General features: G+C 30.5%; 4 protein-coding genes across 9 annotated transcripts; 1 reads left to right on the top strand and 3 right to left on the bottom strand.

The window, feature by feature from the left end:
• Positions 1-8,607: 8,607 nt before the first annotated feature.
• Positions 8,608-14,039, bottom strand: LOC119689958 (CLIP domain-containing serine protease 14D). The gene is made up of 6 exons (XM_038104910.1): positions 13,794-14,039; positions 11,494-11,880; positions 11,328-11,436; positions 11,073-11,257; positions 8,921-9,222; positions 8,608-8,855 (listed from the first exon to the last, which is right to left on the bottom strand). Exons 1-6 carry the CDS (start codon positions 13,900-13,902, stop codon positions 8,742-8,744), a joined length of 1,206 nt encoding a protein of 401 aa, XP_037960838.1. The 5' UTR covers positions 13,903-14,039; the 3' UTR covers positions 8,608-8,741.
• Positions 14,040-27,345: 13,306 nt separating this feature from the next.
• LOC119687977 (ethanolamine-phosphate cytidylyltransferase) lies at positions 27,346-51,096 on the bottom strand. Of its 5 annotated transcripts, none has more exons than XM_038102556.1 (8): positions 50,986-51,096; positions 30,545-30,795; positions 30,412-30,478; positions 30,244-30,356; positions 30,084-30,107; positions 29,870-29,997; positions 27,928-28,113; positions 27,346-27,857 (listed from the first exon to the last, which is right to left on the bottom strand). In XM_038102556.1, exons 2-8 carry the CDS (start codon positions 30,786-30,788, stop codon positions 27,540-27,542), a joined length of 1,080 nt encoding a protein of 359 aa, XP_037958484.1. In that variant the 5' UTR covers positions 30,789-30,795; positions 50,986-51,096; the 3' UTR covers positions 27,346-27,539. The 5 variants fall into 5 exon arrangements, with proteins under 5 accessions (XP_037958484.1, XP_037958482.1, XP_037958480.1 ...); XM_038102554.1 differs by lacking the exon at positions 50,986-51,096 and adding an exon at positions 39,901-40,294; XM_038102552.1 differs by lacking the exon at positions 50,986-51,096 and adding an exon at positions 36,598-36,814.
• A 1,998-nt stretch (positions 51,097-53,094) lies between these two features.
• On the top strand, positions 53,095-58,942 carry LOC119688080 (ectonucleoside triphosphate diphosphohydrolase 5). Of its 2 annotated transcripts, none has more exons than XM_038102715.1 (7): positions 53,095-53,393; positions 56,969-57,113; positions 57,175-57,318; positions 57,468-57,547; positions 57,609-58,171; positions 58,242-58,584; positions 58,654-58,942. In XM_038102715.1, exons 1-7 carry the CDS (start codon positions 53,361-53,363, stop codon positions 58,741-58,743), a joined length of 1,398 nt encoding a protein of 465 aa, XP_037958643.1. In that variant the 5' UTR covers positions 53,095-53,360; the 3' UTR covers positions 58,744-58,942. The 2 variants fall into 2 exon arrangements, with proteins under 2 accessions (XP_037958643.1, XP_037958644.1); XM_038102716.1 differs by lacking the exon at positions 53,095-53,393 and adding an exon at positions 56,732-56,898.
• Positions 58,943-62,185: 3,243 nt separating this feature from the next.
• LOC119687261 (trifunctional purine biosynthetic protein adenosine-3) lies at positions 62,186-69,643 on the bottom strand. Its single transcript, XM_038101521.1, has 10 exons — positions 69,284-69,643; positions 66,744-66,991; positions 66,032-66,681; positions 65,737-65,959; positions 65,408-65,579; positions 65,074-65,332; positions 64,616-64,867; positions 63,760-64,554; positions 62,567-63,672; positions 62,186-62,511 (listed from the first exon to the last, which is right to left on the bottom strand). Exons 1-10 carry the CDS (start codon positions 69,470-69,472, stop codon positions 62,329-62,331), a joined length of 4,077 nt encoding a protein of 1,358 aa, XP_037957449.1. The 5' UTR covers positions 69,473-69,643; the 3' UTR covers positions 62,186-62,328.
• Between the last annotated feature and the right edge of the window lie 2,446 nt (positions 69,644-72,089).

Consider the following 72,089-nt stretch of genomic DNA (forward strand, 5'->3'; position numbering starts at 1 on the left):
TGTTTGATCCATGTTTGTGATCAATTCATCTCTATAATTCGTATAAGACACCTTCATTAAAGAAAACAACTTTTGATAGTAGTTTTTCTATAACTTCTGTCAAAATACTGCCACATAACTTGGGTACTGATTCTATTTCTTTGTCCAACTTTCTAATTTTTCTCATAAGGAACAAATTTATTAATTGGAAAAATTACATTTTCCTGTCTGCTGTTACAATTTTTCAGCAAATGCAGCCGACTTCTCTCTAGAACTCGTTCAATATTTATAAAACAAGTTTTTTCTCATATACTATCATAATATATTATTTAATTTGGCGGGTTCTTCTAGTACTTTCTAAGAATCTATTAACTTATTTATAAGATCCCCTGATTCTTCGCAGTAGTGCATTTTATTCTGCAGAAGAAGAACAATTCTGTTTTTTTTTTTTAATTTTAAATGCTGGAAATCGCTTTTTTTTCTATAAGAACTCTATCAGCAAAATTCAATTTTGTTCCATAAATTTGCACTACTGTTCTCAAATCTATTACGGTTTATGTTATTGTCATATGTTGGACTATCTTGAACAAAACTGCTATTATTAAAAGTTTACATTAAGCAAAATTCGATATAATTCTCAATTAATGATTGGTGAGATTGGTGAGTGTTAACAGTTGAAGTAGGACTGTAAGTGGCTCTGGTAGATGTTATTAAAAGTGACGTCCTTTGCAACACATCTCTTACGAAATTTTATGACAGCACTTACAGTTTAGCTCTTAAAACGTTCAAAAATGTTTATTAAAACATTGATTTTATGTTACTCTAGAATTTGAGCGTAATATGGAATTAAAAAAACGCGTCCGGATGTAGGGATGGGGTGTTAGTTCTCGAGATATATACAAATGGATTAGCAGTAGTCAATAAACTAAAATTTGGTATATTTTTAAATGGAACTGAAAGTACACAAGTTGTAAGGTTTCTTAAATTATTGCAATGTTTTTCTGACATCCGAGAGGAAAGTTTAATTAGTTTTAATTAATTAGTCTAAATAGATATATACACAAATTAACATAATATAATTTTACTGAATAGACAACCTGTTTTGAAGTATTTCAGCTCAGTATTTTGTGTTCATATGATCACAAATTTAATATATACGTGGTGTGAATTTTTTTTTATTAAATGACTTATAATGAATTTTTATTCGATAGATCCTTAGGTCTCTACGTCTTGATATTATTCATTTAAAATGTTTATGACTTTACGTAACTTCTTTTCATCAATATATGCAAATAAAGATAAATATACATTTCACACTAATTAAAACGGATAGAATTCTCAATATCTATGAAATAGATAGAATGTAAATATTTTTCAATAATAAAGATGAATCTATCCTATACAACTCCTACCAGGTCACAGTACTGGTTTATGTGCTTTGCTAAAAGTCCTTTCTGGTATTGTCGCCTATTTTTACTTAAATTCTTTACTATTTATAAAATTATGTAAAACCATTAAAGAGAGTCATTAAAGAGAGTTTATGCTATTAAGTTCATTTTAAAGGTGTTACGAAGATTTTCGAATCAAGCCATGGAATTATAAATTTAATAATATATACGCTGAGAGTGGTGTAATCGGTTCAAACACAACTGATATTTCGCTTCACTTTGTTATTGTTTTAATTAAATTAACAGTTATTTCACATTTATTAATCATATATAATTAATAATATTTATTAAAATTTTTTTCTTCTTCACTTTCTTACTTACGTACATTTCCAATATCTTCTTAATTGCACTAGAGCCATTTTAATAGTTTTTTTTAATAGTTATTTTGTTTTTTTCAATACATAATTTTCCATTTGTTTATCATATTTTTCTTAATTGGTGGTAAAAATTCGCTTAAATATTTTTTGTATATTTTGTCTATTCGTAATTTTTGTGTTAAATGTAATAATTTTTCATGAAACGATTAAATTGTCTCGAACTTAACACATCTTCATTCGTCATTCGCTGATCGCGCTCAATCGCTGACTGTGCGAATTGGAGTATCGAATCTTAAGATACATAAGATCGCACTACACAATTTGGTTAGGCTCATCTATTTTGTGCGACCAGTAGTAAGTGAAGCGTTATGTTAGTTATGCTCTCCGATATGTTTAATATCGACCATTCATAAACGTCAGGAACAGTTGTTTTGTGGCGATCATTAAGATCGCCTATGAGTCAATTTAATGACTTCTCTTACACATAGAACATACATGTATGTATCCGTTCATCACTTGAATTGAACAATCTTGAAACTCTTTTCATATGCTCAGCTCATCAATGGTATTTTTACTTTTAGACACTTTTAATAGGAAAGATTTTTATTTTATTCGTTAAATAAATCCCATATACATCGTGTCGACTATAGATAGATATGAGAAATCATATTTAATTAAGTAAATTCACAATATTGAATATAAATTCGACTTCATCTGCGCAAAGTTAGAGGAAAAGTGCCGATTAAAGCACATTAAAGGGTTGGTATTTATTTATTTTATTGACAGTTTCATAAGAGTACAATAAAAACTCTCTCTTGAACGGACACTGACGGGACTTGCAATCTTGAATTATATCAAATATAAGAACTGAACACACATGCAATACTACAAGAAGAGAGATTTCCGTTTATAGAGAGCTAGAAAATGGAAACAGATACAGAACTAGAAACTTAACAGAGTAAGAAAATAGTTAATTACATTTTGTTAAATGTGAGTATCTAAAACAGGGTAACCACAATCACAGTAGGGATAATGTGTTTACGACGCTTTTTATATTTACCAAGCAAGATCAATTATAATTTATTGTTTAACTAAGGGTAACGGCAACTGCCGCGACGTACTGCAATCATAATAAGCCTTTAAATGAATATAGAAAATGATTTTTAAGTCAAATTTATATTCGATTACTCATTTGATTCCTCTATTATATGTTATAAATCATGACTGTACAACTGGATTTTAATCTTTCACACCCATATTATCAATTGAACTCAATTCGAGAAAAAAACATCAGATCTTGACTTTTGACTTAATAGTTTTGGAAGTAATCAGTTATTATCGGCTATATTTCTCTTTGAATATCGAAAACCTTCTCGAACAATATCTGACATCAATCGACAGGAACTGTTTCAAATCTGTTGTAAGTTATGTAGTATTTAATCATAATGTTACCTTTTGTAGGGAGAAAAGCTTTACTTTTATTAGAACTTGAAAGTGTTTAAAGTTTCTAAATTCGCTATAAATTTAAATTGATCATTTATTTCTTGTTGGAGTTTATGATTGTGTCATGTTCTTCAAATCTTCTTTCGTTGTCAAAGAAAAAATCAGGTATTCCTTAACTTTATTCGAGTTATGATTATGAATAAAAAAATCATCAAATAAAATAATCGGACTAGTGTCGTAAAATATATGGATGGGTGTAAACACCATCTAATGACAAAAAACTGCAGATACTTTTTAATATTGCCTTTTATATTCCAATATATATACAATAAGAATTTCTTGAAAGTGTTAACGTACTGATGAGTGAAACTTAAAGGTATAAATATCTCATAAAGTTCATAATATTCATATACATTTTCATGAAATTACTTTGAGTAAATATAAAAAAACAGCAGTACTCACTGATGTTGAGTTGAAATGATGTTTTCCATTTACAAAAACTTGAATATATAATTGATTATAACACGGCTTCTTTAACTGTTAACAAGAAAATGAAAAATTCTCAACATCATGAAAAGGGAAGGATACTCACTTCCAATTTTCAACAATCTACGTAGGGTAACGTGTTTTGCTCTAATATACGTTAAAGTGTAGTCAGCGCTTCATAGTTACCTTATAACTATGTATAGCCTACTTATTCCATTTTTGTATAGCATATACAAATCTAAAACTTTTTGACATGTCTCTCTCCAATCTCTCCAGCTTGTTTTACTTTGGTACATATTAGAATCAGTTATCGTCCTCACATCCTCATAATTTCCAAATTACATCCTATCCCATTCTTGTCACATTATTCAATTTTAATTCCCACTGCTCATCTCTAAAGATTACTCTCCATTACTCTTCATTAACATGATGGCAGGCTGAAGACTTTTTCTTTCCTGTCTATAATTGATAGAATAAAGAAATAGAAATAGAATATTTAACCTTCTATTTGTGAATATTTAAAATAGGTAACCGTAGTAAATATTATAAACAGTTATATGCAAAATTGTTAGAAAACGAAATATAGCAATGATGAAGTTTTTTCATGGACCTCTACATAGATATATATATATATATATATATTTATATATATATAGAAAGGTATAGAGCAATGTATAAAAAAACGACATTATATAACAACAACCAAAGAGTACCAAAAAGTATTACTTTTAGTTTTCCATAATCAATATATATTCATTCATTATATATATCAGAAAATTTAGTTTCAGAAATAATAATACATTTCTTTCTATCGAAACCATTTTTACTCTTGTAGTGAATCATTGCAGTCTCTTATGAGTTTTCAAGCAATCAAGAACTTTCTAATACTAACAGTGCTACTACGGACCATGATCGTTCGTTCATGTTATCTCAGTATACTAGCCACTACGCCACCTCGACCACTTTCAATAGCTGATATTAATTTGTACCCCCATCCACTAACACATAACACCAATACTCTAAGACATAAAATTTGAATTTGGCTTTTTGTATTCATTTCAGTTTGTCATCGTGCCTCGGAGTCAGAGATCAATTATATCAATTAAATTACTTGTTTTTAAATTATATGAACCAATCCAATAAGTCAGCTTTGAGCATTACTTATTATATTATTGTATAAAGACGAATCTTAATAATTGAAATGATTTGGTGAAATTAATCTGAATAAACAAAAAAATTGTCATATTGTAATGAACAGTAATAAATTTACATTTACATGTAGAGATTACTTGCTTGACTTACATAATATTATGATTTTAACCATATACTACCATTTTAATAGTTTTAATAGTAAAGTCGATATGGACTTTGAATTCAATTCGGGCTTTTACAACGTCTTCCACCAACGCAATTAAAATAAGACTGCGGCTGTTGTTATTATATCTTTAATTTGTATTGCTAAGAACCCCCAGCGTGTCTGTATGTAACACATTATTATTACTAAAAGTTTAAGCGTGAATTCGCCCAACAGCCCGTACTGCGGCCAGAAGAGTCACTATTGATTACTCAAAGTCCCTTAAAGCTTTGTGAATAAAGTCTAGAACTAAATCTAGAGAAGAGTTCTTGACCTTTTCTGATGACAGAAGTTCCAAATGAAACAAGTTCCTTCTGAGCGTTTTTAAAGTTGGGCATTCACAAAGAATATGCATGGTAGTTTCTTTATCTTCGAGGCATAATCTGCTTTCCGAATTAGCAGACAGTTGTAGTTTATGAAGGTGGTATTTCAGTCCATAATGACCTGTAAAGAAACCCGTTAGCAATCTTAAATCACATTTTGAGAATTTAAGGATGTTTTTGTAGAAGTACGGTAATATCAGTGCTTTACTTTGTCTAAGTCCTGGGAAGTTTTCCCAGTACTCCAGACGCATGTGATTTTCCCAGTCCTTGATTATTGTCTTATACTGGCTCAGTCTAATCCACAAAAGGTTGAGGCCCTGTAAAAGCCGGCTAGCTCATCAGCTTGTTCATTTCCCAAAAATCCCCCGTGACCCGGTACCCAGTAAAGGCTAACCTATTCCGAGTTGCAAGTAGCTATAAGAGCTCATAATACTCAAGGACCTGTTTTGACTTGAAAGTCCAGGGGGACAGATCTTTGAGAGCAGCCTGGCTGTCAGAATAAATAACAATTTTCGAGCCAGATGATTTTTTGTTAATATTGGTTCTTACGCATAAGTTGCAACACGAAGTACCAAACAGTTTAACCTACCTTACCAAACGCCTTTTTTTAATGTGTCATAAGTAATTCTATTTATTTTTCTAAGTGAAATTACACTATTACATTACAATGAAAAGTTTCCTAAGACGAGACCTATATTTTCTATAGTGAAATTTTCCGTAAAACGTTAAAATTATTATCATTTCTTTTTTCATATGGTGTTTCGGTAACACAATGGGCCATTAGGCCTAAGTGGATCTACTAGGGATCGCCGGTATAACCTGACCTGGCGTTTCAGTCTCTCAAAAGGATTTCATCTCTCTAAAGAACTTAATTCTGTCTAGTTATATTACTTCCAGAAATCTTCATAGAATTTACCTTTAGGATTTTATTGTTGGCATTGTTTATTAATGTAATTTTACAAAATAAATTCGAAAAAAATGATTCTTCTATATTAGTTTGACTTTTTAGAAAAAAACACTATTTTGGGCAAATTTGGAAAATAGTATACATATAAGGTTTTCAATTTTTATTCGATTTTTATGTTTAATCACTCAAAACGTTTGTATTAAAACAGTCTTTGACACTAATCAAAAAAAAAATTTTTTTGTTAATAGTTCTGTGGAAATCATATCACATGAAAAGTCGAAAAAGTTGAAAAAAACGTGAAAAAATATATTCATCTGTACATTTTTGACTATAGTAACCAAATCAGTTAAGTCACATTGACATTATATAGCTTAAAATATTCGTACAAGTTTCAGCTTTAATTTGATATGCCACACTATATGCAATAACTTAAAAGTAACTAAAAAAAATTTATGGAGCATATGCAGAGACACAAGAAAAAGTTCTGAGTTCTCCGCCAAATTTCACTATAGAATATTTCGGTCTTACCTTTTGAAAATAAAATTTTTGATTATTTATAAACTAGTGTTATCGCAGAATGAAATTTATAAATTTGATGTCCACGACAAATAACATAAGCCAATGATAATTTTGTTATCTTGCGTTAAGAAAAGGGAATAGATTTTGTCATCATTTAGGACTCATGGGATTAGAACTCCTACACTGCTAATTACAACCTCTGTTTTTGCAGAGAACAAAATAAATCCAGGCAGTGCATTTCTGTGGTCGATTTCAGTAAAAATTTATACCTTATTAAATGTGTCCAGTAGTAGCTTAATGCGCTTTCATTTAAATTAGACATGTAAATAACTTTATCAGTTAGTACTGGTGTGGTGGTGAGTCTGTGAACCCCTATGAAGTAACTCGTAAATTAAATAATGAGGTAGAGCTTCTTTCGATCTTATTAAGAAAATAAACGTCAGAATTTGTAAAATGGGTGACTCAGGATGAATGCTAAATCCTTAGCTCTAGTGGGCATCATGAAATCCTTTTAATATTTCTAGCTGTACTTGTATAAAATGAGACTACTTCCGCCTTCGCTGATACTGTTTCAGAAATCTTTCTTTAATGAGGCATGACTAAAAGCCAGTGGGTTTATACGAATCGAAATGGTATTGTAGGATTCGACGTTTATTCAAACGACTTTGATATTTAAGCTATTTATAATCTATGCATCGTAAATCTGCAAACCTTGATCTTCTTGATTGGAAATTCAATATTACTAATGATCGAGCAGCTATGTGAATATTAATTACTACTGAAGTATATAACAACACATTAATCTCGTTTATTAGGAGTGTTGTGTATTTTAGTGGAAAACCCCGAGTGTGCCAAAATGTTGAATTCTTTATTTCAAGTTTTGGACGAAATGTTTCAGTTGCACTTGTTTATAGCTAATTTTTAAAAAGGTCCTTAGCTATTATGAAAACACTTGAGTTTAATTTCACAATTTAATTTTATTAATTTTATTTATGTTATAATTTATATTCTTTGGATTCTTTTAAATTCAGACACACACCTTATTTGTTTAACATTTGTTGTCAGCGCTACTACGCTTGATCATTTTTATTATTTGGCTAAGTGTACAGTATATAAATTTTAACCACTACTTCGTTTAACCACTGTTTTTTATAATTTTCTATTTCTACACAACTTTCAACTCCCGTCTTTGACTCCTCTTTGACTCTTAATTTTTACTCCAACTTAGACTCTAACTTAGACTCTAACTTAGACTCTAACTTCCACTTCAACTACAACTCCAACTGCAACTTAACTATATCTCTTTGTGGTTTTAAATCTATCTTATATACCCAAACTTGATGCAAAAATCCAATATATGACCTTCAAATTACCCTAATTGGGTTTTTTCATAGTTTCATAATTTACTTTGCTAAATTTGCAAAGTTTTTATTATTAATAAGAATGCTCTACATATTTTTGCAATTCTTCCGTATTTACAATTTCAATGTCACTTACATCGTGACACCAATTATTAACCAAATACCAAAACTCAGCATTTCTTATCGTCGAACTGACGGTCTGCTGCTTTGGTTCTAGTCAACAACTGCCCAGATGCAAATAACCTTGCCTATTTTTAGGGAATTATTTACTTATAATAAATTCTGTCTATGGACATATTGCAAATAATTTGAGTTTAGATTTTCTGTATAATCGAGCTAGAAATGTACAATGTTACTTTCACACAACCATCCTAATCAATCTTTTATTTGCCCTTACCAGTCATAATTTTATTTAAAAAAAGTTGCTATTTAAAACAGTTTATTTTCATTAGCTATGATGTACATTTGTAAATAAATATTATAAAAAATGGCTTAATATAAAATTAATAGTGAAAATTAAGAATTTCACATTTTCTCCTTAATCACAATCATGATTTCTGCTCGATATCAGTTTTATTTTGTGGTTTCAAACTGTATGAAATATTTATTCCGGAGGTGTGTTATCATGTATCCATTCTGCGAAATGAGCCACAGATGTGTAAACGCTTGGTATACGCAAACCACCACAGTTGTCAGAACCAAACGACATTATACCGATCTTCAAAAAATTTGAAACATTTTTCGATATTATTTATAGTTATATTATGATATTATTAAACTTACTTGCGAAAAAATGCCATTCTCCTGTATAAATAATGGCGCACCACCAAATCCTTGGCAAACATCTTTACCTTCACCGCCAGCGCACATCCACTGACCCTCAATAGAATTCGGCGATTCTAATGCACCAGTTGACCCATAATTGCGCATGCATAAGTCCCAACTGGTTAGTGGTACATCCAAATGGGACATTTCAGGTTGTCGGGCACTAGATGTCGACATTTTTCCCCAACCTGCGATCGTTGCCCGCTTGCCAACAACCAAATTGGTACGGGTCTTTTGCAAACAAATCGGCTGCGTCGCAACTATTGTAGTGTGTGCAATACATTGTATTTAAAATTGAAAAGATAATGTTTATAAAAAATAGGCGAATAGTTAACTAAATAAAAACTCCGTTATATTATTAATAATAAAACCCTAATTCAGACAGTATGGAGGTACGAACGTTAAATATCTGGTTCTTCTACTTGACTTTAAACGGTTGCATGTGCCACTAACTGATGTATAAGATTAGAACAATTCAAGGTTGAATCGTCCTCTGGCTCTACACAGCCGTTATTGAATCTATTCTCTTATACAAGCGTCCGAAAAGTCTATTTTTCTAGGGCCGCTTCACAAAGTAAGTAGAATGGTCGCAATGCAAGTTACTAAAGCTTTATCAAAGCTCCACCTCCACGTAAGCCCTACCGTCAAAGTTTCTGTTAAAACAGCAGTATATGTTAATAGCAACCAGGAGTAAGCCGTTGGTACAGAACTGAAATAAAACAGGCAAGTGGGTGGTCTATGCTCAGGGGTCCATAAATAGTGTGATACTAAGAAACCTATACAACTCTTTGAGCGAAGTCCGAATTTCTCGAACTTCTCAAGAAAAGGCAGCCGTAAGGCCTACTAGATTTTAAATTCAAGCTTGGCTGTTAGAGAAAATTACAATATTTATAATAGGAAACGGTGTGGCAAATAAAACATCTTTTCTTCCTAGTTGTTGTAAGATTCTTTCTGTAGGGTTGTCCTACCCTGCGGAATGGGGGAAAGAATTCATACGCGGTTAGGATTGCCAGTCGTAAGCAGCGACTAAAATCCCCAGTTCCAGTCTGGCCACAGCCCAAATTGTAGCAGAGGTTTAAGATGGGCCTCGCATTTCACCAAGGTGGAAGATATGACTTACATAAATATCTTCATTGGTACCGGAGGAATAGAGCAGGCTATTCCAATGGGGCGTTGATTGGCGCTTTGTATCAATACGTGTGTTTTTGAACACCGTGGTGTTAAGCATTCTCGGCAGGAAATCACGATAAAAATTTCTGGATTCTATAGAGTTATCCATTGGAACAAACATTTAACAAACATGAAAATTCGATGTTACACGACTATAGGAAAAAGGAATATAGAATTTAATACATATATGTGAAATCGAATATATGTACAAATATATGAAACAACGTTTTCTATAATTATTTTTTTACCACAATTTGCATCGGTTATCAGGAGCTATTCGACAAAAGATATTCTCGTCTTCGTAGAGCAGGCTTTGTTCCATTTACACCATTTATTTATTGAAGCTATCAAAAGACACTAAAAGACACTTTTTTCTAGATTATGTTCTAGATTATCTAGATTATATTAGATTAATAAGTTTACATAAACGAGAGGCTATTGTAATTTGGAAGCAATAACTGATTATATTCAGATTCTTTCGTTAACTTCAATAATAAGATAATTATATAGATAAACAAAGGTAGACATAAATAAAAGGTAGCTAAGCTTGTACATTCATCATTCTGTTGCTGTGTGGCAGCTACTTGGACCCTATAGTTTTGCTCCAGAGTGTACAAAACCAGGTATAATTTAATAGGTTTTTAATTTTTTAAAACGAAAATATTTTAATGTTAAATTGATAGCTGTACTGTCTATAATCGTTATTCACTCCCACCTATACGTGATTTTTTTTAAATATTGATACGATGTTTCAATTTACAAAATAAAAAATGAGAAACGCGGGTACACTCTAATTATAAGCATGCAAAAAAACGTAATATAAATATGAACTTGAAATCGGTGTGTAATTTTGTGCGAAATATGTATAAATATTATTCACACATGAGCATTTCATATAATTACTAATAGCCAGCCACCCTTTGAGCCACTCCAAACTTACCTGAGTAATTAAGTGGTGTTTTAAGTACTAGCAAAGCAATATCATGATGGTACTGCCCTTGTTTATAATCTGGATGTACAATAACGTGACTAATGGCATGATTAACGGAGCGTGGTGCGCAAAAGCCTGTACTGGCGCAGTCCGGATCGGACGAAGTATCATATTCACCCACACGAACAGATGACCTATTGGATTTAATTGGTATTATGTCATTTTATGCACTTCTTAAAGTAAAATTGTACGAGTGTAACTTACAAGCGATGTCCTTCTGCTTTCGCTAACGCACAGTGTGCAGCGGTTAAAATTACTCGCCGGGCTATTACTGAACCAGCACAGGGATAAGCAAATGCTCCAGTGTTTACGTCTGAAACATTTAAATACTTATGTATTTGTTACAGGAAAGGATTCAGAAGCAACTTACGTTTGAATCCGACACGTGCCACAAACGGGTAAGTGCCCAAACCCTTATAAAAGTGTCCCTGAACTAATGATTTTCCACAAACTTGATTTTTTTCAAGTGGACTACTTGGACAACACACGTATGGCATTTCCTCGCCACCACCGCAAAAAAGGGATTTATCGCCATAATAACACATTTTAGCCACTTCATATATCATTGCCGTACAGTCATGCAATGGCGTGCATTCAGTACCCACAGTGCATTCGGTACCAGCATCATAGTACGAACGAAGAGGATCCCCACGGTGTGTATATGCGGCACGGCTTTGTGGGCGTACACCACTTATGTCTGAGGCTCCGACCAACGCTTTAGATGGATTTGAATATGTACCCGATAATATTATATTGTCTAAAAAATCAATTTTTTTCATTTAATTTTTGTGTGCTGGTAAGATTTTATTTTAAAGCTCAATTCGGAGATAGTTTTTATCACGATAATTAGTACTACTAATGTATCATATATCCTCAGGACTATTTTTTATAAAAGAAAAAAAGAGTCAAACTGAAATAATTTGTGACTTTAGTGAATGAATCCATTTAATCATATTAAATGAATTAAATTACTCTAATGTTTTCATTATTTCAATAATTGACGATTTCAACAGTAAATTAGGTTAGGTTGAAAGGGCACGTCTTAATACGGACATAAATATTCGTAATTTCACTCTGAAAAAATGTTGCTGTTTTTAAAGCCCTCATAGTTGGCAGGGTGAGCCAAGCTACACTAACCATTATTACTTATATAGCTTTTTGTGTTATTCTTTTGAAACCATTTTGTCTTTCAGGGGAAATTAAGGAGATCCAAATAACAAACTACTGCAGTGCTTGAAAGAGTTTTTTTGGCTGATTTATATTCAGATAAAACGTATCAATTTAAATTCTTAAAGTCAAATTTTATAAACTGTTTTGAGTATAATGTAGAAGTACTTAACTAAGCACAGAGTGACATAGAGTGAAGGAGGTACTGTTTTATGAAGATATTGAATTCAATGTCCATCAAAATGTATTAACTTCGTACTTTTTAAAGATAGTATCTGTCAATGTAAAATACAGTCCCTGGGAATCTATTATAATGACGCCCTTTCTTTTTAAACTTAGAACATCTATCAAGGAAATAGAATTACGGAAGTCCAAATTAAATTTAAAGTGGCGGTTTTTAAAGTAATTGGATACAATGTGAAAAAGATTCGTTTGCTTTTATTGAGGATTTGCTGTCTGGCAATAAAATACACAGTTTTTGGGAATCAATTGTAATGAAAAAATGGTGATCGTACTTCGAGTCAAATATTATAAGCTTTGTGAGTACTATGTAAAAGCCGTTAGTTGTACTAAAATTATAATTTAGAGAATGAATTATCATTAAGAAAGTCCTTAATAGATTTTGAGAAAAGTTTCCTGCTCTATTAAATACACTGTAAAAATGCTCTGTTTGTTTTTAATAAAAACAAAATATCTACGTTTGTTCTTAATAAAGATATAGAGACCTTATGAAGACCTTACACCTGTAAAGTAAGTAAGGTCTTCATAAAGTTTATGAGCGAATGTGAAAGTACTTTACTTGTTCTTATAATATATATTGTATGATATTTTTGTTTGTAGTTATAAAAGGTATAATATCTGTCAATTTTAAGGGTTAAGGGGTTAGATTAGAGTTATAAAAAGGTTATTAAATATCTATAAAAAGCTATGGAGGTGGCTTCTTATTAAAAAACTAACTAAAAAATTTAAAAACCCTTGACATACCGTGAACTATCTTTAAGGTTTTCATAAATACTAGTATTTTGAAGAAATTAATGATACTAATATTAATCATTTTTATAAGTGCGAACATATTTATAAGTACTGGCCTCTGTTTAATACTGAACAATCGAGTGATCTAATAACCTTTACTAATAGAAAAGTTGGATTTATTATAAGTTAACTATGCGATCATTCTGCTATAATAAAGCAAGAATGAGCGAGACCACTGTTGTGAGTCGAATGAAGAAAGTACGTCATATATTTTCCATCGATGGGTTGAGTATGCCTATAATAGGTTTGTGTATCTTCAATGTTACTTCCTTAACAGTCCCGAGGACATGTATAAGTTTGTTTAAAGTAAATTCTTATGATTTGTTGATAGCTGAAATGCTCTTCTAATTAGTGTTTAATCTAAAGACAGTTTTTAAAGTTTTTAACGTTCTACACAATGGTAGATGTCCCAGCAACCACCAATGTTCCATATATATTTTTAGCACAACACAATAATTCATAAAATCTCACCAAATCTGCCATATTCACACTTTGCAACTGCTGCTAAATGACAAATGAAGAAATATGTAAAAAGCTGCAATAATTTGTAACTGGGACCGTAAATATCCATTTGGAACATCCTACCGACCGATTGATTATCAAACGAACTGATCGCTATTAATTTGAATAGAACACACAGATACGAAATATATCTGAAATAAAAGGCTTTCGAATCGATTTTAACAGAGAAAAGGTGAACCCGTTCTCAACGTCTAAACTCGGTTACTTCACTCAACTAACTAAATTCGAATGGATTTTAGTTAATAATTTAATATTTTATAACAATTTGGACGATATTAGAACGCATGGTTTTCTTTCAACTTTTCCATGTATTTAACGTTTTGCTATGAATAAAGTATTAAAAATACGAAAACATACATAAACACATTTCAATGTATCTCAGTGCATGATTACTAAGTACGCGTTCATACCAAAATAATAAAGTTAACCCTTAATGATAATCACAATGACAATAATGATGATCGCAGCCGTTCATATAAACATTTTAAAGTATTAATTTATAATTTATTGTTGTTAATATTATATTATATATTTGCTGTACTTTAGAATGGTCATATGGTCATTAGGGAAAAAGTAGTTTAAATTAAAGCGAATATACACATGTGTTTAACAAAATATTAATGCAGCTCATTCAGTTTGTTTAATTTAGCTTAATTTTATTTGTATTTTGTATTATTTTTATGTGCCATCACTGACATTTTAACAAGATGTTTTAAAAGCGATATTCACATTTCACTGAGCAAAGTGACTTACTACATCATAGTCGGCAGCTTTAGTTCCTCCATAAGTTGCTTTGCGAACAAGTCCCCTTAATGAATTTGTACCTGTCGTAGTTTATTATGAATCCATTTAAGTTCGCTTGTTGTTATACATATAAATATCAGATAGAACAAATTGGCCACATACTAGGAGTACTTTGGCGAAAAATATGTCGCAAAAGAGGAGACACGTTCCTAACAAGGAGTAGTCTCAATTTTCTCTGACGTCCGTCTTTATAAACATTGTTTAATAGGTAATGAAAGTGAATCAAATAGGTTCTCCTAACTAAGTTAATTTCTACAGAAAGGTAACAGTATAAGTTATCACTTAATATGGAGGGTATCTACTTAGAGAAATTGACGAAAATGAGTACAATCGTTTTTTATTATTCTAAAGTTAGTTCAGAGTGTGCGAGAAATCATCCAATATTTTTGTGAGTAGCTCGGGGCAGCCATTATAATAATAATCACAATAATAAATTTATGTCTGGTTGTTAAACGAAGCGGGAAAGATAATGTCAATAAATTACTGGTTTCCAAAGTTTTCTGTGAAATGGATAAACATACAACAAATAATACTCCCTATAATCTAAAAATTTGGAGAATTTCAATGAAAATATATAATATAGTATAAGCGATGAATCATAACCTAGAAACCACCAATAATGCGTCTAATTTACATTAATATTTATTTACTAACAGGACTTGTCGTCCTTACCATCACTAAAGTCAAACATATTGATTGATACACATTGGAACCAGGATACGGAAATTTGCTAAATTTTAGAGCTCCACAATATCTGCTAGACCCGAAATTCCAAACTCTTAAATATAGCATTGTCTACTAAAGTAACTCAATCTCTGCCCAAATACTTATGAACTTATACCATAGATCGATCTATCTATCTGAGAAATGAAAATGTATATCCAATATATAAATATTTTTAGAACTTAGTTGGTATAATGACTATATATTAACAATATATTGTGCTCAAATACCTGAAATCATGTTGTAGCTCATTTACGGATTTATGAAAAAAAAAAATAAATGATGTTAAGCATTTTTCCGGTTAATTTTACTTTCAATTGAGTTTACCGTTTTATTTTTAATGTTTTTAACATATTTTAATGCAAATTCACAACAACAATTGAAGTAGAAAATTCAAGCTATTAAAGTAATATAATAACTTTTTTATTGCTGTCTGATGGCTATAAAATCGTTAAGGTTTTAAAACTAAATGTTTTGAGGGCTACGTACTCGAGACATTGTCAAAATTTTAATTTTAAAGAAAATAGAGAAAACAAAGTTTTTCTGTTAACTTTTATTTGTTTAGAAAATTCATATTTATGCAGAAAAAAAAAATTCAAAAATATAATTATAAGTATATGTAAAATCAATATAAAAAGATTAGTGGTTCCATTTCATCATATAGGACCCATAAGAGTTATATAGCCAGTTTTCGATCTCATTTTTCCACTGTTTATTTGTTTTTTCTTTCAAGATTACTTATTCACTTCAAACTGTTTTCACTATTTTCAATGGCATTTTGGAAAAAAAAAATTCCGTCATATATTGTTCGGGAATGTCTAAGATATATATATAGTACTAGACTGATATATTTAAAGTTTTTGCATACCTATAGTATTTCTTATTTTCTTATTTATTATTATGATATTATTATGAATATTTCTTTCAGTTTTCTCTTGTTTCATTTAATTACAAATTATATTGTGTACCTTTACCCATTACAAAATTTATTTTACCTATCCTATTCGTATAATTTAAACACAATTCCTTTGTCCTGAACACATCCATTTGACAATAGATAATAGTAACGTTACCTAATTTGAACAAATTTCATCACGTCACGGTCTCTAATTATATCTTAGATTTTGAATTATCACGGCTTAAAGTTAGAAATGATCAAATCGAAACAGTCAACTACAAATAGATTTTTATAATTAATAGAACATTGTGTAAAACAAATGACATATTAGTGTATATAATCGATACAAAATGCTTATAACTTTGAACCTCCATATCTTGAGCATTAAGCTATATCGACATATAGTATAGAATTGAAATTGCATCCTAACACTTGTGGATAAACACGATTAGTCATCGTTTCTAATTTGGCAGGCACGAGTTTTAAGCCTGGCACTTGCAGTCCAATCAAATTATATACGGACTATAAACTAATTAAAAATTCGATTATTTCCTAAGACCACTGATGATGAATGAGTATTGCCAAGTAATACTCGAAACAGCGTTGTATGGTCAGCCAAATTTCAATAAAATTGTCCTTTCTTTCTTTCTTTGCTATTCGAAAATCCTTCCTAACATATACTTACACAGTTTTTAGTAACATTATATATGTATATTATTACAACTTTCGGAGTCATATTGATGATGGCACTATTGAGCCCTATTGCAATTATTACAACAGATGTCCAATATAATGTGTCTACCCAATTTTACCAATGTTTAATTTAACGGGCGTTAAAATTCTATCATTGACTATCCATTTGTTGGGTTTAAAAAGGAAACTCTCAGTGAAATAATGCGTTAAATACCCCACATAAGTCTTATGAAAATAATACAGAATCCTTACTTTATAAGATTTACAAAAAAGTACTATATATAAATATAAACTTATCAATTATTATATTCCCTTGTTTAATTTTACGCTTTAATGATTCGGTTGTGCTAGAAATCATCCATATCAACTGTATTAAATTTTTTATCTCTTTTTACAAAAGTATATTTTAAAATCTTTAAGCTACTACAAAGTGAAAACCCAATAAAGAATTATAAATGGTTATTTGAGAGATGGTTTCAATAGATCCATAAGATATGGTAATGCCGCGAGTAGTTCTTTCCATAATTACCAGTAAGCTGTTAGAAAATTGTTACGATTGGTTTTTAAAATATGTTACCTCAATACCGTAGTACGAGGATCACTATTTATATTTCGAGCCTAATAATGAAAAGATATTGACTTGTTGCTTTATTGTTATACCATTTGTCAAAGCATTTTTGCAACCTTCTTCAGCCACCTCCAAAACATGGTTTTTAAACGCAACAACGGCTTCGTTGTTGCTCCCGCCAACAAAAATCGTTATCCACACAATTTATTATTGACGTTCGAGAACCAGAAACAAGAAGAAGTCTTTGGGTGCCAAATCATGACAGAAATCAGTACAGCAGATGACTCATCAATTTGAATTTTTGAATCTTCAAATAGTCGGTTATTAGACGAATTCTGTGAACACTCGGGCTGTCTTGATGGAGATGGAGAATGATCCGACTGCGCTTGTTTGTTTTCCGTATTTCTCTGAAGATTTTCGGTAAACAAATGGTTGAATTTATACCATTCGGAATTGACCGCTTTACGTTTCTGTAATGGTGTCTTCGTATAGGTTATACATGCTCAGTTTTTCCGAAAAAAGAAGCGACCATTTGTTTTGAAGTGCCTTGAGCGCGAACAACTTTTATTGGATTTGGTTCATCTTGAAACACCCATACAGTCGACAGTTAACAGTTAACTGCTGTTTACGTTCCGGCTCAAACGCACGTATTCATTATTAAAATCACCTGTTACAATCTTGTACTCGTATACATCCATTCTACTTCTTGAGCATTAGTATGAACGATGCACCAATCGTCACTGCTTGAAAAGTGACAAAAAACTCAGCCTAATTTAGTACTTTTTTTGATTTTTTAATTTTAAGAAATTAAATACAAGAGAATATAATCAAATAAAATGAATCTAATTGCAAATTAAGCATGTTATCTGCTAAAAAAATTTTGTTAATTAGAACAGTATTCAAATTCAATATACTTGCTGTGGCAATAATTATGTCCGTCATTGTATGTAGAAAGATGCGTGTTCGTTCAGTTGTAGAATGAAAGTAGTTGTGATAAAAAATGAAGAAACATAATGATTTCCTAAATTTTTAACTTAATTCTGAAAAAAGATATACCTAAACCAATCCACATACATTCGTTCGATGTCTTCGTATACATAAATATAGAAACTTTTGCATCACAACCTATCTATCTGTGTTTATCTCTAAACAATGTCTGCTGGAAGTTTCATAACTCAAAGAGTAGTTGATAAAATATTTATACATACATATGTACATATGATAGATTGTATATTATTCTGAATAGCTAGAAAGATACCAGCGTCACCTGCAAGTGACAAAGTACTAGTCTTCCGCATTTCTAATTAGGTGGTTTCGTTGTGGCGTTTTAACGCTAACCGTATTGTCATTTTAATTGAAATTATGATTTAAAAACTATTTTATGGTTCTACATATCATCACAACGAGAATGGTGAAACCATGAGACCGTGCAAATTTGCCATTCTCATTTTATGATGTAATACTGAATGTTTATCTACAGATTTTTCAACGTTTGTGATGATTTTATGGCTTGATTTTGAAAATTCGTCACAATTTCGTTAACAAATTTATTTTGATGCATTTCTCTATATCCATTAATTGGCGTTTATTTTCTATAGACGTGATATGCGAACTCCAACTTGGGTAATTCCCTATTCGTTGAAAACAATAGAACAATACAGAGTTCCTAAAATGAAAACAAATTGGCAGATGAAATAGGTTTATTAATACAATTGGCGGTTACAATCTAACATGGAATTATGCAGCAAGAATTAATAATTATGGTAGATGTAGTGGAGATATACTGCTAGCATCAAAAAGGAACTGGCAAACCTAGGAAATAATTATTACACTAAAATAGTTCAGGAATGCCATATAATATATATAAAATTCAGACACCCTCAAATAAATATAGTACCTTTATACATAAGAAGCGCAATTTGGACCGACAAATTTGGTAAACTGGAGACAATATTCATGAAAAATGAAATTAAAAATCCTATTGTGATTGGAGACCTGAATGTCAGAATTGGTAAAATGCAAAACTACTTGGATGAGGAATATATATGGAACTTTACGGCTGGATTCGAAGAAAGAAAATCTAAAGACGAAGTGGAAAATTCATGTTTACATAGATTTATACAATTATGCTGTGACGAGGGACTTGTAATAGCGAATGGAATGACAAAAGGTGATGAGGAAGGAGAAATCACATTCGCTAGTGAAGTTAGAATGTCAGTAAATGTTATCTGTGCAGTCTCCTAAGAAAAACTTGAATTTATCGATAAGTTTAACGTCGGAAACTCACACTGGTCTGACCATTTTCCTATAGTCTTAACGTTTAGATTGATCGATGTAGAAAGTGAAAGAACCAATATAAATTTACATCCAAAATTGAAATTGAATAAACAGCAAGTAATAGCATATAAACAACGAATATGTGTAACTTTATTAAATGTAAAGCAGAATAAAGATCAGTTAATTCTGACGGATATAAATTATGTAATCGGCTTCTAGAAAAATTTAGACAAGTAAGAAGTAGCCAGATAAAAGAGATTTACTTGAAAGATGATGAGCACTATAAAGTTATATGTGCAGAAGCCAAACAGAGTTACTTTCAACAATTGGATGCTAAGATACAAAATGTGAAGACTAGCAAAGACTGGTGGAAAATTGCGAGAGAAATAAAGCACAAGTTCAACGATTACAATTGAGGCCGTAGTGTTGAAATTATATTTTAGTAATTTACTAAACCCTTCACAGACATCTTTAGATATACAGTATACTCACTGTTATAGGGAAGTTTATGAGCTAGACAAAACTATAACACTAAGAGAAGTGAGAGAGTTTATTGAGCGAACAAAAAGTAATAAAGCTCCGGGAGAAGACAGAACATCGTATGAATTCATTAAACATACACCAAACGAACTCCTATCAGAGATAACAATTGGTCAGAGACAACAATAGTGACATGTTTAACAGCGGTATAATTGACGAATCGTTTGTGAAAAGCGTGATATGTATGGAACATAAGAAAGTTGATGTAGGATTACCGCGGAGTATCCTTTATGAATTGTATTGCAAAAGTTATGGTGGGTGAAGTAACAGACAGATCAACAAATTGGACCAAAAGTAATGGAATAATAAACTACTCTCAGGCTGGGTTCCGGAAGAATTTTTCTACAGTGGATAATATTTACAACTTGTCATCAACAGTACAGATAAATTTTAAAAATAATAAGAAAACGTATGTCTTTTTTGTAGATGTGAAAGCAGCCTTCAATAAGGTTTCTTGAAAGGCGTTAATTTATAAGCTTCATGCAGGTGAATTCTCAACAATAATGGTCCGTTTTATAGAAAATGTATACTCAAATACTAAATGCGTAGTATGGACTGGGAGAGACATATTTAATGAATTTTCAGCTGTAAGCAGAGTGAAACAAGGTTGTATATTATCACCACATTTGTTTGTACTTTACCTCAATGACTTAAATGATTTCTTGGAAGGAGGCATACAGATAGAAGAACTAAACATTCGAATTCTAATATATGCCGACGACATTATTATACTGGCTAACGATTTAACGACTCTTCAAATAATGATTTATAAGTTGGAAGCTACTGCCACAATTGGAATTTAAAAGTCAATCTGAGCAAATCCCCTATTATGGTCTTTCGAAAAGAAAGTCGACTGGTAAATAAAGAAAAATGGTGTCTCGGTGGAGAAGAAGTAAGAGTAGTGAATGAATACTGCCATCTAGGTATGATACCAACAATGAACTTTAAGAAGCATGTAGAGAAAAGAAATATTGCAGCTAAATATATATATATAGTATAAATCTCACGTGGAACAACTTTCTTAAAAAAACTAACATACCTATAAAAGCAAAATTGAATCTGTTCCTAGCAATAAGTAGAGCAATACAAACATATTGTGCTCAAGTATGGGGTTGCACTTTATTGGAGAAGGTGGATAAATTCCAATTATACGTTTTAAAGAAAATATTGAGAATGCCACAATTTACGCCAACATATATTTTAATGCTAGAGACTGGTGCGGTAAATGGACATTTATATACATTAAAACTGCACCCCATTTACATTTTCAGAACCATGTTTATATATGATACCGAAAGACCACCCAATCAATTGACCAAAAAATTGTTAAATCTTAACCTTTCTTGAGTGCAGGTTCTTAATGAGCTGGGAAATGACTGTGATATAAAATGGAATCAGCAAACAGCATCGCGAAAACTTTGGAAGGCAAATAATGAACTGCTATTGACATTTCTGTAAACTTATTTGAAAGACAAATATATAAGAAAATCTCAACAAACCAACCGAATTATAAAGACTTAACGCCATCACTGGGAAAGGAATATATAGCTGACATAACACATATTAAAAATATCACCTGAATACTCAAAGCGAGAAGTAGCACGATACAGCTAATCGGGAACATGTTTGATGTAGATAAATCTGCGCTATGTAGTATGTGTAATTTAGATGGGACTGATGATATTGTACATTTTCTTGGCCATTGCCCTATGGTCAACTCTACAATAGTTGCGATTAGCATATTTCAGTAAAGCTATTCTATCTTATGAAAACATTGTAAATATTTCAAAAAGCTCTAAGGCAATGTTACAACAAAAGTTGCCTAACGAAAACAATACCCACGTTGCAAAAGTCCTATCAGGAGTTCTCAACTTACCCCTTTAAAGAATGTGAAAGAGATATTATTGATGTCTACGGCTTTCAAAAAAATGAAATTTAATTTTATTTCATTTCAATTTATATAGTTAAAAACTGATCTAAAAATTACAAAATGAACCCACCAGAAAAGTTCAGATACAATTAGTATCATTTAAAAAATAGATTCTTTCACTACTTACGGTTTTGCTACCTGTGCTTCGAGTTACTGTACATCATCTTATCAATTTATAATTATGGCTCATGCTGATCTTGAACGAAAGCTCATGTAAAGACGACAAACCTTGCACAATGGCATGGGTAAAAGGATGATATGATTTAAATAATCTCTATTTAATCAACCTGATCGTGATCATCTTATTGCGCTAAAGATCTCATCTCTCTTAGTACTACGCTGTTTTATGCAAACATTAAATCGGAATAAAACTTTTGCAGATTAGCTTTGAAGCCCTCAATTCATTACATTCTTGGTCGACTTTTGGGTTGTATGTTCAGTGCCTGTTGAAACGGTTCTATTGGTTTAAGGAATTTTGAAAAGCCATGTAATAAGAATATCCGATGAATATAGTGCACAGGATATTCGGCATCAAAGCAATAAATTGCAACACCAACAACAAAAGCATGGAAAACACTGAAAAAATGGGAAAATATTCTACAGGAAACTAAGATTCGAAATGGATCACAACCGTTTAAATGTAAATGAGTAACAATGGTTAAAAATAATATTAGCCCAACAATTACCAAATTACTCCACTATTTTTTATAAAATTTTTATCAGAAAGATTTTTGTAAAACTTGATTTTACAAAGTGGACTCTCTAAATTGGACTAATTGTTACAGCTCCAGTTGGTAGAGCATTATTTAAATAGAAGTAGTTAAAAGTGCATCATAGGTGGATTGATAGATACCTGGCCTAAATAATAAAAACGTTTTTAAAAAACATTTGTTTTTGATAATCATATTTCATGCTCCAAAATAGTCCTCATTAAATAATACGCCTTATCAGCTCCTCCAAAATATACCTCAGTTTCCAACTCCACTTCATCATTTGATGGAAATCTCTTTCCCTGGAGCCATCTTTTCAAATTTAAAAACAGGTAATAGTCACTGAAAGTCAAATACGGACAATTCGATTGTTAAGGAAGTGATTCGAACCGTAATTCATTTTATTTTGCCATGTTTTTCATTAACGTATGTTATTATTTTTTCTTCAACAAATATGGTCGTTTTTTTTTATTTTCTCATTCAATCGATTCAATAATATGCGATAGTAGTCAGATATTGTTTTTTTCTTTTTCCAAATAGTCCATAAAAATTATTCCACTTGAATCCCAAAATACGGAAGCTTAAACTTTTCCACCGGGCACTACCTATTCTCTGGCTTGTTGTTTTCCCGTAGGTGTAAAGTAATGGATCAATGTTTCATCAACTGTCAGCTAGATTATGCATAAACATTTCCAAACAATGTTTTGAATGACGAAGTCGTTGTCGTTTTTGGTCAATTGCGAGCAAACGCGGCACCCATCTTGTCGAAAGCTTTTTTATAACCAAATATTCATGTAAAATATTCGATACACGTTTTTATGATATGTTTGTCATCTCTGCTACCTTATGCAATATAATTTTTGGATCATCCAACACAATATCGCGGATTTTTTCAATGTTGTTTTCAGTTGTGACCTCTTGGACGACGCGGACGCTCTTCATCAAAAACACTCGTATGATCATATTTAAATTCAGTTTTCGAATATTTTATTGTTGTGAAAGATGGTGCTAGGTTGCCGTAAACGGAATCCATTTTCAATTTGATTGCATCATTGTTCATTTCTATCAAATGGAGGAATTTTATTACAGAACGGTATTCAATTTTTTCCCTTTCATTAAAAATCTCCAAGGAATTAGGTGCACTATTTCAATTATTTGCAAAAATCTAACTAAACTTCTGATAAAGTCGAAACTTTCACAGCTGTCGTTTAAAACTTGTCAGGTAATTAGTGGTCCACATAATATAAGTGTAAAAAGTATATTTAAAATAAATATCTATGCAGTGATGAGCACATTTACTTTGTACTGAACAATTTTGCTAAGCTATTCCAGACAGGTTTTATCCAATAGCATTATTTAACGTTGTCCACTACACTACATAACCAAGCCCATCATTAACCGATATTAGGCGGCTAATCAGATATAAATAATAGAGTAACAAAATATGTTATAATAATTGTTTTATTTGTCTTATGTAATTTGAAAAGTGAAAGGGAATTCACAACACTTCAAATATCGAACCGTACAACTAATATATAATTACATACTAAATCGAAAATATATAATTAGATACTGTATCGTTAATATAAAGTTAAATACTTTTAAGACTGAAAGTGTTTTAGTTAAGTGTAACCCATGAGAATTATTTATTGATATTTGTTTCAAAACATATTTGTTAAATTAAAAATGAAATCACTACAAATTATTTTCTCATATATATTTCTAATGAATTTCTACAATAATATTAAAAAACTAAGTCGCTGAGAATGTAGATGTAGCGAAATATATTAAAATATAATGCTGTTGCTCGTTGCTTAAGAAAGACGTCTGGTCACCTTAAGCTACAGTTAAATTACTTTTAGTACCATTCAGGCACCGTATCAGTTCTCTTTGAAAAAATAAAAATCAGCTTACAACTGTTCTAATTACCATTTTAAAAGCAAAGCAGCGCCAGCGCCCAATACCCTATCATCCTCCAATCGCTAATCACGCTATAAGTCCCCAGTGCAGTAATTGTCGACGACATTATATTACCGCTAAATTCTGCCACTTCCCTCGCCGTTGCGTCTGTTGCGGAGAAACTCACGTCAAGGGCGAGAGCCAAATCCCTGTCCCAGTCTTTGACCCAATCACGCAGTTTCAGCTCCTCAACATACTTCCGAGGTGTTGCGATGGTGGTCAAATGACGCTCCCGCTAACTTTAGACGCACTAAATTTAAAGAAACTCGTGATTAACGCGCACGCCTAGCCAAATTGGCCCTCACTCCCTCTAACAGGTCCCCAACCAATTTTCTCTCACCCGGTGTTTCCTAAGCCTCAATGGTTCACTAATGAACATGCACGTCCCCAAGCCTATGAGTCTATACTCGCACTCAACCCCACAACCTTCCCTACCTGCCTTCTCCAACTCTGACACTTTCGTGGCCGCCTTTACCAACTTACGCAGCAGTACTGCAGCCTCTTTCCGAGGAAGTCCGAAAAGGATTCCTCATTCAAAAAGCGTTCAAATACGCCTTGATGTGAAAGGATACGCTTTGATGTAATCTATGCACTGCTCTCTTAAATGCAAACTTAGCCTAGCTAGCTGCAGAGATGTAACTAGCTAGACTCTCCACAAGTTTCGCTAACTCCCGTTCCAACTCCCTTTACCAAAACATCACACTCCTTTAATATAGCCCATGTTTTCTGGCTTAAATAAATTTAGGTCGCTCAATATTGAGCCTATCTGTTCTCTCTCTGCCCATGATTACTCCAAAGGGAATGCATCTTCTACACGTGGTAGCAGTCTTCCATCCATATTCATTCCTAGATGGTTTTAATGGGTTTAAGTCTCACGCTATGGCTCTCGATGCTTTCCATTTAATGGAAAACAAAAAAAAACAGTCGATTCAGTTCTGTCTGATTTCGCAAAAAGATAATCACCCCTATTCTGAATACTCCGAGGAAACAAGTCTCCCTCTTCCCTCGCCCTCGTGTTTTAATGGCGAAAAGTGCGAAAGTGAACAAAACATAGAAAAGAATTTAAATCTAAAAATCGCATTATTTGTCTGCAGCATTAAATATCAGAAATAATATAATGAATACTTTATAATTAAATAAAAAAAAAAACTTATTTTATTTTTCAAATATCTACATAATTTATTTTTTTCTTATATACAATAAAAGAGAGTAAAATATCTTATTTATTAATTGGAATTATTAATGTTTTAACTAAAATTTGTTCTTCTTCTTCTCCTAAAGTCGTATTTATTTTTATAATTAGGATAGAAATGTCCTTCAATTAATAAACTGTAATAATAGTTTATAATTGCTATGATGTTATAATAATAAAGAAGCAATGTTTTACCTGCGCATAATTAAAAAAAAATATATTAAACTTATTCAAGGAGTCTCATTCATTCTAGAATTTGGGTTCCATTCATTATTCCATTTTTTTAAATAACAATAGTTAACGATTTGATTTGTGAAAAAACCCGTATGGATGAAATAAAAATTTAAATACATTAAAATTGTTATAATACTTTTATTATAATAATATTATTATAATTATAATTTTAATAAAAGATATTAAGTAAAAATTTAAATTCATTATATTAATATTATTATAATAATAATTTTAATAAAATATATTAAATGAAAATTTAAATTTATTATAATAATATTATTATAATAATAATTTTAATAAAATATATTAAATAAAAATTTAAATTTATTATAATAATTTTATTAAAATATATTCGAAAAACTGATCAACCCATGTGGATAAAATAAAAAAATAAAAATTTAAAAATATTAAATTTATAATAATTTTATTATAATAATTTTATTAAAATATATTCAAAAATCTGATTATTATAAGTTACTAACATATTAAATTAAATTCTTTTTTAACTTATCTTCCACACAATTTGCTTGGAAAAAATTTTGTGCAAAATAGGGGAAAAACTCCCATTCAGAATGATTCAGAATGGAGGTGATATTAAATTTGTTTTAGTCTAACTAAAAATAACATTTTATTTTTTTATATTAAAAATATATTGAATTATAAAGAAATCTGTAATAAAAACAGTAACATAACAAATTGTAAACAATTAAATTTATTTTAAATATAAAAACATTTAAGAAGTAAGCTACAATTATGAATTTTGTCTAAGAAGGATGTTTGATGTTTACACGTTCGCACATAACAGAATTTAAAGAAACATTTAAAAAATACTTTAAAATCTATTAAAACATGATCATTTCAGTGTATAACAGAAGACTTCTAAAGGGAATTTTGATACAAATATTTTTGATACAAATAAACAGAACTAGGCATAGTTAAAATTTTGTTAAGTTGTAAAAATTTACCAAATGAATTGTAGCGTTATTCTCAATAAGCTCTATTTGGTCTCGCCAATGCTTTCTAAATATACATATATAAATAAACATACAATTAAAATGTGTAACAATAAAATATAAAAAATAAATTTGCTAATCTATTGAAATAAACAGTTTTCTGCACATTTCTGTACAATTGAGTGATGTTTGGTTTTTGTTTCTTTACACTAACTCAACCAGCTTTTTGCGTTTGCTTGGCTCGCTGCAACGCCTCGAAAGCCTCGATTTCCTTTTTCTCCTTAGCACAGTTTCGCCGTTCGTATTCCAACCGATGTGAAATTATACGCTCAACAATGCGTTCTGTTGTCATTGAGTTTCCAGAATCTATGACTGTGAAAATTCCTCTAATCTTTGGTATGCCATATGGATCGATGTTGCCGTTTTCGAAAGCTATGGGTGTCTGACCATGGCAAACCACATCCACCCTAAAGTGATCCAACAGGTCTTCAGTAACGCAATAAGGAGCACCGATGACAACTTCGTTGACGTGCTAAAGTTAAACAAATAATTTACATAATATTTCCAATTGCGACTACAAATATTTAAGTTTCTTAACTTACCTTGCAAGCCAGTACACTTAGAACACGTTCATGTAGGTTCATAATTGGATAATTGCTGCCCTTATAGGAGTTTACAACGGGATCTGTATGCAACCCAACAATCAAAAAATCTCCCTGTTCTTTAGCTTTTTCTAGAAAGTCCAAATGGCCAACATGGAACAAATCAAAAGCACCAGCAACATAAACCTATATATAAAAGGAGAAAGTGAATAGTGAATATAAAAGTTAAGGATTTAAACCAAAAATCAGTATAAACTATATTTCCCTACCAAATAACGATCTCCTAACCATCAAAAACAGTACACTTGTATATAGTAAAAATCACTCTCTTTAATGTAGGGCCGTGGCCGTCATTGCATATATTGTTATTATATGCATACTTATAATACTGATATTTTATTATTTTATATTTGTCTATAAATAAGTAATGAAATAATAAATAATACTCTCTCTTATCCATTTTCAAATTTTGATACTGGTCTGCTTGTGTAAATAGAATTGATAACATATATTGAGTCCTCTTCAATTAGCATTTCAAAATAATTCTAACTATTCGTCTCATAAATCATAGGCGCAGCTACAAGTAGACTACTATCAAGAAAGATGTATCTTTCATATTTCATAATTAAAACAGAATTCATTGAAAAACCCTTATCCCCAATCCTAATATTGTGCAGCAATAACAGATAATATTACAGAGAGCACATTTTTTTCTTTCTAAAACTGTAAACGATCCCAAAATCGTTCATGCACATCATGACTATGTTCATGTGGAAAATACAAACACAGACGAAACGGAATAACGACAAGAGATTTCAAGAGCGACAGTATCTATGTCACCGTGCTACTTGCCTATATAGACAATCAAGACAATTTAACTCTTACTTGGCCTATGAATTACAATATTTACAAAGTAATAGTGCCAAAAGCTATTAAGCCCATGTCCCATCGCAAGAGAAAAATGGCGGGTAAATTACGAGAATAAATTAAAAATTAGTTTGAGTAAAGGTGTTGGAAAGTTTGCCATGCTCAATGAGACAGAGTTATAAAGTTATTGGTCTCAAATTGGTGTTACCAACTTTTAATTGTAATTGAAGTATAAGAATTATTTATTAATTAGCGTTAGATGATTTGTAAAGCAAAAATAAAATTGTTTTAAAATTTAATAGAATACCATTACTGCCCAATGAAGCTTAGTATATACTTTATAGAGAATGCAATGGATTTTTGGTTTATACCATAGTCATTGGAATTTTGAATTTCTGAATTCACAGATAGCGTCACAGCTCATTGAAAAAAAATTTTATGGGAGACGGTATCAAACGCTTTACCCAGGCCTAACCTATAAACACAGTGCGCTTTTGAAAATTTTGAATATGATCTCGCAAAGAGTTGAAAAAAAAGATACGACATTTTATACCTCTAACGTATAAAATTTTTAAAATTATACATATTTTTTTAATGAAAGTTTAAATAAGCACATTCCAAATATAATTAAAATTTAAAAGTTAAAATAATTAAAAATAACACGAAACAAATAATTGGTTTCTGTTGCGAGTAGAATAATTGGGTAAAGTATAGATAAAATTTATCACAAAAATTCTGACAAAAACCAAATGTTAAATTTAATAATTTTTTTACGATTTAATTCTAATTGAATTTTACACAATTTTCACATCCGTGCAATACTTTAAAAATAAAACGGGTTTTATACTCGTATAAAAGAACAAATAACTATTCTCTATTAAAGATAGAGAAAAAGAACAAATAACTTCATAGCAAAAAGTGTGTTCTTTCTATTCTAATTTGTCATTGATCAATTCATAAGCAGTTTTCAAAGGTCTCTTTGACCTTTGATTAAAGATCGTCTTTCGACTTAAGTGGATCCGAACTTTTTTCGACTCGCCTTCCGAATCTCACTTTGTTAGATAAATATACTTACGATTTTATCACCAGGTTTTGGTGCTTTCCCATCACTGAACTGTATGATTTTCTGAGTTGTAGGTAAAAACTGACTAACGCCCGTCCATGGACTTTTGGCTGCAGAATCTTGACCCATATTTGAAGAACCTAGCAATATATTAAAGCAGCCGATTATTAAACAATTTAAAATAAAGTTTTGAAGGAATAATTTAAATGAAATAATTATTATTTACATTTACAAACACAAATTTTCGGTTCTTTTTGACATTTAGAGTTGGGTATTTCAATTTCGTTAATAAAAAAATAAAAAAATAGTTCAGTTTTCACAAAAGAAAATAAGTAATTTAATAAAATTAATTAAACTAAAACTAAAACATATTAAGTCGTACTAACCTTCTTTTTCAATGTCATATTCTGAGGATCCCTGACGGAAGTGGTTACGAGTTAAAAGCAGCATACGACCCACTAAATCAGTTGTAGAAACTCCGGCTGTACGTCGCACTTCTCTACACAAAAATTGTTCATAAAACACAACTAATCGAATGGATTTAATTTACTTACTTGTAACGATTTGCAGATTTGACAAGATGGTATGTGTCCACACCTTCCGCTGTCATCGTTATGTCATCTTATTAAATTTTAAGTTTTATTGAAAATTAGTTTTTTGGAAATACATATTTCAATCAACACTTACCACCATGGACACAAAAATCACAATTATGTTCGTCTAAAACTTCTAAGGTCGTAACATATGGTGCGCCAAGTACCACTTCATCAACCCATTTAATGCCTTTTACCATTTTGACACGCTCTTCTTCTGTAAAAACGGGTGGTCCTTTGTGTTTTGTTATTTCTTCGTCTGTGTGAATACCTACAATAACCTTATCACCAAGTGCTTTGGCTTGTCGAAGGGAATTGGCATGACCAAAGTGAACCATGTCATAGCTAAAATGAAAATGAAAATAAAAACAAATTAAAATATTGTGTTTGTATCATTGTGTATTGCAAATTCAAAACAAGGGAATCTAACAACTTATGGACAAATATAGCAGTTTGTCCATGCTACCTATTAAGGCATAATTTGTAATAGTGAATAAAGAAAATGTATTTAGAATGTGGTCGAAAGATGTGAACAACACTATGGTTATCTAACACGAATTAAAGTGGGAATTAGGCTCTGCCAAAATCCATGTACTCAAATTTTAATCTTATTGATTTATGGATTTGTCACATCGAGTGACTTGATATGGTAAGATTCCATCATCAGGGCACAGATTTGGTTCAATTTTCCCCTGTCCCCGTCTCTTTTCCATTTCTAGTTTTTTCAGTTTTTTTTTTATTTATAAAACTGCGTTGTAACTGCGTTGTGATTCTTACTTAAAAATCGACTAAATGGAATCTAATCTATTTCTCACAATTAATAGAAGCTTCTATTTTAATTGTATCCGCTTGTTTTTAGAATACATTGATTATAACAGAGGAGCAAACATCTACATGGACAAACACGTAAAAAGCCACCAGTCAGTTGAATTGATGCAATATTTTCTTCCAAAAACGAGATCATAGCAATTCAGGTTTTAATAGGGATCCACTGAGCATCTACAAAAAAAAACAAGACTACTTCTCCATGCAGTCTCCAGTAAGTGATCTGGATCGAATGAGTTCGGATGTAGTCACATCAATAGACGGCAATTAAAGTCTGAAGTCAATCAATCTATTGCACTATCCCACCGAGTAGACAAAATTCCTTATCATTGGTACAGATTAAAGTCAATCTTCTTTATATTTATTTCATCCACATCCTACCTCATGTTACATTTTTCATCTTCATAATACTGCAACATGGCTTAATGTAACTATTGTTTGAGGAACCTTAATTACAGCTCTATATTACATGACGCCGTCTATCTATTCAATTGTCCCATTGTACTTAATTTACTTGTTGCTCCATAACACTAAATTGTCTAGATTCTTTAGCCTTGGTGTAGCTACCACTCAATTACCCGATAATGGTATATATATTTCACATTCTACCGTGCTTTTCACTTTTAAACTGAATATCATTTTACTTTCCATTGTGGCAAGCAAAACAGACAGGATTTTGTTATAATTGATAAGACTTTGGAAGGCGTGTTTTTTCACTATTTGGATATGAGTAAGATTTTTCGTTTAAGTTAGGTAATAAATTTTTAATATTAAGAACGTTATTTATTTTTTTTATTTTTTAGATAACTTCATTTTTAATACACAACTAAAAAGTGGTTCTTATATTTTCTATCCAAAAATAAATATTTTTTAAGTTATGCTCAGCTTACACTACTCGTACTACTACTAGTATACTGATATTCTTTACAGAATTCATATTTTCTGTATATGTATGGGCTTATATATCGAAATATCTAATATCTATAAGATATGTCTCCTATATTACGCAGCGATTCCTTTAAACCTTTTAATTATGTCCCAGAATTGTCATGGATATTGTTTAATAGAAAGAGATCCTAGCTATTAAATCAACAAATAAATACCAGATTTGAATTTATTATTTATTATATATATAGGTATGTTATATACAAATGAAAAATTAATGATTTATAATATACTACAAAAAAATCTGTGCTTTCGAAGATTACATTAATGAATTGTTCCAGTTACGTATGATTTACTCAAGAGTTGTTATCAATTAAAGGGTCAATAACATTAACCCGTCAACTATTAAATCTATGAATACATAATTCATTAATGAAAAATAATATCACGCTATTTCTAGTAGCAAACAAAAATATTGTCAATAAAAACAATATAGAAATTTAGTCATATATTACATTGTCTGATCATTTAAATATGGAAATATCGACATTATTGATATCTTAAGATTTAAATAAAAAATATAGCAAATCAAGAACTTTAAAAACATATGGAAGATTAAATAAAGTAATAAATAACGTGCACTGTGCCATTGCGCCTATTTCAAACGGTGGCGAGCTCCATCGAGTGGATTATGCGGAAGTTGGCAAGATGAAGAGGACGTAGAATCTATCAAGCACTTCAGACAAGGCGACTTCAATGTCTTGGGGATCGCTTTTTCACTGGCTTGAAAGAGATAACGAAAGCAAACTTATCGGATCTCATCAGCTTCATCTGGAAAACCAAATGATTTAACAACGATAACAAAGGTTAGCAACTCGCCTATCCTGGCAAAAAAATTTTTGAGGGCATCACAATGGGCAACATATGCTTCCGAGTGGAAGTGCTAATAATTGTCAGCACGCGCCTTCTGAACCTAACCTAACCTAAATAAAGTAATAAACTTCAATCAATGGTAAGAAATTCCTTATATTATTTTTTAGATTTTTTATAAACTGTAATGGGTACCTTGTTATATGGATATTTCTGGAAACTATAAGGCTAACGAGGCGACTAGAAATGACACACAACTTTTCATAACAACAATTTTAATAGATGTGGGCATCACTTTAGATTCAGTTGACGAAATTATAAGAGGACGAATTATAAGACGAATTATAAGAGTTCCATTAAAATGGTGGTAAATAGTAGTAAATTATGGTCGTGTGCGAGTTCGAGCAAATTGATAGTAAATTGAGGGAAATAGTAAATTATGTCTGTAAATTAGGGTAAATTAGATAAAATGTAGGTAAATTAGGTATTACCATTGTGAACATTTTATAAGATGTTTAATAAATAAATAAATAAATTTGAAAACTTTTAACCAAAAATAAAAAATAAGTGCAATAAATAAATAAATGTGCAGTGCAAAAAACCCTAGGAAATTTAAAATTACTTTACCACAATTTACTCGAACTCGCACACGACCTATGTATATATATTTTAGAAAACCTCACTTAAAACGTATTAAATGTTTGAACAACGTTTTTAATTAAATTATTACGAAAAAAGTTGAAGGGTTCAAAAGAACGATATTTGGTTCTGTCGTCAATCAAAACACTTTAAGTAGCGTTCACTCTTTGATGAATGCAGTGTTTTTAAGTATTCTATACTGAGATCTTTTACAAAATCTTTAATTATTGTATAACTAATTAATAGTAATGTTTCTAATTAACATAAAATATCAGACACGTATGCCAATACTTGTCACAAATTGGTAGGGTCTACTACAACAATGGCGAACTTATGGCACGCTCATGGTTATTTCTGCAGCACGTGCGCTATCCCTAACGGCCGTATGCCAGGTGTGGGTAAAAATATAAGGGTTCGTTTATATGTTTTTTTAAACAATTTATATTGATGCTAAAATCTGTGCAATCCGCAGGGTTGTTGTTACTAAACAACAAAAAATTCTAATATTTGGCACGCGCTTATAAATAGATTCCCCATCGCTGGTCTAGTGGTACCACCTCTAATTATGCACGTCACAACTGAACAATTCGTAATGTTATTCCTAATTATAGATACTTACATGATAAGCGTTTTTGCTGTTGATGTCAACAACATGTGCAAGTTTAATTTATTTCAGTATTTCAGAAAGCAAAAAGCAAAAAGCAAAAAACACGTATCTCAGTCTTTTGCAGTTTTCAGTTTTGAATGTCAGTGTCAATAGCAAATGTACTTCTCCTATATGTATCTAAGAGACGTAATCATCAGGTTAAATATCTGAAGTTACCTTTTCATGTTGAAATATTGTACTCTCTTTTAGAATTTTGAATAAGTGAAAATTCTTATTAAATTACCGCAATTGAATTCATTTAAGTCACACAGACTTAAAATTCTTTCTATCAAATTGAAATTTCAAAATCGCTTACTAAACGGAAGTGCGCTTGTTTATGATAATGCACTTTCAAGTGACATTCATGTGCTCACATATACTTCCAGAAGACCAAAGTCAAGGTCATCCATTTCATACGTGCCCAATCCGCAGTTCGAGCGCGGTAGAAAGTATTTCATACTTGCATTCTTTGATAACCAACTGTGTATGTAGAATGTCAGTGATAGCACTGAGCATGGAATGGCGTTAATATCACACATTATCATCAGACATTAAGAATTATGATTTAAAAACGAATATCAAGAAATTTCTATATTAAAGGTGAAGTTGGATATAGCAATATTACAGCTAAAATACACATCACATTAGGTTACTAGAAAAGATCTTAGATTATCGATATAAGTTGCCTTTACAGTGGGTACATTTATATCTAAACCGACAAAATTGAAATTTGGTAGGAATAAGAAAGTATAGCCACACAAACTACACACCACAGTATGTACATCGCAACGAAAGACATCTGGAAAGATATTGCAGGACTTATCGATAACCTTTATTTGAAATGTTAGAAGAATCGACAGTCTCCATTGCTCTTCAATATATGGTATACTCCGAGACCATTTTCAAAGAAGCACTACATGACGCGACAGACGAAATTATGGTTAACGGAGTACTCATAAACAATTTAAAGTACGCCGATGATAAAGTGCTTATTGCCAATTCACTAGAGGACTTACAGAATCCTTTAGACGCTGTTGCACTGAAATACAGAGAATACAGCTTGAAATTGAATTGCAGTAAAGACGTATTTAACCATAAAAAGAACCGCTAAGTACAACTACTTGGAATGCCAGCTTGATGAGAAATGGGAAAACAGTAAAGAAATACGCATCTGAATTCAAAAAGCGAGGTCTTCTTTTATCAAGGTGAAAAGCTTGCTATGTTTCCGGGACCTGTCGTTACGACTCAAAATAAGAATGCTGCGATGTTACATATTTTCTATACTCCTCTACGGGACAGAAGCCTAAACGTAGTCTTTTGCATCGATGAATAAACTGGAGACCTTTAAAATGTGGTGCAATCGACGCTTGTTGGAAATAAACTGAACAGAAGGAATTACAAATGCAGTAGAACTTCGGTGTGTCAACAAAGAGACAGAAATACTAGCGACAGTAAAACGACGAAAGTTGGAGTTTTTCGATCATATTCTGAGGCATCCGGAGAAGTACAGACTACTGAAATTAATCATTGAAGGCAGAATCAAAGGCAGACGTGGCCCTGGGAGTCAAAAGATATCATAGCTGAAGAATTTACGTCAATGGTTCAATAAAAGTACAGGATCACTTTTTCGAGAAGCTGTAAATAAAGTTAAAGTCGCAATCTTGTTAGCCAACGTTCGAAGCGGACAAGGCACATAGAAGAAGAATCGAGTTTTGAAACCATTTATTATTATTATAGGGGGGCTAAGACACACTACGACCTTAAGGTATATTCTAGATTTTCATGTATTTCGAAAATTTTTTTAGTTCAACATCTTGATTGCACTTAAAGATGGCTGCACTTCTAACTAGAGCAACACATTCAGTTATTAAAAGTGCAAATACTTAAAATGCCAATTTAAAGAACTAAGCTAATGTTTGTTTCTGTATAAGACCAAATAATATAGTATTCTCAATAGTCATCTTTTCATTTGTCTTACAAAATCCTCTACTAACATACAACTGGAACTTGTCCATAAATTGCTAGTATAGATCGTATAAGTTAATTCGTTCTTAAAAACAACGTTCAGGTATATAAACATCTCACGGGGTTTACTAGCGGAGATTTACTGAACTTAAATAAAAAATATTAGATCTTATACCATTCACATACGATTATTTCGTCTGATTACTTACGGAGCTTTTAGATTATGCAAAAAATATATGTAAAACCATAGATTCTTATTTAAGATGAAACAGATTTATCATCCTGATCACTTATTCTTAATAAGAGTTTTAACTTACCAACCATCACACCACGCTACAATTTCCTTTCGTTTTTCGATTTCTTCAAAAAAGCCAATTTCCTTCTGATTTTCGATTTCTGCATTTATTCCAAAACATTGTTTCAATAATAAAATTGTTTTGGTGCACAATCCCACTTCACTCATTTTGCAAACTAAATAATTTTTTAAATGATAATGCCTAAATCTATTATCTCTCTCACTTTTGAGGACAAAACAAATTATATAATAATTTTAACATATAATAACTTAAAATAAAATTTAAACATGTTTGTCATATGTGACTTTGATTAACAGTCCTGAATGAAAGTTTTTCTTGTATTGTACTTATACTAAGCAAAAACATGAACTTAATAATCGGAAGTGGTATTTATAGTCTTAAGGACGTCCAAAATAGGTATTTGATTCATTTGCTTAAACAAGCATGCGATCACGCATTCTTAGTGACAACAAGAGATATGGCGTTAGGCATCTCTTACAATTGTTGCTAAAACTAGAAAAAGATGAAGAAGACCAAACTCTGTAGTTACTGGTGTATACGAAAACAATCAAACGAGAGGTTGGTGGTGCTGTTAGTAAAACTAATAGACCAATGGACTGAATTAAGATTTGAGTATAACTGCCATACAAAATGATGAGATTGTATCCTTTTTCTAAAGACATACTGTTGTACTCTATACGTATGTGGAGTATTAGTTTCCATATTACTGATACCTTATTTTTATAAATGGATATTAATGGTTCAGATTTAACCGTTGTTTCACATTCGATAAAACGAAATGCATGTTTTATTGTTTAATTACAGTAGATAAATATTTGACACTTGATCGTTATACAGTAACACTAGTATAACGATCAAGCTTGTCGTTTTTTATTTTCTGCTTTTCCGCCAGGCTCTTGTTTATTAGTTTCTTCTGGTGTCTTATTTTTGCTCTTCTCTTTTGCATAGGGAGACTGTGCTTGACTTTGTTCACTTGCTACTGCCGGCTACTATATGTACCAAATATTCCTGTAATTATTATTTTATTAGGGTACAAATGTTTACGTTTTGTAGATCAGTGCTTTTACAGTCGCAAGCAAGAATCAATGGTTTTGTTTTGGGCCTAACACAAACCTGACATGCATACATGTACATATGTTTCTTATTGGATAAATGAATAATCATTTTGATCGAAGGCGCTCTGCAAAATAACACTAAGTATTATATTTATACATATCTATATTCATTATTAATACACTATGACTGTTTAATAAGATAAACATTTTTTTTTTAAACTAAAAAAAACCCTTCCCGAAAAAATTTTTTGCACAAGCCTGTCCTGGCACATGTACAATAATCATTCGTACAAAAACACAATTTTTTTTATTACTCCGAGTTAACAATATGTTTATCTTAGTTGTATGGTTAGTTGCAGTGGCAAGTCAGCAGGTATCCGTTCGTTGTCCACAACTAGCGATATTTCGCCGTTTTATTACCACATTCTTCACAATAATCCCTAAGATATAAAAAGAAAAACTAAATTTATCCTTTTGAATTAGGGTATTTTAACAGATCTTTCATCCTTATCAATGTCAATCAAACTTTTTGACAAACCGGCAATAAAGTACTCTCTAAAAACCTGTTTCTAATGGAAGCTAAAGCAAGATAGCTACAAAAGAAAGCCCTTATAATTTTCATAACTTCTACAAGCAGTAATTAAAAGCAATGCGTAGTTTCTCTGCGTGTGTTCCTATACACCAGTGACCACAGGAAATTACAGTAAGCCTTGAAGTATTAGCGCGGTCGCTTTTATTAAATACCCAAATTTTAGTCTGAATGCCAATCAGACATTTATTCAATATAGCTATTATATTAAATATCAAGAACAGTTAGATACGCACAAAAATATTTCTACGATCAACCATCCAAAAGGCAGTTTTATTGTGTGCTTCTGTTCGATATGTATAAGCTTATTGATTCACTATGGCGTGTCTTAGTATATCGGGCGAATCTTAACGAATGTCTATACTTGAACGTCTGATCTAAAAATTTATAAACTTATATGTCTATCCCACTATCACATTTAGTCAATTGGGATCAGCTAATATGATCTATTTTGGTATAACTAAAAAAAGTATCCTAAACCAACCTGTAAAATTATTGATAAACATAACAACACCTATTGCTTCTTAACTGTATACCATATACGATAAAAACCAGATGAAAGTACTAGATCTATTGTCTAACAATCACAGAACAAGAGCAGATAAAATGAACAGATGTTGCATTTGCATTTTTAAGTATCTGCGGATGTCAACGTCTTTAATTGCATTCATGTAAAACGATAATGTGCAATAGTAGGCGATTAATCTGAATACCTGCCGCCTAAGTGGAGTCCAAGGAACTTTTTTTCAACATGTATGACGCTTCAGTGCTTGCTAATAATCTGTTTTTGTAAGGAGCGTATTTAAATAAATGAGTTATATGTAAGTTAGTAGATTGAATAATACGACTACAGATAGAATAATCATCAGGCGCTCCTAAAATACATCAACAATTTTCTTAAGCTTCATATTAATAATTATAAGTTACAATATTAATAATTATATTGGATTTTTTTGTATTGAGCAGTGTTATACTGCAATCTGAAAGATGTACTATATTGTTCTATTGCTGGAGAAACGCTTCCTATTAATTGCGCCTACTGATAAAAATCACCACATCATTTGTGTTTTAAAACTCTACCTTTTTTTAATTTCATTATATATGTTATGTAGGTATGTATGTATAGAAAGAAGCGATCATTTATAAAACATAAAGACTTCTAAAATCGTAGTGCTGCATTAGTTTCGAAAAGGAAATGGTTGTGCGGATGTCGTAAAAAAATTTCAACTTCAAATGTGTTCAAATGTGTCAATTTGTAAATTAAAATGATTCTATTTGTTTTAGAAGAGTACAGTAAATACAATATTATTTGCACAATCAAACGAACCATGACGTACGTCTTTGTTGTAATCTTTTACCTATCATATGAGCATGAAAAGTCATTTTCGAAGAGCATTGAAACAAAGGGGGCCGAGGTTGCTAATTAGTTATAAATTTAACACCATCGTCTCCAAGTGTTTTGTAGTTGCATAGCATAAAAACAGATTGACAACAGGGTAAATGGAGTTACAAAAATGCACATATAAAATTTATAGATGTTCTTTCTATGTAATTTGTTCTATGTAATTTGCAAAACAGACACATATTAAATTTTAAATTATGTATAAATCAATAATCCATACGAGATTTCGTAGAATTTTCTTTTAAAGTTTAACTCACCAACCATCACACCACACCCGAATTTCATTTAACGGCCGTAAAGTATGGGTGGTACCATTGACTATTTCCAAGCCGGTCACCCCATTGATACATTCCCTTACACTCGATTTATTACTCATACTATATATGTATATATATTTATATTTTAGCACACGATTGTGGAACTATACTCTACTTCCGTATATCTTTGTTAGATAAACCAATACACTGTGTTGTGTTTTATTTTCTAAACACACTTATTTTGCCAACACTCTGACGCGTATTACTGTTTCCGTCCTTTCAGTAAATATATTAAGTTTCAATTATATTATAATGAAGGCTATTTGTTTTCACTAATAGAATAAAGAAAGACTAATACTTATTTCATATAAACACTGTAATAAAATCTATACAATTTTTTAATTCAATTTTTACTTTAAAACCGTTTACAAACTTTAAAAATATATATCAGTTTAAACGAAACGGAGTTATCAAATACATATGTTATTACTTTTTTGTTAAAATTTTATACGAAACTATTTGTCTTCCCCGAAAGATTATATGAGACTTTTGTAGTTTCATGTATTACATGCTTATATAAACCAAACAACATATGATGCGACCGCACAGGGTTACCAACCCACAAAACACTGGTGGCGCAAATTATAGAACCATAACATAGTTCAATCACTTGCAGTTAACAATTGTTGATGACTGCAGAAAGTGCCTTCCATAGCTTGATATTGATTTAGTTCGATCGGCTTTCTTCGATAAAAATTTATTTATATGACAAGTGCTAATATTGTTTCTGTAGCTGCCTCACGTATGTTTTGTTACGTCAAAAGTAATCTAAATATTTAAAGGCCATTAAAAAGCTACTATAGAGTGGTAGATTTGTAGGAAGCAGTTAACCGATTTACATATAGATGTTTAAAAAAAAACTTTTTATTTGAAATTTTGATATTTATTACTAATATTTTTTCGTAAGCTAGCTTTACCTTGTATACAGAAGATTTTATGAGTATATTTAACAGAACGAGTTGCTGTCAAAATTATATTTTCACTTACTTAAAAAGTGTTTCTCTAATAAACTTATAAATAACATAAATTGCACGATTTCGGTTTTCCAAATGTGTTGATTTGACAACAAATTTTGCTAATTTAAAATATTTTAAGCAATTTTTTTTATTACATAAGATATTATATTAAATCACGTTGCCCAGGATATCGAAATGTTCTCAAAATAATTAATTATTAAAAATAAAGTAATCTAAATATTTAAAGCTCATTAAAAAGCTACTACAGAGTGGTAGATTTGGACTGAAGATATGACAAAGGCACTGTAAGAAAAAGTTAACCGATTTACATATAGATGTTTAAAAAAAAACTTTTTATTTGAAAACTTTTCGTTTATTATAATAGAAGAAAACTTAATATGCACATAATATTATAATAAATTACTTCACTTTATATATGGTCTTAATTACAAATGTATTAATAGTTTCCAAAATGCACATGTAAGATGATTTTGAATAATTATATATATAATTGAAATATTATGGTAACCCTGGATATAAAATATGTTCAACTCGGAGAAGAGAAAATTGTGCCTCTTGAGAGAAATTGTATAAAACAACATTTTCAACAACAAATCTTAGACGTAGGGGTCCATTCCAAACATTTAATGTTGTAGGGATCAATAGATTAATTTTATAAAAAAAATATTTCCATATATATATATATGCATATATTGCTTATGTGTTTTATTTGTCATATATTGGTTTTAATTTAGTTGGTTTTCAAATTAAATAAGCATTTATTACTATAAATGGCATAGATACATCTCAATCAATATTGTAAGATAGTAAATACTCGTATATTGAAGCAATAATTGAACGATTTAGCATATCGACATAATAGGGTCATATATATACTACTATCATATTGTTCTGACTTATCTGCGCATCCTACCCCAAATTGTTGTTCGTTTGCATATCAAAATGTGAGTATAAGAAATTTGACTTATATGACAAGCTATGGTTTTTAACGTTGTATTTATTTCATTTGTACAATTTACGACTTTTTTGACAATCTATTTAAAGAGAGTTTAATATTTATTCGATTTGCAAATGTACATTGATCAATTGATAATCACAACTAATGCCAATAAAAGATTAATGAAGTTAAATGAGACGAGGTCTATAACGTTATGACAATGTTGAGTATTTGCTTAATATATTTATATTGTATATTGTTGTTATATTCATAATAATGTGAAATTACCATATCAGATTTCATAAATGTTAATGGTGGAAATGCATTTATTAAATATGAAGAAAATTTAAATAAAACAAACCCAACATTAGGAAGAAATGTATGACGTATGTATATTACCAAGAGTGAGAAAATATCATCGTTTGTAAAAAGTTGTTATCAACATTTTTAAATATTAAAATAATTTTAATACATATTTTTTTAATTAATATGAAAGAACATAGACCTATTAAGTGGACTCTGATCACAACAATGTTCCTTATACGGAGCACATTTTCCCCTTATGATGTTCTGAGTTCTCAATTCTTATCAGCAATTTATGCGTGGAGCGTTTAGCGGGTGAATGAATTAAAATTGATAAATGTCACGCCACTTTTTTAAATCCGTTTAGATTCAGATTCAGCGAGTACACGAATAACAAGTTATTTATTCTAATAAAAAGTATTTCTCGTTTTCCGCTTGATTACACAAAATATAAATGAAAACAATGATTAACACAGTTTTGTTTTCGAACAATCTCGATTGAGAATTACAATTGAAAGACTTAACTGCACTGCCAAAAAAAACGGAATGCGTTAATATGTCAGAACCCCAAAAACTTGATTTTTCAAACCGAAACCATCGCACCACTTACGGCACTTGCAGCACTACCATGATGTAAACGTAGAAACTATGCCTAGTATAGTTGGATATAAAGTTGAACAAAATACATTTAAACATAAATCAATCAATCGAATTAAGGAAATAGGAAACAATTTATATACAGGGTGTTTTCTTCAATTAACGTAATATATGAAAAAAATGCTAGAGAAACTGGTATCTTTTCTAATTTACTGAATTAAGAATTTATGTACATTTGCATGTCAGCTGTTCTTCTTGGTGGTATTTTCAGGATGTAATTATGGGATAAATCCCATAGTGAGCTCCAAAAATACTTTCTAGTGTAGTTCCCCTCGGTACAATAATATTTACGCCAAATGTTCTGCTTTAAATGAAAATTATTTAACTTCGAAGAATACGATCAATTATGAATCAATTAGGCATAAAATCACTGTAATAGCAGTAGATATCCGCTTCATCAATTACGAGTGTAAGCAATTATAAATAATAATTATTAATAATAAAATATAGTAAGAATAATATATTATGATAATATATATATTATTGTTACAATATGTTATGTACATTATTATTATGTATATATAATAACAAGTGCATATACACTTAAGTGGTACAAAAAATAAAATAATAATAAATATATAACGAAAAAAAGAAGCTATAAAAATATTGATTATATATCACTACTTGATAAATTTATCAAGTATTTTTGTATACTTTGAGCGGTTAATATAATATAAATATAATAAATAAAATATAAATAAATAAGTCAATAAATAACTTAATTATAATAATAGAACTTATTCGTTCTTTTCTTGAATTCTCGGGCTTATCCAATCGGTAAACTTTTTTATTTTCACGCTGGCAACACTTTTATACACATTCTGTAAAAGTTTAACGCATATCGTACGATTTGTTTTTGTTTGGCGTCTATACAAAGAAGTCGAAAAATGTTCGTGTAGTGATTTTTAGCGTCGTTGTGATGTGATCAAAGAGATGATTTCCAACGCAGATAATGACCCCACATCCCACATTCATCAAACGCATCATAACTGATGAGTTCGTGATGAGACATGGGTCTCTAAATTTGACATGCCCTCCAAACAACAATCGACCGAATGGTGCTTCGAAAGTGAGCCGAAACCGAAAAGAGAACGCCAAAGTCGGTCCAAAATCAAGGTTATGCTGACTGTTTTCTTCGATATTCGTGGTGTGGTGCACTATGAATTCCTTCCTGACGGTCAAACGGCCATTCGCAAAAAGAGGCCAGATTTATGGAAGGAAAACTCATGGATTTTACACCACGATAAGGCACCGGCTCACACAGCGTTGGTTGTGTCGCAGTTTTTGGCCAAAAACTCCACCAATATCATCAACCAAACACGAAGCACCGTACTCTCCAGCTATAGCCCCGTGTGACTTTTTCCTCTTCCCCCAACTCAAATTGCCATTGCGAGGAACGCGTTTTGAGACCATAAAGGCCATAAAAGAGAATTCGCTGCGTGAACTAAAGGCCATACCTTCGACGGCCTATAAAACTTGTATGGAAAATTGGATCAAGCGTTGGCATGCATTTATTGCCGCAGTAGGTGAGTACTTTGAAGGCAATAATAAAGAAAATTATTAAAAATTAAAATTTTGCGTGTTTTTTTAACTTCTCGTTCTTATTTGATCAAATGGTATAATCAGCATATACATATATCAGTGACGACGTGTGCTCTATCTGAAAGGGTGTGCGGCTCTTCTACAATGTTGTTTTTACATGTACCGCTTAAATCATAAAAGATATATAGATGAGATGTTTTATTAACAATAACTATATTACATTTAACAAAATTATATATACAATACAACATTTAACAATTCATTAACAAAATAACATATTAAATATATTAAATTAGTAATTTATATATATATAAATATATATAATAAGTTTAATATTATATAAACACAACTTTTTACATGTTTTTACATCAAACCATCAAACCAACTTTCTTCAAACAAGAGTCTGTTCTCAAAACCATTCATGTTTATGCAGTGATCAAACAAAGTCGAACTCACTTGCAACGTATAAATGTGCGGCATACTATTGCGCACATCTAGCGAAAGAAATTCGTAGGTAATACTGCTGAAAGGGAAGAGGTGAAATGTAATTGAAATGTACGGTGATGTGAACTGCAAAGTTTAGCGCATACCTAACCGCCACGGTTGCCACTTGAAAATTTTTTCCGTACCAAAATTGCTTAAAAAAGGTACCATTTCCGTAAAAAAGGTCCAATTTTATTCTGTTGTATTTTAATAAGAAAATACAATATATGTATATAAACTGTACAATAGATATAGAACAGTATTATTTTGTCCATTTTACTGTTGTGCACACCTAACGACAGAAATTTGTGAATGGAATTGCTTCAAGAGGAAATACGATTTATAATAGATGTTCTGCGATTTGAGCTGCAAACATATGACCACCACTTAACAACTATAGCAGCTAACAAAAGAAAATTGATTGAGTTTCCATAGACAATTATATTTAATTGTTTTTGCTGAAAATTTAATCTCTAACAATATATACATATGTATATGTAATAAATAATATTAATTCTCGACGTAAAGATATTTGATGAATTTATGTATTTTATTTGACATTTTCTAAATTACGTTAAGATGTGCGCTGTACACCTCCGCACCTAAGAGCAGTCGTCATTGAAATATGTTATGTATGTATATGTAATATAATCAGAGTATAAAATATAATCGGAATATTTAACTTAAACCATCAAATTTAAACCAACAAAATTTATCACAGTGAATAAGGGGAGGAAACTATAATATTACCAAAAGTTAAAAATATCGCATTCTTCGTTAAAATCAGTTGTTTCTATTCTAAAATTCTTGTTTCCCCCGGTAACAACCATAAGCTCATCAGAGGTTCAAAATTGAAATGATATAATTGTGCATTGTAAGACCATATACAGAAACTTATTTAAGAGGGATTTGGGAAAGCTAACTCAATGTTTTTATAAAACAATTCAATTGCAAAAGTCATAAACATCTTATGTAAAATAATCCGAAATATCTAAGGGTGTAGGTTTAATCAAGTTCATTTAGAAGTAGTATCCAATCTCGCTAGGGTTTCGGCCACTGTCGTTATTTAATTAATATTGGTATAATCATCCACTATCACCCCCTTCTAAATATTTAACGCTGATGATAGCTCCAACTCAGAATATGTTGAAGAAGCTTAAATATATTGGCTGCTTGGTCCACGGAAGGTTTTTATTTCTTCTTCTACTATCTATATCTGCAAAAGCGTTAACTATTCACCGAAGATTTTTGTCTTTTCCGAGGATATTTGTGCATTGATATCTTTCATATAAACACATCGAAAAAATGAAAACGTCTTCCTACAATAGGCTTGCAATGTGAATCCCTAAATTTATTGTTATTTATTAATGTATTTTTGGCTCTCATGAATCACAAGGCCTTCACTCGATTTTTTATTGCACTACAATCTTTTTCATTTACCTATATATTATATTTAACAATACACTTCATTTGTTACGTTAATAGGTTCAAGTAATCGCACCTCGCTCAATCAAAGCGCGGTGAATTTAAAGGGCATGGCTTCTAAACCACGAACACTTACTATATGCCAGTGACGACGCGTGCCCTATTTGGAAGGGTGTGCGGCTCTTCTTTAATGTTTTTTTTACATGTACCACTTAAATTAAAATATATGAGATGTTTTATTAATAATAACCATATTATATTAGGCAACAATATATTCGCAATATTATATTAACAATTCATTAACAAAATAACATATTAAACAAATTAAATTAATAATTTATATATAAATTTAATATTATATCAATATGGAAGAAACAAAACATTTCACATAATTCTCGTAACATCAAACCAACTTTTTTCAAACAAAAGAGTTTGTACTTAGAAACATACATGTTTGTGCAGTGATCAAACAAAATCGAAACCACTTGCAATGTGCGCACAAGTACCCCGCACCATAAGAACAGAAATTCGTGGGTGCTGCTGTTAAAAGGGGAGAGACGAAATGTGATAGAAATGTATGGTGAGATGAGCTGCAAACTTCAGCAGCTCATGCAACTACTTTGGCAAATCATAATGTTGGATTCGTATGCATGCAGTTGATATTCGAATACAACAAAAATTTACTCTCATACAATTCCCACTATATAAATCTCTATCTCTGATATTACGAACGGGAGCACACGCACATTATTTTGTTCATATGCAACGTATGAATGTGCTGCCAACTTCTTTGCACACAAAGGGGAGAGACGAAATAAAATAGAAATGTTCTGTGATTTGAGCTGCAAATATATAGGCACACCTAACAAGTATAGCAGCAAAGAGTATATATACTCTATGATAGCAGCTAACAGAAGCAAATTGATTGAGTTTTCATAGACAATTATATTTAATTGTTTTTGCTAAAACTTTAAAAAATATATATGTATATGGAAATGTAATAATTAATAATAATTCTTGATGTGAAGATACCTAATAAATTTATATACCTATGTTCTTTGACATTTTGCAAATTATGTTAGGGTGTTCACCGCACACCTCCGCACCTTAGAGCAATCGTCACTGCTATATGCATATAGGTATATTAATATAATATTAAATATTAATATTAAGTGTTATTACTCATTCTTTTAAATCTTTTCCAAAAAATAATAGTAAAACATAAAGCTATCTTTGGTAATTATCCTAGGAAAATGAGACATGCATTATATAAACGATACATGTACTGTACTTATTCCAGAAAATATTTTTGGAATAAGTTTCGATGCACACATCATCCTAAACTGCGTCTTACCAGAACTCTGCAGCATTTGCGGTTGTAGTACACGTTTTAAGATGCCCGGGTGACCAGTGTTATGGTATTATTCTAGTGTCAATAGAGACATTTTAGTTTGATTATTTTTTTTAAATTAAATTGATTTGAATTGATCTTTAGTTGCTTATTCTTTAGTACCACCTAAAAATGAGATTATCCGCAAAAATGATCGATTTTTGACTTTAAATCTGTATTTAACAATTTAACAATGTATTCGAGCAATTAGATGGACTTACCAACAGAATAGTTGGATAGTTGGAAAGTGTTTCATTATACTCTCTCTAAAGGAGAAACAAACGAAGAAAAGAACAGCGAGACCATATAATACGAATTAAAATCTTCAGCCATTATATTGTCAATAACTTGTTTATATATATACATATATATATATTATAAAGCAATGCTGTACCAGTGGTAAAGTTTTAAAGTTTAAAGTAACAAATCACGCTGATGAACATCTTATAACATAACATGAAGCCCAACAATGAATTTCATTCCCACAAAGCAAGGACAACGAATATATACTATACTGTTAAATAACTCAGACAGTTTTTAGAACAAGAAATAGATAACAAACTAAGCGAAACTTCCCAAATCCTGGGAACTAATTTACAGGAACTTCATACACACTACAAGGCTTACTGCAATCCTTTCTGGTGACTGGTGTGTAGAAACCCCCACAGTGAAACATCTCATTCTTTTCAATACTGCATGTAGAAGTTTTAAAAACTTACGGAAAGAAGAAATTTTCAAGAATTTGCTTTGAGACCAACCAGTTGTGGCTACCAGAAAAAAAAGATTTTCAGCTCGTCTGTTAGTATCATTTTATCTATTACGTAGAAAGTTACCCAATATAGAGCAGTAGATCTTGAAAAAGACGGAAAACCCTTTATGGAATAAAAATGCTATCACAATTGTTGGTAGGTTTTGAAAAATATACAAGGACAAGAAAAAACTAATACATCAGAGCTGCATTTCAGAAATGATCAGATTCTATAAACACGGGAAGCAATAACCATGCAGTGAATTAGACATTGAGCTGGTTCACATATAATATTAATATATATATATATATATAATATACAATATAAAAAACATATACAAATTATAAGTAACGAGTTATAAGATAATTAAAAATGTAGTTAGCAATGCTACGTTCTCATATAATATGGGGCACTAGGATATGATGCACTAGGATACGGTGTAGGTAAAAACACAAAACTATTAAAAAACAAAGAAAAAATGAAGCTCAACATTTTTTTAAACGAAAAATCAACAGAATGATATGATGCGCTACCAACTATATATGTATGTATGTATATTCATTTGTGGTTTCCGTGTCATTTCAGCGAAGAAGAAAAAACAGATCATTGTTGACTGAAGTACATGTAATACAAGCTTAGTAGGTATTTCCATTTTGAGGTACTGAGGTTTGTATGCCTGAAGAATTTTTATATTCCTGTATCTCTTTAACACACCTTTTTATAATCTCATACATAACTTGAAATAATCTTCTATAATATTATTTTGCTTTCGGACATTGGGATAACTTCTCTGATATTTTTTTTCACTAAGAAAACAATATATATATATGAATGAAGGTATTTGTATATGTGAAAATATATGTTACATATTTGTAACAGAATGAGGTTGACGTCGTGATTGTATATACTACATATATATCTATATTCTTGATCTGAATGATGTGACGAATCGATTTACCGATATTAGTCTGTTTTTTTATGTGTATACTTACCAGTCTATTAATAAGTAAATCATATTCCGAGTATTTGCGATTATAAAAGGAATGTGAAAGTAAACGACATAGAAGCTTGAATATGAATTGGGTAGCTCTGCCATATAGCACTATAAAGTAACTTTCTAGAATTAGTTTACATTAATTCATTCTAATGTAAACATCAAAAAGTAAATACAAATTTTTTAAAAGGAATTATTAAATCATTGAATGTTTACCTATACATTTCATGTTGTTTTGATTAGTTAATCTGGGGTAGATAAATTACTCTGGACTTGCTCTAAACAGTATAATCGTTTTTTATTGATCGATCTGAAGTAAATAGTTTACTCTAGACTTACTTTGGATAATGTAAACGTTTTTATTTATACATACACATCTCTATTAATTTCCAATATATCTAAATTATATTACAAACCTGTAGGATTACTCTAAAAATATTTATTCCAACATTTTGGAAACAAAAAAACTGCAAATTTATTCTTAACACTTATTGTCGAGCATTCAGACGTGCGCAGTAACTCGGTAAGTAAAAATGGTTCAAGTAAGTTTATTTCTGTGTAATTGTAATGTTATCGAGCAACGTTTTGAATACCCCTAATAGTTATAAGTTTATATTTATATTTTAACTTTAATATTATGAAATTTATATCAATGCTTATATATTTGCTGTTTTGCAAAATATTTGAAAGAGTAATTAGAACATTATTACAAAATATAATTACAGAAAAAAAGTCTGTCCGTCCGAAATATCTGAAATATGACTACAAAGAAAACCATTTTTCAATTCATCGTACAGTAATCAGGGTATTGATCTCTTAAGGATTAAATGGACAAGTTTCAACAGAAAATGCCCATATTATATGAAGTAATCCTACTAGCATTTATCTTGTATACATATTTAAAATATTTGAGAATAGTTGAAGTATCATATTATATATAAAGATATCAGATTAAATGTTTAACATATTATTAATAAATTACGGTAATATTTGTCATTAAACCAGAACAAATTATGGTAGCATATTCGGGACAAATAACTTTCAAAATAACTTAACACATTCTATATAGAGGCATTTATTAGCAAGTATACGTGATTGTATACTTGCGGTATGCAGATTTTAGATCATCGAATAATCAGCGAAGCTTGTGAGGAATATATAAACTAGTCAAAAAGATTGGAGGGACTCTGTAGAAACCCCTAGCTAAGAAAGAGTAAAAGTGCCCAGTTGCACTAACTTGAAAAAACCTCAACTTAAGACATGATTGTTAATTTTTTGATTTGAATTGTCAGAATAGTGATATTGTCATCGGTACCCCAACCGATGATAAAAGTTAACCGCAAGTGTAAAAACTGGTAATAGAGAAGTAAACTGTTCTGCGGGTACTTTTAAGTAAATTATTTCAATAAGCAAGTTCGCTTACGAATTACCTTAAAGTCTCAGAACTTATTTATAGAAGTATTTATAGAAGTATTTTTATAATACGTCTCCATAAATAATTATATAAATTTGTCAATAACAACTTTAGAAAGGATTTAATATATCATAATTTAGATAATTTGGCTCACCATTTTAATATTTATATTTTGATCGCAGTCAATTCGTGTCCAAAATTTTGTATTATTCCATTTTAACTTTGTGGTGAATTTTTGTATACTGCTTTATCGACCATGTGAAATTTCTATCTCTACAAGAAACCTTTTACTAGTGAACATATTTATAAAACAAATACTAAATGTTGTTTAAATACAATTATAATAGATATTCATAAGTCTTTTAAAAACAATACTGGTAAATACAAAATTAGTACGAATATTGACATAGCTAACACTTAAAGAAAATACAGAAAAATTTCTATTGCTAGGATTTTTATTGAAAAACAAATATTAGCAGTACGAATAACAAATAACCACAATACTTATTAATAATTAACATATCTCCAATTCAATATGTTGTAATCTATCACTTTTATATATTATAATATCAAAGTTATTTAATATAAAAGTTTAAACAATATAATTTGTACACAAAATTTGAAACGCACAAAGACTTCTGCCGCGCACGATTTTATTGGTGAGAAAAAATAAACTCCACTGATTTTCTAGTCAATTTTAACTTACCACATTTAAGCAGCGAATAATTGCAGAATTGGACGTTGGGCATAAAATTCACTGTTGCCACACTTGACAGCACGAATTCGTAAAGAAAGTAGCAAACTTTCACTAAATTGCTAAATAATTTAAAAAACATAATTCAATTAGCGAACAAAAAATAAAAAAAAAAAACAATAACAAATATTATAAAAATTACGAAATTACAAATAATTTTATGTACATAAATTTTATAAAATAACAAAAAGATGAGCTATATATATAATAAAACTAAACTCAATATCAGAAAACATATTACAATTTTTTTCAATTCATTTAACATTTCCAAACATTTGTTTAATAGCTTTTCTTTAAAATATGCTATTCATTGTTATTTGTCGTTATATGCAATACTTATATGAGTCTTAAAATCTATTTTAACCTGACTTAAAAATGAATTTTAAGAGTATTACGCACCATATTTAAGAATGCGTTTAAGGTTGATATCAGCTGGCGTCTGGTATCAAAATTAACGTCTGGTTTAAAAAAGCTTAAAAAAATGCTTAGTGACTCTGTCTCAATAATACAAGTTTAAGAACTCTGATAAGAAGTTCTTAAGAAATCTGATATCGCTAGAGATTGATAGGTTAATTAAGCACGGTTATCAGTTCAAAAGTATTCCCATTCAATGATTGATTTTAGTAAAACCGATTGTTTTGACCAACTCCCTCTAATACGCTATATGTTGATTTAAATAAAAATCTGATGCATTCAGTTTGCGTGTATGATCGTTTATGACGTAATCAATTTAAAAATTTTAAATAATACTTTCAAAAATTGTATTTATTAATATTTTTGTTTAAATAATTAATGTAAAAACTCAATACTTTAAAAGGCACAATACTTTTTAATGGAAAAAGTTGTTCGGAATAACTAAATTCACTAAAATTCCTTGTAGAAATACGTCAAGGTGCATCCATACCAAAGCGAACTCTTGCGAACTAACGAACTTCACTTGAAAAATCGTAAAAGTGTTGGAAATGATTCTAATTCTTATTTAATATTTTAAATAGTGTTTATGTCTACTTGAATATTCAAAAATGTAAATACGTCGTATAAAATTCATACAAATACTCATAATTTTTATATATACACTATGTATAATTTTTTGGCAAAATATCAGTTTTCTATGGGCAACAATTGTGGGTTTTTCCTATATTTCAAATTGAAGTAGCGAATTTTTATATGGATTACCTAAAAACGTAATATAGTTTTATAATTAATACACACAATTTACAGATTGATTGTATTCACAACAAGTAATCATCTGACGCGACTCGTTGTTGTTGGTATTTTTCATTTAAATAACTTACAACTTTTAAACCCGATATTTTGAGAATCAAGCTGTATCGACATTTAGCATATTGAAAAAAGCTACATTGTCATGTCACAACATCTTGGAAATTGTAATCGTAATAAACCTTTTTAATAGTTTAACGTGTCGCAAAAAAGTGGCATCACCATGTTACCAGAACTGTGTTGAATTAAATGTCATTGTAATTACAAATAAAAAGCAAAATTTAGTAATATTTTCATTAGGTTTTATTTTTGTTGAGTTGTGTGTTAGAAGTACCGGTAGTCTTATGCCTGCAAGTGGGCTTGAAGTAGTGCTTTAAAAGTTGCTTCGAAATTATTACAAAACGGGATGAATATAAACAATTCTTACGAATTTGGTATTTGAAAATTATAGGTGCCTTTTGCGCACAAGTAAGCATCATTAAATTGACCCTTAATTAACTTTTACATAATTAATTGCGAACACGAAGCAACAACAAATAAAGAGCAATAACAAAATGTCCTCACCTAATGTCCGCAATCGTAACAAAGTAAGTAGACATATAAGATATCGTTGATATAGTGAGAAATTTAAACGAAATGCTTTTCCCACTCTTTTGTTTTTGTTTGTTAATCATCTTTAACTAATGCGAATTAAAACGAATTATTGTTTAGAAACGATATTGTGATAAAAATAAGAAATTTCTTTAATAAATTACATTTCATTTACTAACATTATATCAATAATATCATAAGCAAAATTAAAATGCAACAAGTTTCCTATAACAACTTGTTTTTAAAATATTTAAAACGTAAATACAGAACTATTATTTTAAATGAATATAAATAATTCTATGCTTCTAATTTATAGCAGATTTAGTTCTAAATTTTATGTGTCTATGCAATTTTCAGCATTTATTTCACCTTTTGTATATTATGTGCATACGAAATTAAAAACAAATAAACGTAACTGTTATTTTAAGACATCAGCTTGAGTTTAAGCTTGAGCACGTTTTTTGTTTAAGTATAAGCACTTGCTAATGTGCTAAGTCATCTTGGGCCATTTTACATATTTACTTTTAGCAGTTAGATAAAGCTAGAAATGCTTTATCTTCTTTTTCGGTTGCCAGGTAACACTGCCGGCCATCGCGATATAATACAATAGTCATTATTACTATTAATTTGCTATGTTCCAGTATTATTTAAAAAACACGGAAATGATGAAATATCAATTAATTCTAAGTGCAAGGGCTTTCAATTTTTTAAAATTCATACTCACTGTACTATCACTGGTGAATTATTTGATAAGATAAATTCACAACGTGTATTGGCGTTATAAGTTCGGTTGTAGCAGAACTTATACTTCTATTCTATATAATATAATTGAAATAGAGAATGTTATGATGTTAACATTTAAAGTAGTATAAACAACTTTATAGTGTTATACGAATAGTGTTCAACCAATATTAAATTAGCTAATAGGTATCATGTAATATAATACACTGAGGTACATAAACCATATGATGTCATAATATGCAACATTGAGGTAAATAGACCGTATGATATAACGAGGCAGAATAGCTTAAATTTTAAAACATCAACTAAAACATCATCTCTTTGAGATTTATTGTATTAAAACTAACGTAATATGTGCGCGTTAAGATTTAGAAAAGTGGCAGTATGATATTTGATATTACTTATTAGAAAAAAAATGTAAGAGAATTATAATAACATAAGAGATACATAAATAATGTGTATTCCAAATAACGTAAATTTATAACATCTAGAATAAAGAAGCTGTCGAAGTATATTAGGCTTAACGTAACTTTATATATAACGTAAATTCGCAAATATTATGGGAAGCAAACGAATAGAGATATGCGCAGATTTATGAAATACAGTACGGTACAACATCAATATCGTATAGTACGTGCACGCAGTGTTCTTAAGTTTTTTCAAAATATGTATTCTCCTATATCACAATAGGTCTCAGTTCTTTTGCTAATTCCCATTAATAATCGAATCGATTCAAAAACCATCAAATCATAATACGAAATATACAAATACAATAGTATAAAACTAAAACCATACTTAGCCAGTTTTGCAAGTTATAGATTATTAACAAGTAATGAGCTTACTTTTGTTTAGTTCTCTGCTTTTTTGTTTATAGCGAGCGAACTAGTTTCTATATGCGTACCCATTTTTACAATTACATGACTGTTGGCACGTATTTTCTCAGTCAGATATTTTACAAAACGTTTTTATTTTGAACATTTAAAACAATATTTATAATTAGAATGATTTAATTACATATATATATCAAAGTTGAACACTCAATTGGAATTTGAATTTTCTAAAGAAACTTGAACAGGTCATGAATTTAATTTTAAACACTTCCTAAAATGAATTAAACTAGTATTAAAAAAAGAAAGACTATAACTTTAAATATTTAGAACATTTAATTGGCATGTGTGTTTAATGGATAAAATGCTTAAGAATGAGTCGGCCTTTTTATTTTCTTTTAATACTGCAAATGAAAGATTGCATTTTACTTTTACATTTGTCTTCATGTATATAAATAAAGTATCCATTATTGTGCTGTTAAATTTTTAAAATTTGAAAATATTTTTTCAAAGACATTTAGAAAGATTTTCACTAATTCTAATAGCTTCTTTAATTCGCACGATCCGTAGCTGCTGATATACCGTAAAACGTTGGTTTGTATATTTTTGCTTATATTGATACGAGATAGTAAGCTACACTTTTAGTCAAGAGTATTTAGGTGTAAAAACATCTTTTTAATTTAAATCTCAATAACGACGTGAAAAAATTGATTAAATTGTGAAATTGTATTGCTCGAAATTACAGATTACACTAGCAGGTATGGCAATGGTTCTTCAGCTCATCACACTCAAAATTATTGCGAAATATTTTTTGAAAGATCTTTCATATTCTGTCAGCGGTGTTTTATTTATTTCTTTAACAATTATTTATTTGTATATATATATTTAAGCTATAATCTTAAAACTAATTAATTGCCACGGATGTTGTTAATGCAGCAATAGTTGTTACCAATTCTATCATGAGTTAAGTAAAATTCAGTAAAAAATTATGTATGTATAAATAATAATAATAATGAAATATAGATCTTGTGGTTTACCATCAGATTTGTATTAAAATTCAATTGTTTACTTGCCTGCTGTAGCAATTAACAGCTGTGTTTAATTTCACCATGAAAGAAATGAAATAATTTTACCACGAATTACAAATGATAAAACTTTTTTAGAAAGAGTTTTGTGCCAAAATAGCTAAAACCGTACAAACGGTCTTACAATCGGTCTTACAAAGATCTTATGCAAGACTTTTAATGATCTTTGCCAGAATTGCCATGTAGGTGTACTCTACCAAATATGTTTGTAAGTTTTTTCTTATTTCGATATTACATATTATATCTAATGTACGCATCTTTTAAATGAGTTTGGTATTTTTATTAAATTCTCAATAGCAAAATAAGAAATTGATAGAATTGTTAATTGCGTTGCCCAAAAGTACAAAGAAAACTGCTAGTATACCGGTTTGTACTGTACATTAGATTATCGATACTATACTATAAGGCTTACGATATTGCAGCGTATTGTCTTTTAGCTATTCGTTAGTGGACAAATTAATTATACAGATAAAAATAAATATATTAATATTTATATATTGTTTAGTAAATAAAATAAGTAAATATTAGAGTCATGATGTTGGTATATTCTAAAATTTCTTATTTGTGTTATTTAAAAAATACAAATATTTTTCGTTTTTTGTTGGCAATACTTTATACAATAAAATCAACACAACACAAATCAAAATTTATGAAAACGAAAAATATTTACATTCTCTGACAGATGTGTTCAAAATTTGTAGAAAACTTAAAATTTAAGAAATGAAGTTGTTTGTTTAGTTGCTCAAAAATTTTAGAAGAAATAATCTTTTGCTCATAAATTTCAACAATTTAAGCAAACGAGTAGAATATATAATGATTGAAAAGCGATGCATTTCGAGTACGAATTGGTGCGAATTAAATAAAATAATTTCATTAAAAAATTTTTATTGAATAACGTGTTTTTGGTAAATATTTCAGCTAAGTACAAGTGAGGACAAGCCCAGTCCTCCATCCAGCCGACGCCGTTCCGGAAGTAATTCTGCTGTTGATGGAATGCCGAAAGGCCTAAAGTTATCGTTTTTGTGCTTAATAGTTTCTGTTATTTTATTGCTCATTTGTTTTGGTATGTAATTTTGATTTATATTTTTAATCGTGGGTTATGTTAATAATATCTATCTTAAAAGGTTTATATATTGATACAAGCAGTTCATTCTTAGTACGTCTGGCTTCTAAATTTGGTTATAGTAAAAATCAATATGCAGTCATTATAGATGCCGGATCAACCGGAAGCCGAGTTTTGGCATATAAATTCGATAAAAGCTTCATTGGTAAGCACTATTTTTTCCTTCCATTCATTTCCCGCTTCATTACAGAAAATTAACATTTTAGTATTTTAACTGTTTTTATTTAAATTATATTATTAAAAAAAATTTTTGTATCCAAGTGTCGAGCCAATAAATTTTTCATCTCTTTACAGATAACAAATTGGTGCTCTCCGATGAGCTTTTCAGAGAAAGGAAACCAGGTCTATCATCTTTTGCTGACAATCCAGCAAAGGTTAAATGGCTTTATTACAATGTTTTAAAATTATAATAAATAATTTTCTTTAATGATTTAGGGAGCGCATCTGATTAAATTACTACTTGATGAAGCAAAAGAGTTTGTACCAAAAGAAAAATGGTCCTCTACTCCACTAGTACTGAAAGCTACAGCTGGATTGCGTTTATTACCACAGAGCAAAGCAGAAAATTTGCTTAATGCGGTTCGTGATTTATTTGCTAAATCTGAATTTAGTGTAGATATGAATGCTGTCGAAATAATGGAAGGCATCGATGAGGGTATTTTTTCATGGTTTACCGTTAACTTTTTACTTGGGCGTTTGTCAAAAGCAAATCAAGCAGCTGCATTGGATTTGGGTGGTGGGAGTACACAAGTTACTTTCGCTCCAACAGATCCGGATCAGGTGCCTGTTTATGAGAAATATATGCATGAAGTAACTACGGTAAACAGAAAGGTTAGTGTATTTACACATAGTTATTTGGGTTTGGGTTTAATGGCAGCTAGACATGGTGTATTCACAAAAAGATACGCAAAAGATGCAACTGTTGTAGAGTCGATATGTGTTAATCCAATTATAAGTAATCGGACCTGGACATATGCAAATGTGGAGTACAAAATTAGGTAAAGTTTTTATTTTAATTATTTATCATAAGTGTGATAAATAATATGTGAGCTGTTCTATTTTATTTAGTGGTAAAGATAATGCTAAATCCACTCAAGAAAATCCAGTCGTTGACTTTGAGGCTTGTATAGATCTAATAAAAAGTCATGTGATGCCATTAGTGAAACCCAAACCTGTAACACTTAAACATCATGCAGTTGCAGCGTTCAGTTACTATTTTGATCGAGCAATAGAATCAGGTCTAATTGACCCATTTGCTGGTGGTGAAATAAGTGTTGATTCTTATCGTAAAAAAGCTCAAGATGTATGTGCCACACCGAATGATGAGCAACCATTTATGTGTTTCGATTTGTCATATATTTCTGTGCTACTCAGGGAAGGATTTGGCTTGTCTGATGCCAAAAAAATAAAGGTTAAATAAAATAAAAAAACCCATATATAGTCAAGCTCCTAATTAATTTTTTTTTTTGTTTTTTTACAGCTTTATAAAAAAATTGATGATCATGAAATTTCATGGGCACTGGGTTGTGCTTATAATGTTCTTACAAGTGATGAAAAATTCAATTCCTAAGCGATGCCTGCTATAAGTGATGGCTTGAAGAAAAATCAATTGGCGTATTTAAAATTTAATGTGTAAATGTATTTTAGAAAAATTTTAAATTTTAAGGTTATTTTACTTAAAAAATTTATAAACAAGCGTGCCTTAGCTAGCTAACTATGCAAAATATTAAATAAACACTTTAATTTACTGAATTTAAATTCACGGTCAAACGATTTATTAATATAAAATATTGTTTTTTTAGAAAACTTAAAAATTTAAAATTATACATATGTGTTAAACGAATTTAAAAATTTCTTATAAACACAATTCTTTTTTTAATATCATGTTTTATAAACATATTCATATGTTAACTATCTAAACTTGTTTACTTGTAAATAATAATGAAAATTAGTTATTAATTTTATTGTAAATTTTATATAAAATATAGCTATTGAGTTATGTTCACACTGCATTTACTTGATTTATGTTTACATTCCAAAAATGAGACTAAAAGACAAGAATTCACAGCGAATAAGTTAAGTTAGAAGCTTTTTATATATCAAAAAAGCCAACAAAACGGCTTTCATTTGTAGACATTGTTTAAAAAACTACTAAAAATTCTTTCATAAAAAAATGTTAAAAAAGCATTTATAATATTTGTTTAGAAAAAAAAACAAATATTTTTTACTGCTTCTATAACCATATCTTAGTTTTTGTGTAAAAAAATTAAAGTAAGGTTCGAGAGGCAGAATTTCTAACATTTTCAAAACACTTTCTATTATATAGTTTAATGCAATATTTTATCCTTATAAAGGTTTAAAATCTATAAATCTGTTTTCTTGACAAGTTGTCAATTTTTGAATTTATTTGTTGATATGTGGCTTTTGCTGTTCATTAAACATTTTGGTGAGTCAGCAGAAAGAATGTTTCTTCAAACTGCATTTTTAATAGAACTTCTCTGATCTAGATCGATTCACTCTGATCTAGATAGGGAATAAATCTCCCTACTCCCATGAATAGAACTCCCTTATTCTGAATTGCATGGCAGACAGCTGTATTGAGAACAACAAAAATTTCAAATTCGTTTTGTTGAACTTTGGCAACTCTGGCATTTTTTATTGGCGAAAAGTGCGAAAATGAGCAAAACAAAGAAAAGAATTACGTATTTTATGTTGATTTAAATCTAAAAATCGCATTATGTGTCTGCAACACAAAATATCAGAAATAATATAATGAATACTTTATAATTAAATAATACAAAACTTTTACTTTATTTATTTTATTGTTTAAATAGCTACATAATTTATTTTTTTCTTATATACAATAAAAGAGAGTAAAATATCTTATTTATTAATTGGAATTATTAATGTTTTAACTAAAATTTGTTCTTCTTCTTCTCCAAAAGTCATATTTATTTTTATAATTAGGATAGAAATGTCCTTCAATTAATAAACTATAATAATAGTTTATAATTGCAATGATGTTACAATAATAAAGAAGCAATGTTTTACCTGCGCATAATTAAAAAAAAATATATTAAACTTATTCAAGGAGTCTCGTTCATTCTAGAATTTGGGTTCCATTCATTATTCCATTTTTTTAAATAACAATAGTTAACGCTTTGATTTGTGAAAAAACCCGTATGGATAAAATAAAAATTTAAATACATTAAAATTGTATTAAATTATTAAATAATACTTTTATTATAATAATATTATTATAATTATAATTTTAATAAAAGATATTAAATAAAAATTTAAATTCATTATATTAATATTATTATAATAATAATTTTAATAAAATATATTAAATGAAAATTTAAATTTATTATAATAATAATTTTAATAAAATATATTAAATAAAAATTTAAATTTATTATAATAATTTTATTAAAATATATTCGAAAAACTGATCAACCCATGTGGATAAAATAAAAAAAAAAAAAATATATAAAATTTATAATAATTTTATTATAATAATTTCATTAAAATTAAAATCTGATTATTATAAGTTACTAACATATTAAATTAAATTCTTTTTTAACTTATCTTCCACACAATTTGCTTGGGAAAAAATTTTGTACAAAATTGGGAAAAAAACTCCCATTCCCATGTGATTCAGAAACGGGAAACTGGGAAATGGGAAAAAACTCTCATTCCCATGTGATTCAGAATAGGGGTGATTATGTTAGATATCCAAAATTCTTAGCGGATCACTGATAGAACACAGAGTTTGAACAAAATGAGTGGAATTTGTAACATTTGACATATTATCTGTGAATGCCCAAAACTGAGTAACAGCAGTAGACTTATCGATCTTGGGCGCAGATTCGTTGTACAAATCAAAATTGTCAGAAAAATTCGCACAATATACAACTTGAGTCGCGATGTATTGTATTTCTCACTTAATAAAAATATTTTGATAGTGTCGAGATTACTCTCATTATTTACTTCCCGAATTACTTTCATATTATTTATTCACGTACCGACATTATATTATATATTACGTTATGAAGATTATCATCATTAATCTTAACCTTAATCGGGATGAGATTTAGCTTCACCAACCATCTTCTTACATTCATATCAATCTATAAAGTGCCTTGTTGCTTACTTATGCATGTCCATCTTTCAAATATCTCTAACGACACAGACTATCCATCTTTATTTGGATCATCAAAATAAGTCAGTAATCTTTTGTTAGGATAGTAAATCAACCTCATTAACAAACCTAAATCAGAAAAACTATTTAAAAGCAGCTCCAATGGATATAGCGTAGAAAGCACAGCCACTAACCGACTTTATCATCGTACAAAGTGTGGCACTACAGCGTCATTTATTGGTGGTTAAATAAAAAAGATTGCTCGCGTAGAATAATGCCTATTGCCCAATAGTAGTACCATAGCCAATTTAGTCTATGTATTCACTCTGTGTTTATAAACGATTTAAATTTTGCGTGCAGATTTTCTATTTTCGTAAAAAATAGGTTCAATGGAAATACATACTGGAATGGTAAATGTGTTAGGTGAGTTTGCCACTTCAAAAAGAATGGTCCGTTAGTCAACTGGTATGTTTAAAAGCCAAAGTGGTCGTACAAGCTTTAAATATGATGCGCGTGAAGGACTACATCGATACCAGAGAAACCGTCTTAAAAAATAAGATATTCCTTTTGAAGTAGGATTTGTTGAAGCAGCCAAACTATATTCAATTTAGACCAGATTAGTGTTGATATCTGATTCTAATATATATTTGTTGTTTTATAATTATAATTATAAATTAATTAATATAAATATGAAATGCATTTAAAGATTTAATGAGAGGTTGTTTTAAGCAAAAGTAGAAATTATTCTGTTATTAATTGATAGTTGTAAAAACGACTCTTAAATTAATGGAACTTATCTGGACTGGATTTAAATTCTGGAAGAAATGTATATGTTTAATTTACAACTAAAAGCAACTTTGCACAAGTAGTATTAGTTTCTTAGCATTAAATATTTATTTGTTCTTAATTACATATGGTTGCTTTTTTCTACATCTTAATAAAACCAAAAATGAAGAACGTATTGTATATATATATACTGGTACTGATTTAAAGGCTAAAGATAATTAACAAAATTTAAAATTCAAAAACGGCTTTGCCGTCATCACCAAGTTTAACCAAGCCGGTGGCTAACAAACGTAATGCTCTAGGAAAGGCGTAGTGCTCAGCTTTTCTAATACGATTTGTTAGTATCTCCTCTGTATCATCTTTCAAAATAGGTACTCGCTTTTGTACTATAATGGCACCAGTATCGACACCCTTCAGAAAACAAAAATTAGTGGATTTATATTTACAAAAAATTCAATAAACTTACTTCATCCACAAAATGTACAGTACACCCAGATTCTTTGTCCTTCGCATCCAAAGCTTTCTGCTGTACATGTAGTCCGGGATGCTTTGGCAAGAGAGATGGATGTATGTTTATCAAACGTCCTTTCCAACGTTTCACAAATTGTGCACTTAAAATGCGCATAAATCCAGCTAAACAAATTATGTCAACTTTTGCATTTTCCAAATGTTTGCTCATCTCGGAATCGAAGTCTTCACGCGATTTAAATTCTTTGTGCGACAATACAATTGTCGGTATATTGAATTTTTCTGCTCTTTTTATGCCCAATACGTCAGAGTTGTTCGAAATTACTAAAACTATCTTAGAATGCAAGCCTTGTGATGTGTCCTGCGATGCATCTATTAAAGCCTGCAAATTAGTACCTGAGCCAGATATTAAGACAGCAACTCGTTTGCGTGGTTGGTTTATAACCTTCTGTACACGTTTCAAATTCTTTTCGAGATTTTCTATAGTAACTTGTGGCTCCAGGTCTTGTCTTTGAACAACTTTACCAATTTTGCAAGCACGTTCGCTAAATTGTATGCAATCCATAACTGCTTTTTCGTATCTTGGATGAATTACTATGACGGCGCCGATGCCGCAATTGAAAGTGCGCTGCATTTCAGCTGTCGCAAGATTTCCCATTGCGGACAACCAGCCAAATACTGGTGGAATGGTAAATAGGTCAGAATTTATATATACACCCACATCATCATTCAACACTCTTGGAATATTGTCAGTTAAACCACCTCCAGTTATATGTGCAATACCCTTAACAATACCAAGTTTAATGAGAGGGTAAAGTGCCGATACGTAGATTTTTGTCGGATACAGAAATTCTTCACCAAACGTTTTGTCACTGAACGGAGTTATGTCTTCATATGTTACATTCGCAACTTTCATAACTGCGTGCACTAAACTAAAACCGTTACTATGCAGCCCTGATGATGGCAAGCCGATAAGAGAATCACCTACTTCAATGTCGAATTCCCGAGGCAACATGTGGTCAAAATTTGTTATTCCAAGCGCAAATCCAGCAACATCGTAAACACCAGGTTTGTACAATAAAGGAACTTCAGATAATTTTATAGCTAAGAAAATGAAATGATCGTGTTAGATCTCTGTTGCCCTTGGTTTTAGTATTTTATTAGGTTCATTAAATTTACAACGAAACTTACCTATCAAAGCACTATCAGCTTGTGTAGTACCTTCGAGAACACCAGCCGCCAACGCATTGGTAGTTTGGGTGTTAAGTTCTCCGCAAGCATAATAAGTTGAAAATGTAAGTGGTTTAGCTCCATTGCATAATATATCATTTACACACATCGCTACCAAATCTATACCAACTGTATTATTTCGTCCTATTTGTTGAGCGATTTTTATTTTCGTTCCCACACCATCTGTTCCCATTACAAGTATTGGGTCCTTATATTCGGTCGGTACTGCTGTTAATATTTTTCCGTTTTGAGCAATAAAAGTATTCGTACGCCCTTCTGCTTGAGTAGTTAATTCCTTTTGAACATTAATATTCTGTGGGTCAGTAAGTTCGTTGTTTCCAAACTGCCCAAATTGTTTCGAGACATCTTCCAGGGTTTCAACAAAGTTTCGTACTTCAATTTGTTTTTGAAGCGCAGCACCTTTACGTTTAATGATTCCCAGAATCTTAGCACCAGTTAACATAGTTCTCCAGTTTGTGTTGGTTTTTGGTACAACCAAAACCATGCCAATACCACAATTTAGATTCTCCAGTAATGTTTCAGGAGTGAGTTTTAATTTAACAGCTAACCAACCATATACGTCAGGAATTTTGAGTGCACCAAAGTCCAAACAAGTTTCGAAATCGTCTGGAATAATGCGTTGCACATCTGGTAATAATCCAGTACTGATATGCGCAATTGCCTTCACGGCCTGACCCTTTAAAAAGTTTAACACTTCCATGACATAAAGTTTAGTTGGTTCACATAATGCCTGAGCTAATAAAATGATTGAATTTTTCGTTAAAAAGAAAATGACCTGTTTTATTAATATTTATACCTAATGTTCTATGTCGATTACCAAATTCTGACTTTATACCCAGGTTTACGTCTAAAGCATTTAAGCTACGTAGTATGGAACTAAAACCACTGCAATGTAAGCCACTTGATGGCAGAGATATAATCATATCACCTTCTTCATAGTCACTAAATTTGGGAAGCACTGACTCCTGTTCCACTATGCCTACACAGTAACCAGCAAGATCATACTTGCCAACTGCATAAACTGACGGCATCTCTGCAGTTTCACCACCTAACATATAAGAATCGTTAGGAATCATAGTATAATTCGAGCAAACTAGCAATTTCACCTAAAAATAATATCAATTATAGGAATACACTTGTGATGGTTTTAAGGAGTTGAGTTTTTGGATAATACGTCAGATAATAATTTTTCAAAAATCAAACTTTAAATTGAATAACCAGATATGCATTCCTTACTTGAAATCGTACACTTACCTAACAACGCACACTTCGCTTCTCTACATCCATCGACCATGCCTTTTATTATTTGAGCCGCAATCGGTACTTCCAACTTGCCACAAGCTATGTAATCCAGAAACGCAACCGGTTCTGCACCCGACTCAAGAACATCATTCGCACACATAGCTAACAAGTCATAGCCAATTCTTTCATACATTTGGTACTCTAAGGCAAGACCTATTTTAGAACCCACACCATTTGTAGCTTCAGATAAAAGTGGTTTTTTATAGTTTAGCTAAAATCGATTAACGATGGATTTGAAACAAAAATTTGAACAATTTGAACAATGCATCCTTAAATAGCAGCTTACCTGTCTTAAACGAAAAAGTCCACCGAAACCTCCTATTCCATCTAATACTCCACTTCGTGATGTACCACGTGCGAGTGGCTTGATTCGTTGAACCAAATCGTCGCCAGCATCAATATCGACACCACTGTCTTTATAAGAAAGCGATTTGGCTACTTTATCGTTTCCTCGTTGGCTATTTTGAGTAACACACAACAATACACAACAGTTACAGATAACAGTATTTCAAAAACAGATTTATTAAAAGTTATTCAGTGTCATAAATTTTTGAAAAAATTATTTGTTCAAAAACAGTTATATTAAACTCTTATGATACAGCAAATAATAATTACACTTTTAAGCCTTTAGCACCAATATCAGTCCGAAACTGGGCTCCAGCACCGGAAAAGGTAACACCGCGGCAAATTTTGGTTGCTTCATTAATTGCTTCTTCTAAGTTATCACGAACCGCAACAGCAATCAATACTCTACCACCATTGGTTAGATATTCGTTGTCATTATTAACTGCAACGCCACTATGGAAAATTATATCTTTATCAGAATTTTCGGGTAATCCTGAAAGTATGGTAACAGGAAAATGTGTATATAGTATAACATTTTCTTAACGATATTGTATATAAATAATACCATTTATAACGCATCCTTTAGTCGAAGATTCTGGATATCCGGCACTAGCCATAACAACGCCAACGGCGTAAGAGTTTTCCTGCCACTCTACTATCGTCTCGCTCAAGCGGTTCGTAGCGCAGTTATACATAATAGAATATAAGTCTGATTTAAGTAAGGGCAGTATAACTTCAGTCTCAGGGTCTCCAAAACGACAATTAAATTCTAAAACTTTTGGTCCATCCTTAGTTAGCATTAGACCAGCATAGAGAACACCGTTATAATCAATGCCATCTTTACGTAACCCATCAACGGTTTTTTGTAAAATGTTAGCTTTTATAAAGCTTATTTCTTGATCAGAAACCAAGGGGCAAGGACAGTAAGCGCCCATACCACCAGTGTTTGGACCTTTATCGCCTTCCTTAAGTCTTTTGTGATCTTGTGCTGGTAGCATCACATTAATAGAGTTTTTATCCACGAATGCTAACAAGGACACTTCTTCACCCTCAAGTAATTCTTCAACAACAATAGTATCACTAGCAGCACCGAATTTTGTTGACCCTAAAATGTTGTCCACAGCATTGCAAGCATCGGTAATGCTGTTTCCGACTATTACACCCTTACCAGCAGCTAAGCCGGAGGCTTTAACAACCCAAGCTTTATAAGATGATCTAAAAAAAAGAAAAAATATATGTAATAAATTTAAGTTAATATATACTAAATATAAACATACTCTTTTATATGAGTTTTGGCTAACTCAGCATTGGTAAACGTTTCAAACTGAGCTGTTGGTATATTATACTTCTGCATAAATTCTTTAGCCCACTTTTTATCAGATTCAATTTTCGCACCCATTTTAGGAGGACCAAAACAATTAATGCCATTTTCTTTTAAAGAATCTCCAAGACCCTCCGCAAGTGGGTCCTCAGGACCAACAACAACTAATTGAATATTATTTGAAACACACCATTGAGCAATGCTCTAAAAGAAAGTAAATAAAATTTGCAAAAGTTTACATAACAATTTAATTTATCTATATCTATATCTATATCTTAATTTTTAATTTAATTATTTAGATCACAAATTAGTGGCACGGTTTTTATCATAGAGTTACGTGTAGTTGATTGATATATAGAATTTTTTTTATTTTATTTTTTGATTCCATAAAAAATAATTCTTTAGGACAAATATAATAATTTATAGATGTCTTACATGTCCTTATTCATATATGTCCGCATATAATGCCTATATGCGTGGTTTAAATCAAAAATCTTGATGATGTTACAATATATGTTTATATAGATATCTTCAGCAATATATATAAGTGTAGATACATAACATGTTTTGGAATAGATTTCCAATATTATTGATAAATTATTCACTAAAAATCTTTTCTTAGCATTAAGTGATAATATTTTTTTTAGCCTATTAAGATAATGAATACCTATTTAGGTAAGGATGAGGTACATATTTGCAATAAGTCATTAATTTCACAAATTACTTATTGATTTTTTAATTGCTTGTTTGTTGTTGTATTTTTTGTTGTTTATTTAGATATTTATATTTATTCGTATTACAATATCATTTTTACTATAAGCTAAGAACTTATAACGATAACTAGTACAGTTATTGTTGTTGTTGTAACTTGCTAGAACCTACTCGTGAAGTCCTTATGAGAGCTGTCGAACGGTACTTGGTCGTCGGCTGGCGACGAGTGGCTGCGGGACTTAGACTTTTCCGTTCGTTAGGAGCCTTAACTAGTATAGTCGTCGGCCAGAGTTTGTATTTATTATATTTGCTCGGTTTGTTTTACAGATCGTACCGCGAACTTTGAGACGCAAGCTTACATTTGAAATATACATTATAAACTGTGGATTTGCTAGACATAATGAACATAAATATATATAACACGAACAAAAAAAGACACTTAACCCACTGAGTTAAATCCAAAATGTCTCCCAATCAGAGTTTACTAAAATCAGGCGATGATAGGAGTTTTCAACCAAGTATTCTCATTCTAGAGAAGTTCAAAGCCAAACTGTCACATTTGTTTTGAAGCAAAGGCGAGATTTTGTCTTGTTAGACAGATTCCTCTTGTTGAGGTAAAGATTATATTACTGAATAATGAAGTATGTATTTTAAGAAGTGTTATAAATAAACTAAATATGAAGTGTTATTGAATAAAATATAAACATAATTTTGAACACGCTAATTGTTCCAAGTTAAACACCGATATATAGCCAACAATATAGCCGATAAAAAAATTATAAGTAGAAATTGTGTATTATTTAACATTGACTAATTAACTCTTTTAAAAATATATAAACAAAATTTGGTCAAATTGAATTAAAAAATTATAAAATATAAATAAATATATTTAAGACTGCCGTTCACAGCCGTACTAAACCCTAATACTTGCTTAAAAACTTTGTCGACTTAATTCATACTTGTCAGTTTTGTGACTTAAGGTTCAGTTAGACGGTAAGTAACGCAAGAAATTAATTCAAAGCAAAATGCACAACCAACCAAACTTGTGTATTTGATAGGAACGAAATAAACAAAGTTCACCGTTTTTTGTTTATTTCGTTCCTATTAAATACGCACTTTGAATTCATTTCTTGCGTTTCCTACCGTCTAACTAACCCTTGAGCCTTTAAGTTGCGACTGTGAAATTGCCCCTTAATAAATAAAACATTACTTTATTTAAAATAATTTTTATACGATCTTGTGCTATTGTTGTATATTGTATATTTTGGATTATATTATTTATCATTCCAGAAACTTCATATTAAAGTGTACTGTGGTTTACGTTGAAGCTGTACAGTACATACAGTACTTAGCAGTACTGTACATTACAGTAGAGCAGTAGAGTAGATTCTTCTTGTTAGCTGCATACAGCTGAGAATATCTAATAATAATAAAATAATAAACAAAGATCAAATTACAATTCGATGATCACACGATTAATCATCGAAGCGTTCTTTACGATTGGGAAGTTCTAAAATAATATAAACTAGCCTTGCCTATGTTTATTTACTTCTTACGACATAAATAAGCTTACTATGCGGTTTTACTTACGATATTCTCATGTATGAAGTAAACATCGTTTTCACTTCGGGTACTTGTGAATAAGCTTAATTATGATTGACGGAGATTAGTTGCACTCTTTACGGCTTTTATATGTGATTTGTTTCACGAAAATCTTAACTTGTATGTGTAAACTAACCTCTTAAAATTGTTGACATCTTTAGTGTCAGGTTTACAGATGCTTACCTTAAAATCTTTAATATCAATTCCAGACACATTTTCACACTTATTTAATTCTGCAATACCGTAGCTGCCCGGAAGCGCGTAAATATTTGAAACACTTTTGCTTTGTACAAGCTTCCAGCAAATGGCATGCTCACGGCCGCCGCTGCCAATAACCAAAACCTTACCGGCAAGTTTTCCATCCTCCGACATTTTCACAAATTTTTGAAATTATTTTTCGCAATAAATTACTAAAACTTAAAATCCTTCAATGAATCCGGCAAAACACGTATTTAATAGTCCCAATGTTTTCTCAAATAACGCCAGAAGACGCTTACCAAACACACGTGCTACAACCACGGAGACTGTCGCGAGAATGGCGATTTCTGTTTTAGGAGAGATTTTAAATAAATTACGATCATACATTACTCGGATTGGTCAATGTTGTGCGTAGGTTCAGTGACAGCAAAGGGAACAACAAATTTATTATCGTCGCATAATTGCGCTACAGTCAGTTTTGCTATGATTTAACGCCAAACTTTAATTGAAAGTGTTATAAATTGTTATAAATTGCAAATTTTATTTATTTTTCATAAAATTATTTATTTTCAATTTTAATGAGTATGTTAATAATATACAATTCAAAATGAATTATATAAAATTTATCTGAAAAAAATGTAGTCCGACTAAAACAACAGACACACCAAGTAATTTTAACAGATATTTTTATACACTACTAGCTAAACCTATTAATTTTCTACACAATGATTTTCTCCTCAAGTTTAGTTCAGATTTCAACAACCCCCTACGACAAAATTATACAACCACATAATTCTTAAAAGTTGCTTTAATTATCTTAAAATCAGTTCTAACTCACTTTAAGCATACTAAAAGAAGTTTAATGTTAATTTTAGTAAGAAATATCGTTTCTAAAATTTCCATAAAAATATCTAATTGAAGATTTTTAATAACCGCAATTTAAGGCGAAAAATGTGGAATGCAACCCTTAAAAATAAATTTCCCACAAATGAAAAAGATTTGAAATATTTGTCATATGTTTTATATGTAAAATGTAAACAAACAAAAGTTGGTCTGTAAACAAACGTGACATTGTTTTTATAATTAATATGTAATATGTAATAGATATATAAAATACCTATAAATGATTTAAATTATTATATATTTTTATTTTTTTGTGTGATATAAGTGAAGCTTATTTAGTTCCACCTGAAGTGCTGAGTGCGACATTTTTGGCACTCAAATATTGCTTTGTTCACGCACAATAAATACAGTATTTTTTTAAATTGTCCACGTTTTGAAAGAATTATTTCACACAATACCGAAATTTTTTCTTGCAGTTGATACGTAAGCAAATGAATGATTTTAATAGTTTTTATGACATATAAAAGTTCTATTAGGTACAGAAATTAGATTATTATAATATGAACGTTTACCTTTAGAACTCATTAATATAAATAAGCGAGTACCTAAAAAAACAGTGTAAATGTACTATAAGAATGTTTGGATTGAACCTATTAAAGATTAAACATACCTTTAGCATTCTTCCATTCTGTCACATAATCGATCCATTAATACATAATTAATACATAATACATAAAGTGTTTAAAGCATTATATTTTGTCTCCAGTTACAGTACATTTTGTTATGGTGTATACATATGTGAATGCTTATTGTTTATCTTTGTAGATATAGTGCCAAATAGGTTTATGTAGTGAAACACTTAAATATAAAGTACATCTCTGCGTTTAACAAACAAAAGGTTAGTTTCATAAATTAAACATTTTTCATTTGAATATACAGTTTTCATTGTTCTTCCAGGCTAGTTTACTACGTCATAAAAATTTGCTAGAACAAAAGAAATATGTGAGTGCGAACAGTACTTAATTTTTAAGCTTAATTTGTATTATATATTGCAATTATTTTCGTTTCAATTGTTAAGTTTACGAAAGTTTTAAAATATATTTAAAACTGCTTTCAGAGTTACTTTTAAGAGCATTTATGCCCAAAAATTAAAACAGTTTTATGGTTGCTGTCAATTGACAGCTGACATTCAAAAATTGAAACAAATACAAAGGTGTTTAAGCAATGCTTAAAAGCGATGTCCTTACTTAAATTAATATCCAGTAATACCCAGTTTTTTCGAGTGAACATAAGTAAGATGTTCACTAAGAGAAGGGAGTAAAGGTACCAACAGGCACTAACTCTAATCAACCAAACAACGGGGGTAAATTAATACAAATATTCAGACGTTGCTAGGCAACTCGATATTCAATGAAGTCATACGATGACAAACTTCAGATTTTTAAATTTTTCACGGTAAAATGGTACTGTCAAGGCAGCTTTGTTTGTAAATGTAGAAAAAAAAATTTAAATTAAAATAAAACAAACTTCTGCTTTAATTTAAATATTTATTTTTATAAATATGTAGTTTTTAAAGAAAAACAATTAAGCACTTCATGTTTCAAATTACGTTTAATTTTTTTGTAACACTTCACGTTAAACTGAATGCTAACGCGGTACTAAGGCCTGATGCCATCGTAATTATTTAACTCAGTATCGTTGTAATTTCACAAAAATAAATGTGTATATAATTTTATCATTTTACCCAGTAACCGAGTAAGCTTGAACACCTGTTTTTTTATATTAGGTAAGACATCAACTGATTTTTATTACTGTGGAGTGTTACACAAAGTTAAAATTATAATTAAAATTTGAAGTACTTTAATAAAACATTAGGTTTGTTCCACGAGCTACTCGTAGTAAAACTCAAGTAAAACACAAGTAAAGTACTTAGAGAGTAACATAAATA

Source organism: Teleopsis dalmanni, chromosome X (genome assembly GCF_002237135.1).
Source record: "Teleopsis dalmanni isolate 2A chromosome X, ASM223713v2, whole genome shotgun sequence".
NCBI classification, from domain to species: Eukaryota; Metazoa; Arthropoda; class Insecta; order Diptera; family Diopsidae; genus Teleopsis; species Teleopsis dalmanni.

Excerpts from the sequence above, each read along its gene's own strand:
- LOC119687977 (XM_038102552.1), bottom strand. The coding sequence starts at position 36,743 with ATGAGTGAAGTGGGATTGTGCACCAAAACAATTTTATTATTGAAACAA. Across the intron at positions 30,796-36,597 it reads GTAGCGTGGTGTGATGGTTG|CTATGACATGGTTCACTTTG; the intron begins GTAAGTTAAAAC and ends TTTTCATTTTAG. Across the intron at positions 29,998-30,083 it reads GAAAATTTGTGTTTGTAAAT|GTTCTTCAAATATGGGTCAA; the intron begins GTAAATAATAAT and ends ATATATTGCTAG.
- LOC119688080 (XM_038102715.1), top strand. The coding sequence starts at position 53,361 with ATGTCCTCACCTAATGTCCGCAATCGTAACAAA. Across the intron at positions 57,548-57,608 it reads TTGCTGACAATCCAGCAAAG|GGAGCGCATCTGATTAAATT; the intron begins GTTAAATGGCTT and ends TTAATGATTTAG. Across the intron at positions 58,172-58,241 it reads AATGTGGAGTACAAAATTAG|TGGTAAAGATAATGCTAAAT; the intron begins GTAAAGTTTTTA and ends TATTTTATTTAG.
- LOC119689958 (XM_038104910.1), bottom strand. The coding sequence starts at position 13,902 with ATGTTCCAAATGGATATTTACGGTCCCAGTTACAAATTATTGCAGCTT. Across the intron at positions 11,258-11,327 it reads AAAGCAGAAGGACATCGCTT|GTCATCTGTTCGTGTGGGTG; the intron begins GTAAGTTACACT and ends TAAATCCAATAG. Across the intron at positions 8,856-8,920 it reads AGAATGGCATTTTTTCGCAA|ATCGGTATAATGTCGTTTGG; the intron begins GTAAGTTTAATA and ends AATTTTTTGAAG.
- LOC119687261 (XM_038101521.1), bottom strand. The coding sequence starts at position 69,472 with ATGTCGGAGGATGGAAAACTTGCCGGTAAGGTTTTGGTTATTGGCAGC. Across the intron at positions 65,580-65,736 it reads GGTGCTAAAGGCTTAAAAGT|CCAACGAGGAAACGATAAAG; the intron begins GTAATTATTATT and ends TACTCAAAATAG. Across the intron at positions 64,868-65,073 it reads AGCGAAGTGTGCGTTGTTAG|GTGGTGAAACTGCAGAGATG; the intron begins GTAAGTGTACGA and ends CTTATATGTTAG.